General features: G+C 36.3%; 1 protein-coding gene and 1 pseudogene across 1 annotated transcript; both read left to right on the forward strand.

The window, feature by feature from the left end:
* The first annotated feature begins 7559 nt into the window (after positions 1-7559).
* Positions 7560-27092, forward strand: LOC117085539 (UDP-glucuronosyltransferase 2B18). Its single transcript, XM_033214534.1, has 6 exons — positions 7560-8336; positions 9642-9790; positions 19399-19530; positions 23043-23130; positions 23972-24191; positions 26556-27092. Exons 1-6 carry the CDS (start codon positions 7616-7618, stop codon positions 26833-26835), a joined length of 1590 nt encoding a protein of 529 aa, XP_033070425.1. The 5' UTR covers positions 7560-7615; the 3' UTR covers positions 26836-27092.
* A 10945-nt stretch (positions 27093-38037) lies between these two features.
* Positions 38038-39211, forward strand: LOC117085543 (annotated as a pseudogene).
* Positions 39212-72089: the final 32878 nt, after the last annotated feature.

Below are 72089 nucleotides of genomic sequence, written 5' to 3' on the forward strand. Positions count from 1 at the left end.
TTCTCTCACAGTGGCGTCTTCTTGGTTTGTGGAAGGGGTGTCATAATCCAAAAGAATTATTCATCTTACAGATCATGAGTTTTCCCATGTCTATGAGTCTTGGGATTTTCTTCTTTTTTTAGCTCTGGTGAATTCAGAGTGGTTTTTTGTATTTGCATAGTTACTAGCAATATTTTTGTGTGGGAATGAATGTTTGGGGGTGTTATTTCATCACTTTGCTGACATCACTCCTAAAGGAATATTTTTATGAGTTTGCAAACTATTGTGATTTTAGAATTAGATATTGACCAAATATTAAAAGAGCTGTATATTTATTACTTAAGTGTTCTGTATAATTAGTTGGTTGGGCACTGTTTCTAGTAAATAATTACTATGTATTGAAGCCATGTGTTTCTAACACAAACTTTCTTGTAGACACTGAAAGTATATGGTAGAATATAGGAACAATATAACTATACATATGGAAACTTCTTCAGATTTTTATTAAAGCATAAGTAAACTACATTATTCTACATAATATTGCATCTTATGATGCAGAAATTATTTTCTTTGTAGGAAATAAAATAATTTGTCCATATCTCTGGCAAAGATGGCACTGTGGTGTTTTCTCTGGGGCCAGTTGTGCAAAACCTTACAGAAAAGAAGGCTCATCTCATTGCTTCAGACTTGGCCCAGATTCCACAGAAGGTGAGTACAACCTCCAATCCTTATAAGCAGCCATTTACATAGTGAAGAAAGTGTGGCTTTCCATTCAGGATTTGAATCTCATTTTCTGCTTTGCATTAACAGGCACTACTTCTACATAAAAAATTTTAAAGCATTATAGTAGTGTATGTGGGTGCATGTAATCATTTGCCTATGAATTCTTGAAGTTACTTTGGAAATACTTCTCTTTGTTGTCATTTGTTTGTGACAAAATGAAAATAAAATATTAAGTTCCTGTCTCACATTTTGAGAATTTAAATCCTTTTTTTTTTTTTTTAGATGGAGTCTCAGTCTGTCATGTAGTCTGGAGTGCAGTGGCGCAATCTTGGCCCATTGCAAACTCCGCCCTCCCAGGTTCACGCTATTCTCCTGTCTTAGCCTCCCGAGTAGCTACAGGCACCTGCCACCACGCCCGGCTAATTTTTTGTGTTTTTAGTAGCCTAGTAGCTGGGACTATAGGCACCCGCCACCACGCCCAGCAATTTTTTTGTATTTTTAGTAGACAGGGGTTTTCACCATGTTAGCCAGGATGGTCTCAATCTCCTGATCTCATGATCCACCCTCCTCGGCCTCCCAAAGTGCTGGGATTACAGGCGTGAGCCACTGCGCCTGGCCAAGATTTTAAATCTTAAGGTCTGTGCTGACTCCTCAAAAACAAACAAATAAAAAAACAAACAAAAGCAACCCTGAAGTGTACTAACTCCAAGGAACATATAAAGGGAGGGCCGATATAACAAAGATAGAGAAGAATTATGCCCGAGAATCTCCTCAACATATTTGACTGTGTCAGAACTCCACCCAGTGTACTTGGGCATAAAAGTAGAAGCTTAGATTGATGTAGTCTTTCTTATGAATTAGACATTTCTAGAATTAAAAGGCAATTACAATTTTGGTATTATAGTCCAGCAATCAGTTAATTTTAACTTTCTTGTTATTGCAATTGTAGTTTTCCACTCTTTAGGTAGTACTATTTATACACTATCCAATGAGTTTTTAAAAATTTAATGTTTAATTAAATTTCATAAAACTCAATAAAAGCAAGTATGCTAATTAGGATTGTGAAATTTGTTTTGTTTATGAAATTGGAACATCTATGTATTCCTATGTTTTCAAATGCAATATTTTCATATAGGTTTCCCATAAAAAATGAAGTATGTGACAAAAGGCATAAAGATGAACAAAATTCAACATTGAACATAAATTCTAAGTAACTTCTTTTTCTTTTTTAATTAAAATAAATTAATATATAAAATCAAGGAGCAAAGGAGGCATGAAGAAAAGCAGAAAGTAAAGATGACTAACTATCCAAAAACAAATAACAAAATCTAAAAAAAAGTTTTTCTATGAAGAGAATAGCATGGAAAAGACACATCCCCATGATTCAATTAACTCCATCAAGTCCCTCCTACAACATGTGGGAATTGTGGTAGTTACACTTCAAGATGAGATTTTGGTGGCGACACAGTCAAACCATATCAGGCCATTATGATCTCCTGTTTTGGTTACAAATGCGCATTTTAAATAATCCTTTCTATTTTAAGATCTTGACTTTACATGCCAATATTAATTGACATGACACAATTGCTTGCTAAAGGAAAATCTTGATTTCATAACTGTCATTCTTTAAAAGTTGTGTAAGTAAATTTTGGTGGTGTATTAATAGTATGACAAGTAAGACTGCTTAATGTGTTCATTCCAAATTAACTGTCTGTTGTAATCTCCTGCCCTCAACATTTTCTGTGATCCATACACATTGGGATGCTCTCCATATGTCCATGACCTTTACTGTTTCTGTTCTTTGTTGGAAAATCTCTTCTTGACCACACACTGCCTAGGTCCAATCAAAGCTTTCATCTTATATTGTATGTTACCTGCCTCATTAAGTTTTTCTAATTATTTCATATAGAAGTACTTGTGTTTTTTTCTCTGGAACTCTAAACATCCTTATTATTCATGTGATTCATATCAAAATAGTCTTTATATTATAGCTATTCAATGTATTATCAGCTAATTAGTGAAGGTCCACATAGGTAAGGTGATGTAAAATACTTGTTTTCCAAAACCGCCTTGTACCTTTGGGCTTTGTGTGGAATGCCAGAAAGTGTTTATATGTTTGTGTTTTGTGTGAATTAGAAACTTTAAAGATTATATTTGTTTTTGTTTTTTTTTTCTGTCATTGAAAATATAGATGAGTACAGTTGTATTTCATGTATTTTTTTTTTTTTGAGGTTGGAACAAATTTTTCTGGATACATTATTTTTTGATTCCCATAATAAACATCAAGTTTCAAAATAAACAGTGGCCATTTATACTTAATATTTAATGTTTAACATCTGTGTATATTTCTTTCAATTCTGAGCCCTGTAAACTCTGAGTCTCTGTGAGCAGTGTGTCTGGGAGCTACCATCATGGTGTTTGAGAGTGGGCTTTAACTATTCTCCACTGGCAGCTCTGTTGTGCTGGTTGTGCATTCTGTGGGAAAGTCCTGGCTGGTCTTGTGACGTGAGCCACTAGCTTAATGTCAAAAACATTCTAGAGAAACTCATAGAAAGGGACCACAAAGTAACAGTGTTTACTTACTGCAGGCTTTTCTCATTGACTACAAGCCTTATTCATTGAATTTCAAGGAGGTCCATGTGACACATGACAAAGATAATCTTGAGAATGCAAATGATGAATTTTTGACCTAGCTTAATATTTTATTTTACTTTCTCTTTGAGACAAGGTCTTGCTTTGTCACCCAGGCTGAAGTGCAATTATGCAATCATGGCTTACTGCAGCCTTGAAATCTCAGGCTCAGGTGATCCTCCCCACCAAAGCCTCCCAAGTAGCTGGGACTATAGTCACACCCCAGCACACCTGGTCCATTTTTTTGTAAAATGTTTTTACAGAGTGGGTCTTGCTATATTGCCTAGGCTGGTCTCAAACTCTTTGCCTTAAATGATCCTCTCACCTTGGCCTCCCAACGTTCTGGGATTACAGGCTGAGCTACTACATTTGGCTCCTAGACCCAGTTCTCAATATCTTTCCTGGCTTAGCATCTGGTAATCAAAGGTATAACTAAATATATTTTTTAATTGAATTGGGTGGAATTTTTAAACCACTATGTGAGTGTTGTCTACAGTCAGACACTCACGAAGAAGCTGCAGGAATTGAATCATTACAGTGTAATGGTTCACTGACCCTATAGTTTTCTCTGGGGAGCTAGTGGCTAAGCTGCTTGCAGTCCCTTTTGTGCTCACACTTAGGAGGCAAATCGGAGTGATGATGCAGGAAACTTCTAGCTCCACCTTCCTATGTACCTGTGCACATTGTAGGACTAACAGACAGAATGACCTTTCTGGAAAAAGTAAAATACAAAATGCTTTAAATTTTCTTTACCTTTTGTATCCAGGATTATGACTTTCATTTTTGGTAATCATTTTATAGTGAGGCATTAGATAAGTGTCTTTTATTTTAAATGAGTTATCAAAATAAATAGAAAAGAGTTAAATGAAATCTATGTAAATATAAATAATACATTTTTATATATCTGTCCTACATGCAAAACTCTAACGGTGATACCAATGAAAGACTAATCAAAATCTAATTGGGAATAGAAGTAATACATTTCTTAAAATAGTTACACTTTCTTTACAGACAGTTAACCATTTTTCTTGATGCTTGTTAGAGTAATGTCAAAAAAATAAAATAAAAATAAAAATAAAAAACAGTATTAATACTTTGGAAGATGTATGGTTTGTTATACATAATCTCCAAAGCCCATGGGCTGGAATTGCTGAGTTGCCCAAACAGCAAAGATGGTGACTCATATCTCTCTCTGTGAGCTCTGTCCCAGGGAGTTTTCAAATCTCTGTAGGCCCAAGAACAATGGTGGAAGTGCCTGGAGTCCCACGTTGGGAGGTCCCACCCAGTGAGGTGGAACAGGATCTGCAACCTACCTGAAGAAGCAGTCTGGCCATGTTTTGGTAGAGTAGCTGTGTTGTGCTAGGGAATTCCTTCCTTCCCCTGATCGATTTGGACTATCCAAAACTCAAATGCCAGGACAGCTAAGTTGCACAAACAGCAAAGATAGTGGTCCGGGTACCCAGCGTGGCTGAGAGTTCCATTCCAGGGAGACCCAACACTCCTATCATGGCTGGTTGAAATTCCAAGCCAGTGAATCTTATCCTGTGAGTTGCTGTGAAAATGGGACCCATAGACTCTCACTGCTTGGCCCCCTGAATTCAGCCTTCCACTTTGCAATTCTAACCTTCCACTTTGCAAGAGTTACAGCTACTTTTGCCAGGAAGCCCTAAAAGCCAGAGTATCTAGACAGCACGTCTCTACATGTGCCTGAGTGACTGCTCTGCTGAGACTCCGCATACCTCTGTGTGTCAGACTGAAGGCCCTGGTTGAGTGGGTTCATGAGGGGATCTCGTGACCTGAGGGTTACAAAAATCAGTGAAGGAAGTTTGTTACTTGGAGTAGCACATGCACTCAGCACTTCCCTGGGTGAGGACATTTTCCTTGGTTCTGTGTTGCTACCAGGTTGGCTGCCGTCCTGCCTTGCTTTTCTTCATTCTCTGTGGATCAAATTGTTTCCTTAAATAGTCCCAATGTGAGTGCATGTATGTTTCAGTTGAAGGGGCTCTATTTACTCACCCCTTCTGTTCCTCTTTGTGAGAGCCATGCATGTTACCTACCTTCAGTCAGTCATCTTGGCCACTCTTCCAGCTTAAGATATTTTTAGAATATATCTCATATTAAGTGTTTTCACTAATACAAGGCATACTTCTGAGATGTTGCAGATTTGGTTCTCGAATACTACAATAAAGCAAATATTGCAATGAAGTGAGTCACACAATTTGGTTTCTAAGGCATATAAAAAGTTATGTTTACACAATGCTGTAGTGTATTCAGTCTGCGATAATATTAAGTCTATAAAGTACATGCCTTAATTAAAAAACACTTAATTGCTAAAGAGTGCTAATGATCATCTGAATCTTCAGTGAGTGCAACTTTTGTTGATGGAGAGTCTCGCATCAATGTTGATGTTTGATAATTTATTATGGTGGTGGCTGCTAGTAGTTGGCACGGCTGTGGCAATTTCTTAAAAATAAGACAACAATGGCATTTGCCACATACATTAACCCACCCTTTCACGAAACATTTTTTTCAGCATGCAATGCTATCAGATAGCATTTTACCCACAGAGGATCTTATTTCACAATTGGAATTAATCCTATCAAACTCTACTGCTGCTTTATAAAGTAAGTTTAAGTAATATTCTAAATCTCCTGTTGTCATTCAACAATGTTCATAACATTTTCACCAGGAGTAGACTCCATCTCAAGAAACCAGTTTCTTTGCTCTTCCCTAAGAAGTAACTCCTCATTTATTTGTTTTATCAGGAGATTTCATCAATTCTGTTACATCATTAAGTTCCACTTCTAAGTATAGTTATCTTTCTAGTTGTATTATATTTGCAATTACTTATTCCATTGAAGTTTTGTTATAGGACCAACAGGTTCATATGTTTACTGTCCAATAATAGTCCGATTACACTAAGACGTTAGGTTTGGCAGCAAAGAAGGAGTTTAATATTGCAGGGCACTGAGCAAGGAGATGAGAAGAGAAACTCAAATCCAGCTCCTCAAGGAGTTCTGCGCTGGAGGTTTTAAGGAGATCATAGATGGTGATGGACTGGAAAATTTGGGTAATTGATTAGTCTTGGTAATAGGGACAAAGTTATCAGAACAAGAAACAACATTATTTGCTGAGTCAGTTCCTTGTGGGGTCCTCCAGATCAACTGGCATCAGTGAAGTCCCTCAGATCAGCTGGCATCAGTGAGGTCCTTCAGACCTACTGAGTCAGTAGTTTTATCAATGTGCTGGACCTGAAGGAATATCTCAGAAGGAGAGTTGATCATTTCATAATGTTTAAGTTATTATCTATAGAGGAGTTAAGAGGAAATACAATCTCATAACAAAGTCTGCATAATTCCACGACAATAGCCAAATAACTATGAGGAAGTGTGTCAGAGAACAAGCTAACCTAATGATTAATGCTGAATGTACTGTAAGCTTGATTTACTTTTCTCTTTTTCTCTCTTTATTTTTGATTACTTTAATAAAGTTTATAAAGATAGTATCATCTTGAAACTCTCACTATCTTACATCATGGTTGTAAGAATCAACTTGTATATGCTATATAATAAATGAACATTTAAAATATTATGTTACATAAAAGAAGCCACTCAAAAAATACCACATATTGTATGATTCCATGTATTAAAAATCGTCCAGAATAGGCAAATCTATAGAGATAGAAATGCAATTAGCAATTACCCAGCACAGGGGAAATGCAGAAACTAGAGGTGGAGAGGAAAAGGCTAAAGGCTATAGGACTTATTTTGGGGAGATAAAAGGGCTGTCAAATAGATTGTTGTAGTAGACACACAAGTCTGTGAATATACTATGAAACAGTAAATTTTACACAATAATTGATAAATTGTATGATATTTAAATTATACATCAACAAAGGGTACAAAAATGTATGGCCCATGTTTAGTCATTTTATCTTTACTTTTATGTCAAATGGGCTGCAGAAACATGACCTTTCACTGCTACTATTCTGGACACTCTTCTAAAATATGTTGCATAAGACAGATGGCATGTCCATACAAGATCCTTGATATTAGCTGAAGGATAGCACTCAGAAACATTAATCACATCTGTGTAAACATGTCATTTACCTTCATTTGTCTTCCTGCCATCCACATGCTCAGACTGTTGGTTTAATGATATTTAAGTACTTTGAAGAACAAGGGTTACATTTTAACTTCTTGGCTAATTTATCTTTGGATATAACCATGAGAAATGACAGAAAAGAACAGCAACTGGAAAACAAGCATTGCTTTGCACCAGGATGTCTGTGAAGTGGACTTCAGTAATTCTGCTAATACAACTGAGCTTTTACTTTAGCTCTGGGAGTTGTGGAAAGGTGCTGGTGTGGGCAGCAGAATATAGCCATTGGATGAATATGAAGACAATCCTGGAAGAGCTTGTCCAGAGAGGTCATGAGGTGACTGTACTGGCACCTTCCGCTTACATTCTTTTTGATCCCAACAACTCATCCGCTCTTAAAATTGAAGTTTTTCCTACATCTTTAACTAAAACTGAGTATGAGAACATCGTCATGCAACAGATTAAGAGATGGTCAGAACTTCCAAAAGATACATTTTGGTTATATTTTTCACAAATACAAGAAATCATGTGGACGTTTGGTGACATAATTAGAAACTTCTGTAAAGATGTAGTTTCAAATAAGAAATTAATGAAGAAACTACAAGAGTCAAGATTTGATGTCGTGTTTGCAGATGGTATATTTTCCGGTAGTGAGCTGCTGGCTGAGCTATTTAACACACCCCTTGTGTACAGTCTCCGCTTCACTCCTGGCTACAGTTTTGAAAAGCAATGTGGAGGATTTCTTTTCCCTCCCTCCTACGTACCTGTTGTTATGTCAGAATTAAGTGATCAAATGACTTTCATGGAGAGGGTAAAAAATATGATCTATATGCTTTATTTTGACTTTTGCTTCCAAATATTTGAGATGAAGAAGTGGGATCAGTTTTATAGTGAAGTTCTAGGTAAGTTCTTTTTTTTTTTCAATCTGTACCATGAAGATCTACTTATTTGTGTCTTTGAAGTAAAGCTTATATAAAGCCTTAAAGTCAGAGTAGTGGGGTTTTGGTAAGTGAATTTATAAAATGAAAATACAAGATGATCTATCAATCTCACAAATATTATAGAAAAGCTTAAATTATGGGGTCAGTTAAAACCCTAGGGCCATCACTCACACAGAACACCCGACGAAATCATAACCCTCTATATTAGTGCATCTAAGACTTTAAGCAATTACACATCTATTTTACTATACATTGCTTTACATCTTAAAAACAGTAAAACCCATCAAATAACATCTTACTGAATGCATGGATTTAGAATGAGTAGTTACACATTTTTCTACAACTATCTATATAACTGCAGAAATTACTTTTTCTTGTAAAGCTTGGTTTTCTTATTTAGAAATCAAAAGATGTTCCCATGTTACCAGAAGGTTTCCTTCACAGTAGAGAGAGAGAATGTCTATATCTCAGATGCATAAATCATTAAAGGTAATTTGAAATTTCTAATGTTTCTATACTCTTTCATTAAAGAATTGAAAACCATTCATTTAAAGTCCAATCAACTTGTTGAAATGTGAAGATTGTTATATCTACAGTTTTTTTCAAACTATGTCTCTTTATTAAAAAATATAAGACAGATTAAGGTTGAGTACAAATCTTTATTTCAATAATTTCTCAAAAATTTCTAGCTATAATTTACAAATATATTTACTTAAAATCATATTATTAAGATCTTAGCTTGAATCTAAAAGAGTGCAAGATTTTCAGCCATACTCTCCACATAGTCCAGAGTTCACTTGAAGAACCAAAGATAAAAGGATTGGCTTAATGAGTTGTGTAAACTAGACTATTTCTTAGAAAATTATTTTTATGGGTGAAGTAAAATTAGTTGACTATGGAGCTCAAAGAGTTGTTTAAATGTCCATATGCTCCTATTGAAGCTTTAAAAAGAAAATAAATTGATGTTTAATTCTCTATGACTTATTTTAATAATTGTTTATGATTGTGAGTATAGTGATGTGACATTAGAGATGTAGCTTAACCTCAAATTCTCCTACTACTTTGCCTTTCTTATAAATATACATGGGCAAAATAAATAATACATAAAATTAAATTATGTCTATAGATGAATATATATATATATATTTTTCAAAGCACAGACACTTTGCCCATATTTTTGCCTATATTATTGTAACTCCTTTCAGAAAATTACCTAATGTAATTATCTTGTGTCCTCCACCTTTTCTTTTTTGTTATTCTTGTCAGGAAGACCCACTACATTATCTGAGACAATGGGAAAAGCTGACATATGGCTTATTCGAAACTCCTGGAATTTTCAATTTCCACATCCACTATTACCAAATGTTGATTTTGTTGGAGGACACCACTGCAAACCTGCCAAACCCCTACCTAAGGTAAACATGCTTTCGTTGGTTTTATTTTGTTGGCTTTGAAGTTTCAGTAGAAATGACTCTATAGTCTTCACTCAGAGTGTTTGACTTACCCTGAAAGAAAGATGGGAAGTAGATTGGGTAAAGCAGATACCAATTAGAAGCTCATGTACATAGTGATACTATCACACATATGTGAGTTTTATGAGTGTTACAAATAGAGGGAAATACTAACGAGACTTTGAAAATAGGGTTGGTTAAATTAAAGTCTTCATTATGCAACACCTAAGAAGGTATTGATCATTCGTTCAAATAATATTTGCAAAGGGATAAGCACAAAACACAGGTAAGTGCAGAATTTTCAGAGAAAAAAAATGGACACAGTTTCTGTCTCCACAAAACTTCCATTCTACTTCAAAAGATAGAATATGTGCAAGTAATAAAAGTTATATAAAACCGGTTCCGGCACCAGCCTCTACTATGGCAGATGCGAGCAATAGTAGGAAGGAGAGGGGATGGAGTCAGAAGCTTGTATTATTTATTCAGGGGAATGCTTTGTCGGGGACGCCAATTATTAGGGGAACTAGTCAGTTGCCAAAGCCTCCGATTATGATGGGTATTACTATGAAGAAGATTATTACAAATGCATGGGCTGTGACAACAACATTATAGATATGGTCGTTGCCTAGGAGTTTGCCGGGTTGACCCAATTCAGCTCGGGTAAGGAGGTTTAAAGCTGTACTTCTGACCCCAGCTCATGAGCTGATAGTAGGTAAAAGGTTCCAATGCCTTTATGGTTGGTTGAAAATAGTCAACGGTTGGCGAACATAGGTGGCGGGGGTAAAATGGCTGAGTAAGCATTAGACTGTAAATCTAAAGACAGAGGTTAGGCCTCTTTTTACCAGTCCCGAGGTGATTTTCATATTGAATCGCAAATTCGAAGGAGCAGCTTCAATTCTGCCGGGGCTTCTCCCGCCTTTTCTTCCCTGTGGTAGAAGTAGATTGAAGGCAGTTGATTTGGGTATTTAGCTGTTAACTAAATTTTTGTGTGTTTAAGTCCCATTAATCTAGTAAGGGCTTAGTTTAATTAAAGTGATTGACTTGCGTTCAGTTGATGCAGAGTGAAATTTTGCAGTCCTTGTGTATTTCAGAAATTAAGTATGGTTTACTTACTAAGGGCTTTGAAGGCTCTTGGTCTTGCTTAACCTAAATTTCTAGGAGATAGATAGGGTTAATGGGGAGATTGGTAAGGGGAAGGTGGTAAGGGTAATAAGTCGGGGGAGTAGTCGTGTAGGCTTTCAAATTGTCATTTTATTTTTATGTTGTTGGATGTGGGAAACAATGGCACGGAAGTAGAGTAGATTAAGCGTATATAAAAGTATAGGTTGAGGAGCGTTATAATGGTTATGGTAATAGGAATAATAAAGTTGTTATTTTTTGTGAGTTCTTGAATAATAATTCATTTAGGTAGGAAGCTGGTTAGTGGGGGTAGGCCTCCCAGGGATAAAAAAATAGATGATATTAAGGGTATTAGTCAGGTTAGTTTACTTCAGGAGCAGGATAGCAGTAAGGTTGTGGTATTTGAATTTAGGTTGAGTGTTATAAATGCAGTGGCTGTTAGGATGATATAGATGGTTAGGTAGAAGTTGGTAATGTTTGGGTTATATGTTAATGTTGTTATTATTCAGCCTATATGGTGATTGAGAAGTATGCCAAGATCTTACATAGCTGTGTTTGGTTGAGCCCTCCTCAACTGCCCACCATAATGGATAAAATTGAGAGGGTAAGAAGGATGCTTATATTTATTGATGGTGAGATTTGGTATATAATTGAGATGGGAGCTAATTTATGCCATGTAAGAAGGAGCAGACTGGAGATTAGGAGGGTTCCTTGGGTGACTTCTGGGATTCAGAAGTGAAAGGGGGCTATTCCTAGCTTTATGGTAAGTGCTATTATTATTATTAAGGATGAGTATTGGTTGATGTTGTTTCTTATGGTTCAATACCCAGAAAACAGGTTGTTGGAGAGGATGGCTATTATGAGAATTATGGATGCAGTTGTTTGTGTGAGGAAGTATTTGGTGGCGGCTTCTGTGGAACGGGGGCTTGTTTTTTTTTTTTTTTATTAGAATTGGAATGAAGGCTAGTATATTTATTTCTAGGCCTGTTCAGGTGAAAAATCAGTGAGAGCTTAGTGATGTGATGAGGGTGCCTGTGAAGATGGTGAAGTAGATGATAAGTTGAGCTAGTGGGTTGATTAGTATGGGAAGGGTGAAACCAACATTTTCAGGGTATGGGCCCGATAGCTTATTTAGTTGACCTTACTTTAGGATAGGGTATGATGGGTAGCACGGAGAATTTTGGATTCTCAGGGATAGGTTCAATTCCTATGATTCTAGAAATAAGAGTATTGAAACCTCTATTATTTACTCTATCAAAGTAATTCTTTTGTCAGACATATTTCTAGGTTTGGGGGGGAATGCTGGAGATTGCAATGGGTGTTGAAATATACCACATGAGAAGTGCCAGTGTGAGTGGGAGGAACTTTTTCATAGTAGACATATAAGTTGATTGTATCGTAATTGGGGGTATGTTGTTCCAATTCATAAAAATAGGGAGGTTAGGAGGAGTGTTTTGATGGTAAAGTGTATTGTGAATAATTCTGGAGAATAGATGGTGTATAATGTACCTAGAAAAATTATGGCTGTTAGAGCATTTATTATAATAATATTTATGTACTCAGCTGTAAAGAATAGAGCGGATGGACCTGCAGCGTATTCGATGTTGAAGCCTGAGACTAGTTCTGATTCACCCTCTGTGAGATCAAAAGGGGCTCGGTTAGTTTCTGCTAGTGTGGAGATAATCATATTATGGCTAAGGGTCGTGATGGTAGGAGAAGTTAGAAGTGTTCTTGTGTTGTGAGGAGTGTTTGTAGGTTAAATGAGCCGCTTATTAGCAGGACTGGTAGTAGGATAATGGCTATGGTAACTTCATATGAAATTGTTTGGGCGACAGCTCGTAATGCACTGATTAGTGTGTAGTTTGAGTCTGATGCTCATCCTGACCATAGGGCTGACAGCTAAGCTGGATGTGGCTAGAATGAATAAAAGGCCAAGGTTGGAATTAATTAGGGGGTTGGGTATGGGGAGGGAGGTTCATAGGAGAAGGGCGATAGAAACGGCTAAGTTTGGGGCGGTAATATAGAGGGTAATGGTGGATGTTGAGGGTTTGTAAGGGTTCTTTGATGAAGAGTTTTATTGCATTGGCGAAAGGTTGTAATAGTCCATAGGGGCCCACAGTGTTAATTCCTTTGCGTAGTTGTATGTAGCCTAATATTTTTCATTCAATAAGTGTGAGGAATGCTATAGCGGCTAGTACGGGTGCAACAAGAAGCAGAAGGTTGATTACAGGCATGGTGTTAAGAAGAGTAATTGAACTTCTGATTGTAAAGTTTTAAGTTTTATGCAATTACTGGGCTCTACCATCTTAACAAACCCTGTTCTTGGGTTGGGTGTGTAATGTTCTGTTAGATTGAGATTATATCATCTATGGAGAGAGGGTGTTTTGTGAAGTAGGCCCTATTTCTCTTATCCTTTCATATTGGGAGAAATGTAAAATAGATAGATGAACGCTTGATAGCTGCTGCACCATAAGGATGTCCTGATCCAACATTGAGGTCGTAAACCCTGTTCTCGATATGGACTCTAGAATAGGATTGTGCTATTATCCCTAGGGTAACTTGTTCCGTTGGTCAAGTTATTGGGTCAATTGTATGTTGATTTGCTTTGGCTGGTGTAGACTTGGCATAGATTGTTCGGAGGTTGGGTTATGCGCCGAGGTCACCCCAATCAAAAATTTTAATGCAGGTACGGTAGTTTAAAGTCCATAGGTCTATATGGTTTTTATTACATTAGTATACTGAAGCTTCATAGGATCTTCTCATCTTATTGTGTTATGCCCATCTCTTCACAGGCAGGTCAATTTCACTGGTTAAAAGTAAGAGACAGTTAAACCCTCATGGTGCCATTCATACAAATCCCTATTTAAGGAACAAGTGATTATGCTACCTTTGCACAGTCAGGGTACCGCGGCAGTTAAACATGTGTCACTGGGCAGGCGGTGCCTCTAATACTGGTAATACTAGAGGTGATGTTTTTGGTAAACAGGCGGGGTTAGATTTGCTGAGTTCCTTTTACTTTCTTAACTTTTCCTTAAGAACATGCCTGTATTGGGTTAACAGTGTGAGTAGTAATGATTTTATTAGTTATTTGTTATTATTAGACTGTTATCAGTGAAGTATTTCTATCTGATGTAGGCTTATACAGTGGAGAAAATTGTTCATGTTACTTATATTAACATTATTGCTTCTACAAAATAATAGATTAATCCAATGGGGTGTAAGGAGTTCAGTGATATGTCTGGGATTTTTAGGTGTTTGGATGTTGAGCTTGAATGCTTTCTTAATTGCTGGCTGCTTTTAGGCCAACTGTGGAAGCTGGGTTTTTTACTCTCTAAGGTTTTTTCCTAGTGTCTAAAGAGCTGTCCCCTCTTTAGACTAGCAATTAAATTTACAAGGGGATTAGGTGATTCTGTAGGTAAATTTGTGGTTGAACTAAGATTCTATCTTGGATAACCAGCTATCACCAGGCTCGTTAGGTTTGTCACCGCTGCCCATAAATCTTCCCACTATTTTGCTACATAGATGGGTGTGCTCTTTTAGCTGTTTTTGGGTAGCTTGTCTGGTTTTGGGGGTTTTGGCTATAGTTCTCTTTTTGAAGTTATTTCTAGTTAGTTCATTATGTAGAAGGTACAGGGGTATGTCCTTGCTGTTTTGTGCTTGGTCAGTTTTTTCATCTTTCCCTTACGGTACTGTATCTATTGCGCCAGGGTAAAATTTCTATCACCTATACTTTTATTTGGGTAAATGATTTAGTTAGGTTTATTTGATAATAATATTGGTTAGGTTTGGGACTAGAGTTGGTTCAAGGTAATCAAATTATATTGAGAGCTTCTGGGTGTAAGCCAGGTGCTTTGTGTTAAGTTATACCTTCGTTTATCCAAGTGCACCTTCCTGTACACTTACCGTGTTACGACTTATCTCCTCTATATAAATATGAGGGGTGATTAGTTAAGGTAGTCCTTAAATATACTTGAGGAGGGTGATGGGCAGTGTGTGCATGCTTTATGCCCTTATTCAATTAAGCACTCTGCTCTTAATTTACTGTGAAATCTTCCTTAGGCTCTTAGATTTCATAAGAGCTATCATGGAATTTTCTGGGGTAGAAAATGTAGCCCATTTCTTACCACCTAATAGGCTACACCTTGACCTAATGTTTTTATGAGTATACTTGTGCTTACTTTGTGGCCTTTACTAGGGTTTGCTGAGGATAGTGGTATATAGGCTGAGCAAAAGGTGGTGAGGTAGATCGGGGTTTATCAGTTATAGTACAGGCTCCTCTAGAGGGATGTGAAGCACTGCCAAGTCCTTTGAGTTTTAAGCTGTTGCTTGTAGCATTCTGGTGAGTAGTTTTGCTAATTTAACTGTTAGGGTTTAGGGCTAAGCATAGTGGGGTATCTAATCCCAGTTTGGATCTTAGCTATTGTGTGTTCAGAAGTATTAAAGCCACTTTCATAGTTTATTTTATATCAGCTATGGTTTTTTACAATTTAGATGGAATTTAGCTTTATTGAGGTCATATCTAAAACACTCTTTATACCCCGGTCTCTATTAGCTTGGGTTAATCGTATGGCCACGGTGGCTGGGGTGGCTGGCATGAAATTAACCAACTCTGATTACTATACTAGCATAGCTTAGTTAAACTTTCATTTATTGCTAAAGGTTTATCACTGCTGTTTTCTGTCAGGGTGTGGCTGAGCTAAGTGTTTTGAAGTGCTTTAGTGCGTACTTGATACTTAGTCCTTTGATTGTAGCCATTTAGAGGGTTATTTCACTGGGGTTTGGATACTTGCATGTGTAATCTTGTTAAGAGTTAATAGAAAGGCTAGGACCAAGCCTGTTGTTTATGGGGTGGTGTAAGTCTATCTGGACATTTTCAGTGTCTTACTTTAGATAAGTTAAGCTACATAAACGGGAATTAGTTGGATTTTAGATATATATATAGAGAGAGAGAGAGAGAGGATAGTTATGAAGCACTGTCTTTGGGGTTGTGATAGTGGGAGTTGTGGGTTTAGTAGTGGGTGGGTATGTAAGTTGAGTAAAATCAGGGTAAAGAAATTAAATTTGGGAGGCAGCAGAGCAAAGCTGAAAAGAAAATTGTGTTAGTTGAGGGGTGACTGTTAAAGTTGTGTGCAGCCAAAAGATAAAAATTTAGGCTCTGGCTAAGTTGGATTGAGGCTTTTGTTTTTGGGGTTTGGCGAAGGTATCTATTTTCCTGGCAAGTGAAGTTGGAGATGAGCGAGGGGGGGTTGTGAAATTTTATCATAGTATTTGGTGTGAAAGGCAGTTGCTGGTGTGTTTAGTTATTGTCATGTCTTACAAGCATGGATTAATTAACACCTTGTGATAGTTATGCGAGGCTGGAATATGGAATGTAGGTGCAATCAACAATATTATGTACTAGGAATCAAAGACAGATCCTGCGACATACAATGTGGGGGGGCCAGCTTTCTGCGATGGGGTCGTGTGCACAGCCGAAAGATAAAATAGCAAATGCATAGAGAGCTCCCGTGACTGGTTAATAGGGTGATAGACCTGTGATCCATCGAGATGTCTTATTTAAGGGGAACATGTGGGCGATCTTAATTTCATGGCCCTGCGGTAAGAACCAGATGCCAGATACAGTTCGCTATAGCTACCCTCAAGTGTTATGGGCCCGGAGCGAAGAGAGTAGCACTCTTGTGCCAGGTATTGATTTCACAGAGGATGGTGAACAAGGGACCACTAACTGAGGAGGGTATTCATGGTGACAAGGATTTATTTGACTTAAATGTGCTATGTTCAATGAATGATCAAATGTACTATGTACTATTAAGGATATAAAGTACTGGTCAATATCCCTGGGGACAGGAGTTGACTTTGAAGGGTGATGTTATGTTCTATAGTTAGATAAGCGGGCATGGTACTTGCTTGTAAGCATGTTTTTCGAGCATTTAATGTACTTATGTATTAGTATGTGTTATGTACAGGTAAGTATTTATAGTATTATATAATATTCATGTTGGCCAGCAGTAATGCACAATGTACATAGAATTACGGGGCGGATCAATACTTAAGTTGGACTTAAAGTTGATGGTCCATTAGAATACAAAGAGTAGTTTAAATTCAAATTTTAGCTTTGGGTGCTGATGGTGAAGTTAAGTGCTTTCTCTCTGAGTTGTCCTGGGGAGAGGGTCTCCATCACCGGTTTACAAGACCGGTGTATTAGTTTATACTACAAGGGCAGATTCATTTGAGTAGTTTGTTTTCGGCTAGGGAAGCAAGTGGCATTAGGGTTAGGATTGTGGTGAAGTATGTTATGGATGCTATTTGTCTGATAATAGTAAATGGATGGTTTACTGGTTGTCCTCCGACCCATGTAAGGTTTAGTAGGGTTACAATTAGGAGTCAGTATAGGAATTGGATGAGTGGGCAGAATAATATGCTTTGTTGTTTAGATATATGAAGTGTGGGGATGAGTGCTAAGACAAGGATTGGTAGTAGAAGTGCTAATACTCCTCCTAATTTGTTGGGGATGGATAGTAGAATTGCGTATGTGAATAAGAAGTATCATTTGGGTTTAATATGAGGGGGAGTATGTAGGGGGTTAACCAGGGTATAGTTGTCTGGGTCACTTAGGAAGTCAGCTGAGAATAGCACTAGGGTTATTAGAGTCAGAAAGAGGAGTATCAAGCCTAGGATATCTTTGATTGTATAATGGGGGTGGAAGGTAATTTTGTCGGAGTAGGAGGAGATTCCTGAGGGGTTAGGGTTAGGGTCAACCGTAATACAAATAAAAGGAGTTAGAAAATGATAAATGTAACAAGATGACAAGTTTTTGCAGGAGGAAAATGTATACACAATAAGAGTAACATTTTCTAAATAAGTGTCACATCTGTACACTGAGCTATATAAATAGATCAAAAGCCATGATGAAAAAATACACTTTGCATAAATAATATCACAACATAAAAATTTTAGAAAAATTGTATTTAAAAAATCTTTTCTTGCTTTTATAAAATTTCTTACATTAATTTTGTATTATTTTTATTATGTTATCACAGAAGAAGAAACAACCAGTCCATATCAGTGATGAATCTGTAGACAGAGATTAGATTCCTTCAACACTGCATGGATAAACAGGGCTCTCGGCATCAAGCTAATGAGGTTAAACACTGAACACCAGTTACAGTAAATATGGCTACAGACAACTGCAATCACACACAATACCTAGTTGCCCCAAGTATTACCTGGAATAGCAGTACAATGACTCTTACGTTAAGATTAAAAATCATATTTTAAAAAGCGCTCTGTAATATGTGGTCTGCACAGTTAACATTTGGACTTTTTTTCTTTGTTTTGTTAAGGACCATTAGGAAAAGTTTTACCACAATGATTAAATCTCAAAGTATTTAAATTTAAATATTGGCATACATTGGAGAACGCAAGTCAGAATAATTCACCAATTATTGGTGAATTGGTGAAATTCATTAATTTCAGCCAAGCACATCTTCACCAGGAGTGTTACATGGTGTGAGTGAGCTGCTCAAAAGAGAGACAAGATCTCCCCTGCAGAAAGGCCTGGTGGCCTCTTCTATTCGGGTACAAGTGCTGCCTCTGAGACACAACAAAGTGATGATGAGAGTTCCTCACATGCAGTTATAAACAGCACATCAGTTTAACAGTGTGATCTCAGGTCAATAAGTGTTCCACCTAAACAATAACCTGAAAATATGATCATTCAACTATGTAACTGTATACTGTACAATTCTGTATTATAAATGAGACTCCTGGACTAATTCACAAAAATTCCAAATTATAATACCCGACTCCAGAATGTCAGTGGTTCTTAACCATCAGCTTTTATATATATTTTTTAATTATTCAAAAACTACCGGAAAACTCTGACAAACTTTAACTGAAGTATAAAGCATTGTAGAGAAACATAAATGTAGATATAAAATTATCCCAGCTGTGAGTAGCTTATCCTCAGAGCTCATATTGAGGGAGGTAAACACTAATGGCTTCCAACCAAAAGAATCCTACAGAAAACCTGCCTGAAATCAACACAAGTGATTTAGTAGAACAACAATATAGAATTAAAGCTGAGTGGTGCCACTTTCCAAGAACCTATATTAGTAATTTTAGTATTATAAGAGAAGAATCTGTGTATAATATTTTTAACATTATCTCCCTGACTACAATGTAATAGCTCCATTTCTTTTCTCCCTTACACACATGCACACAAATACATACACATTCACACATAGTTACACAACTATCCTAACAGTGTCCACCTATCTCACATTATATATCTAATTGCAAAAAACCTGAGTGATTGAGTCAGTTGGAAAATATTTACATCAATAATTCCTCAAAATACCTGATTTTCTCTCTTTAGTAACTTGTACCAATTCTTTCAGTAGTGCCCGCTATGCTGATATTCTTTTGTGATGAAACAAATTCTTTTTTCACAGGAAATGGAAGAGTTTGTACAGAGCTCTGGAGAACATGGTGTTGTGGTGTTTACTCTGGGGTCAATGGTCACTAAGATGAAAGAAGAAAGGGCCAACGTAATTGCATCAGCCCTTGCCCAGATTCCACAAAAGGTAAGATGAAGTGTCTTACTGATATGGAAAACTACTGAAAGAGGCTGCTAAAGTTTGTAAGTAATCCAATTATAGAAACTTCTGACTAATGTGAAGTTGACCAAAAGTTGAAAAATTAGAACAAGGATAATCCTGGAGAGACTGTGATAAGTTTGAAAATTGTAGTTGCATGTTAAAAAATGGTTTTAAGTATGAACGTTCCCCTATGTAAATATGCGGACAATAAATTGTATGGAGAAAGGTATTTAAAAAGTGTTTGGAGACTTTTCAGCTCCTGTCCCATAAAATTTTGAATTATGTATGTGATCTACATGGAAAGAATATTAAAGAGTAGATTGAACTCTTTATAGCCGAATATAGCCTTAAATGTGCTTGTATAGCATCCACCGACAGAAGTCATAGTTGTGCCTCAGACTTAGAGGTTGTATGTGGCCCTGGGGGAGTTTCTACCCTTGCTATGCATGAGTGGTTCCCATTAGCATCAGTGGGAACTCACTACTCCATATGTATCCACCAAAGGCAACTTGAGACCCACAGTTATTTTTAATTTCTGATATTAACACTCATATATACTGATGAATTTAACTCAATATATTTCAGGTAAGTGAAAATGGTGCTTAATGTAGTCTTTAGAATGATTTTCAGGTGTTTTCATAAAAAATGTATATCCAGAACTGCATCCTTGTAGAAATACAAGTAAGACTTATGATCATTTTCTTCAGAACAGTTTTCCTAATCTCAGCAGTATCCAATGAGTGAAGAACACTTGACTGACTCTTGAACCACCTCTATTACTTATTGTACTCTGGAAGCTCTTGATGAATGTTTACAATTATGGGATGTATAGAATTTCCATTTGCACTTTAAGTCAAATGCTTATATAAAATACCTGACAACAAATGGAGAAGATTGGCTCTGTTAGTAATTATGCGGTATATACTCTATTTAAAGATCTATGCTAGTATAACATGATTGAATGTTATTAATTTAGGAATAATAACTGCCACATGTGGGGAGTAGGGGAGTAAGGAGAATGAATTCCAATCCTGTGATTAAATGTGTAAACTGTAGGCCAGGCACGGTAGCTCACGCCTGTAATCCCAGCACTTTGGGAGGCCAAGGCGGGCGGATCACGAGGTCAGGAGTTCGAGACCAGCTTGGCCAATGTGGTGAAACCCCATTTCTACTAAAGATACAAAAAATTACCCAGGCATGTTGGCACGCACCTGTGATCGCAGCTACTTGGGAGGCTGGGGCAGGAGAATCACTGTAAGAAGTGTATCTGAGTAATGTTCAGGGTACTATTCAGAGAAAGAACAGCCTAGGCTGACAGACAACTTGTCCAAGTATCCACACAGCCAGATAGATTTAGAGAAAGAGAAAAAGTAGCCAGCCCTGCCGGACTGCACCCAGCCAATGTCTGAAGCAGGAAGATGAAAGAGAAAGGGTGGAGATGGATCCTGCCCTGAAGGTGGACTCTGCGCAGTATAAAATGTGGCCCGACAAGGACTCTGCACTATCAGATTAACAACTCCTCTCAATGGAGGAAGCAGAAGAAAACATAGAAAGGAGTCAAACAGAAGGAAGCCAGGCACAGAAACAAGTTCAGATGCCCACTCTATAAATTATAGTAGAAATTTATTTTCTTCTATATAGAATAAGCCAGTGACCTTTGTGTATTTGTCAATTACCTTCTAATTTCCTGCCTGATAAAGCTTTCTGTAATGACCTCTTCCAACCTTTTGCTGAAACCTGAGTTACTTTAACACTGATGTAGCAAATAAAAGTTAAACACTGTAAATTATTGTTCAGTTTATGAGGATTGCTTGGGAGTTTCAAAATTAGTAACTTAAACATAAAATGTCTTGGCTATAGCAGAACATATTGATCACTGTTGTCAAAGCTTTGTGGCACGTTGTCTCGGTGTTAATAATCAGTTGACCAAATTGAGCAAAACACAATTTTGAGTTTATTCCATAGCTGTATTTTTATTCATGATACCAACAGGTTCCTCATTTCTATGCCAAAAAGTATCCAAAGTTAGAAATACTGATAATACTCTGAATTTGTGTCAAAAATGGTCACTTGAAATTTATTTTGGAAGTAGTGCTTGATAATTTATACTTCCAATGAAGTTATACATACTACCTTTGCAGCATTAATCTCTTTCTTATAAGTAGCTTATTTATGTTCTTGCTATTTTGTCAATCAAAGGACAATGGGCTCTAACCTACACACAAGTAGGTACATGTGAACTACTTGTGAAATTACTCAAAAATAAATGAATACATTAAAATTAAATTTGGAAGATTAAAACTAGTATAAAATACATAAAACAAAAGAAGCACTCAGGTCATTATGAAATTGTTAGTTTTTTACACTAGAATTAAAATTAATAGTAAAAATTTTTTATACATTTCTTAGAATATTTTTATTTTAAAAAAATTAATTTAATTTTAACTTTTAATTTCAAGGGTACATGTACAGTTTTTTTTTATATAGGTAAACTTGTGTCATGGGGGTTTATTGTACTGATCATTTCATCACCCAGATATTAAGGTTAATATCAGTTAATTATTTTTCCTGATCCTCATTCTCCTCCCACCCTCCACCCTCCAATACACAGCAGTGTACGTTGTTCCTGTCTATGTGTCCACATGTTGTCATCTTTCACCTTTCACTTGTAAGTGAGGATATGCCATATTTTTATTCCCATCCCTTTGTTAGTTTGCTAAGGATAATGGTCTCCAGTTCCATCCATATCCCTGCAAAATACATAATTTTGTTCTTTTTTTAATGGCTGCATAATATTCAGTAGTGTATATGTACCATATTTTCTTTATTCAGCCCATAATCGATGGGCATTTAGGGTGATTCCATGTCCTTGCTATTGTGAATAGTACTGCAATTACTATCCCTGTGCATGGGTCATTATAAAAGAACAATTTACAGTCCTTTGGTTATATACCCAGTAAGGGGATTGCTGAGTTTCATGGTATTTTTGCCTCTAGGTTTTTGAGGAATCGCCACTGTCTTCCACAATGTTTGAACTAACTTACATTCCAACCAACAGAGTATAAGCAAGCCTTTTCTATACAACCTCGCCCACATCGTGATATTCTGACTGGTGTGAGATGCTGTCTCTTCATGGGTTTGGTTCACATTCCTCTAATGATCTGTGATGTTAAGCTTTTTTTTTTCTTTTTTCATATGATGACTGGCCACACGTAGGTTTTCTTTTAAAAAGTGTAACAATTTTTTAAATACTTGAACTTTTCAATGATAATCCGATTTTTTCTAAGGTACTATTTTGGAAAATCATGATTTCCTTATGTGCCTAACTAATTATAAAAGTTGAGAAAATTAAGTGTGAGTATTCTATTTACATCAGTCTTTGAGTAGTTCTGATTTACTAACATCCCTTGATCTCATTCCTACTCTTTTTACAGTTCGAACATTCTATAACTTTTGAATTCCACTCATGGAATAAGATATTTTCTTCACTGTAACAGGTTCTGTGGAGATTTGATGGGAATAAACCAGATACCTTAGGTCTCAATACTCGTCTCTATAAGTGGATACCCCAGAATGACCTTCTAGGTAAGACTCTGGTGAACAAATACTGGATATATATTATAGTAACAGCACATTAGAGTGTTAATAGTTAATCATGAAACAAGCTTTTTGAATATTTGTTTAGGAAAAACAAAATGTAACTTCTTTATATTTATTTATCAGTCCTAGGGGAAAAAGAATATGCTACAATTATTGGCATTTTATGATACAACTCACATTATTTATGGTCAGAATCAGCAAGAATCTTTATTTCAGGTGTTACTATATCTCACAGAATTTTTCAATAACTTCCTGAGCTATCTCTCTGTCTCCTATTTCCACAACTTTATACCTGTTGTTTCCTCTCCTGCAGGGTTATTTCAAGTGCCACCAAAAATAATAGCTCTTCTATCACCAGTGATTCTGTATTTTCTGAAGGATTAAATTGCTAATCTTAATCATAAAGTGATGACAGGTCATGATGAAGTGTGACCTGTCCTTCCTCAATCCTAGCACCACCACCAACCCACTGCCTGCTGCCTTGCACACCCCACCTATCACACTCTGTGACTGCACTTAAAATAGCAGTTCACTTCATGCCCATCTCTTTGCTGTCTTCTTTATTGCACACTTAAAAAATCTAGATCGCACTTTTTCATTAGTCCAACTGGAACTCTTGTATTGTTTTGCAGTCTGAAGTCACACACACCATGCAGCCTTCACTTGCATACCCAGTACAAGTACGTGTTTTTTCCTCTGAAGTCTGAAAAGTAATAGCAAATTAGTTAAATGTGTTATCTAGAAAATACTGTCACTTTCAGAGCCTTTCATTGTGTGTCTCATTTTATTCCTATGAATAATTTTGCTAAAATTCATGCAATCCTAGGTCATCCAAAAACCAGAGCTTTTATAACTCATGGTGGAGCCAATGGCATCTACGAGGCAATCTACCATGGGGTCCCTATGGTGGGCATTCCATTGTTTGCCGATCAACCTGATAACATTGCTCACATGACGGCCAGAGGAGCAGCTGTTAGATTGGACTTCGACACAATGTCGAGTACAGACTTGGCGAATGCACTGAAGACAGTAATTAATGATCCTTTGTGAGTAGAACAATATTTTTCACTAGGTGGTATTTATAGATAGCTTCTCTTGTCAATAGTGAGTGTGAGTTTCATCCTTTTTATAAGAGAGTAATTCTGAAAGAATTTAAATGATTTAACCAATCTGAAACCTGCTTTTAGTTTGTATCAGTTATTTAAAAACTGTATTTGAAACCCACACATCCAATGAATAGCCAGTTAGTGAAACAATTTTCTACACAAAAATAATTTTTAAATGATATAGAAAATATAAAAAATACATTTCTTAAAATTTTGACATAAAAAAACTTAAAATTAGTAGAAAGGAAGAATAAATGAAATAATATAATAAATATTTTAATTTGATATCTAAAATGCCTCACAACATGACTATTTTCCTGCTGAAAAATTAACTCTTATTACTATCATTATTGTAGTGGACTTGAAAATGAGATTTAACTTTGATGCCATAAAATCCTCCCGTTTTATCAATCAACAAAATAATACACAGCAATGGATTTACCCAACAACTGCTACATTAAAAAAAGACACTAATGAATATATACTATATAATTCAATTACATAAACAAGCAAAAATAATGTATACTATTTGAAGTCAGGCTATTACTTAATTGGAGGACAAAAGTAGTGACTAAATGGTTCAGAAAAAGAGAGTTATTCTAGGCAGGTTGTGATATCCTATACCACAATCTGAGCAGTAGGTAAATAGATATCTTCACCTCAAAATAATGTTCAAGATGATCTTACATTTTTGAACTATTCACTTAGTGTACGTATATTTATCTTTCGTATTTAATATTTAAATGTTTACTCTATGGGATATATAATGCATTTTACAATTCTAGGAATCAAATAGCAAAATAAGCACAGAAAATAGAGAAAATCCTAAAGGTTCCATCATAGTGTGGTCAGTAAAAGCCTCTCGTAGAAGTAACATTAGAAGGAAGCCATAAAAAGGGAGAGAAGCATGCCTTGGGTTGTAGCAAGAGAGAATACTCCAAGAGCAGGAGAGAGGGGAAAAAATATGTAAGGTGCTAAAATGAGAACACCTTTGGGAGCTTAAAGAAAAAAATAGAAGACCAATCTAGAAAACAGTGTGCAGGGGGAAAGTGTTAGGAAAAGAGCTTGCCAGTGTCTAACAATGTAGGATTCTGTAGACCAAATAACAGAGTTGGATTTTATTCTTTAAATAATGAGAAGTCAGGCCAAAGTCTTAATCAAGGGAGTGCTATAAACTGACTTTAATTGCAAAATGTCATTCTGGCTACAGGGTGGGGAACAGTAGGAGATGAAGAGTAATGTAGAAGCAAAGTGCCTAGCTATGAGGCATGTCACTCACCATGACACAATTACTTTTTAGAAACTAAGAGATGATAATTCTCATATTGCATTTTCACGATCTTTCTTACAGCACTTAAAATGGTTCATGCTGTTGAGCACATTCTCATATGTCTGAGAACTAACAGTGTAGTTGGAGTGTGTTCATAATACGAAGGATAAATGCTTAAGGGATGAATATCCTGTTTTCCATGATGTGATTATTTCACATTGTATCGAAACAACTCATATACCCCATAAATATATATACTTCATCTGTACCCACAAAAACTTAAAATTAAACAATTAAAAGCAAATTAAAATGCCTTATATTTTCTCTGCTTCAAAAAAATTAACTTTCTCACCTAACATTCAATTTCTACTTAAAAATATTTGTCAATGAGAAAACTCCAATTTAAAAGCCAAACTTTCTACAATGACTCAAATTAAAATACACAAATTCTATGTCAATTCTTTAACATTTACTTTGAATTATTTGGCACTTTAAAAGCCTTTCATAAACTTTATATGCACAGACACATTAACTTACTTTCAGTGTTAGTAAGGGAGGAGACCATTCCTCATATTGTCTTATGCCCAAATTCTGCCTCCTAAGAAATAAGTAAAAACTAAAAGGCAGAAATGAAATCCACAAGCAGACAGCCTGGTGCCACACTCTGGGCCTGGTTGTTAAAGATCGACCCTTGACCTAACTGGTTATCTTATCTATAGATTCCAGACATTTTATGGAAAAGCATTGTAAAAATCCCTGTCCTCTTCTGTTCCATTCTGATTATTGGTGCATGCAGCCCCCAGTCATGTACCCACTGCTTACTTAATCAATCACGACCCTCTCACTTGGACCCCTGTAGAGTTGTGAGTCCTTAAAAAGAACAGGAATTGCTCACTTGGAGAGCTCAGCTCTTGAGATAGAAGTCTTGCTGATGCTCCTGGCTGAATAAACCCCTTCCTTCTGTAACTCAGAGTCTGAGAGGTTTTGTCTATGTCTCTTCCTGCTACATTTGTATCTTTGTTTTTATCCTTCAGATATAAAGAGAATGTTATGAAATTATCAAGAATTCAACATGATCAACCGGTGAAGCCCCTGGATCGAGCAGTCTTCTGGATTGAATTTGTCATGCGCCACAAAGGAGCTAAACACCTTCGGGTTGCAGCCCATGACCTCACCTGGTTCCAGTACCACTCTTTGGATGTGATTGGGTTCCTGCTGGCCTGTGTGGCTACTGTGATATTTATCATCATGAAATGTTGTCTGTTTTGTTTCTGGAAGTTTGCTAGAAAAGGAAAGAAGGGAAAAAGTGATTAGTTATATCTGAGATTTGAAGCTGGAAAACCTTTATAGATGAGACTACTTCAGTTTATTCCAGGAAGAAAGGTTATGATGCAAGATTTCTTTCTTCCTGTGACCAAAAAATAAATAAATAAATAAAAATAAAAAACTTTTCGAAAGTTACTTTGTCAAATCAAAATTTGTTTTTCAGAGATTTACCACCCAGTTAATGGTAAGAAATATTTTGTGGAAATGAAGAAAACACTCAGGAAAATAAAAAATAATGTAAATCCATATGAGCTTGTATTGAAATTTGTTGAACTTATATTGAAATTGGTTGTTCTAATTCACAGTTTACACAAGAACATTTTTACTCAGCTTAACTGTATTTCACACATTCTACTTAAACACAAAAACATTAAGAACTCCACTGACAGTATCAGTGCTGTTTTGCACATACTCAGAATAATTTGGCTTCATTTTGAACAGGATTATATTGTTTCAACTGCTGCTAAAGAAATTACTACATAGTTAAATTATATAGAAAGTCTCTCTTCCTTTTGATATTTTAAGATGAGTAGTATTGCTTGGCTTTTATAATGCATGCAGCTTTATTTTCACATTTTTCCTAAAATATATAGACAAATGTTTACTGTTTTAGAACTTAAGTCATTTCTCAGTGGAAATTATGTGGAATTAGAAATATAACAACTCTTAACCTTCTTCCTACTGTAAAATTGAACTATTTTGTAACATATTTGGTTTCATGAGCCAATTCTATTTTTTCTAGATATTTAAAAATATTCATCTGGTTGATTTTATTATAATATTTTAAATTATGTTAATAGTTATTTGGGAACAGGTGGTGTTTGATTAGATAAATAAGTTATTTAGTAGTAATTTCTGAGGTTTTGATGCACATATCACGTGAGCAGTGTACCCCGCGCGCAATGTGTAGTCTTGTATCCCTTATTCTCTCCCAACCTCCCCTCTGAATCCTGAGAGCTCATTATATTTTTCTTATGCCTTTGCATCATCATAGCTTAGCTCCCACTTATAAGTGAGAATTTATGGTTTTCAGTATTCTATTCCTGAATTATCTCACTTAGAATAATGCTCTCCCACTCCATACAAGTTGCTGTTAATGCCATTATTTTGTTTCTTTTTATGGCTTAGTGGTATTCCATGGTGTATAAATGTAGTATGTATATGTGCGTGTATGTACATAGGTATATGTGTGTGTGTGTGTATACATATACACACACACACATACATGTATGTATACCACATTTTTTTTATCCACCTGTTGGTTGGTTGATGGGCATTTAGGCTGGTTCCATATTTTTTAAATTGCTAATAGTGCTGTTGTAAACATGTATGTTCATGGATCTTTTTCATATAAAACTTTTTGTATCTACTATGTATCCGGGAAGATACATAGTAGTGGGATTGCTAGATCAAATAGTACTTCTACTTTTAGTTCTTATAGGAATCTTCATATGGTTTTTCATAGTATTTATACTAGTTTGCATTCCCACAGCAGCACAAAAGTGTCCCCTTTTTGCCACATCCATGCCAACATTGTATTATTTTTGGATTTTTAAATTATGGCCATTCTTGCAGGAGTATAGTGGTATTGCATTACGCTTTTGATTTGCATTTTATTGATAGTGAAGTCGAGTGTTTTTTCATGTGTTGGCCAATTATACATCTTCTTTTAAGAATTGTCTATTTATTACCTTAGCCTACTTTTTGAAGGGGTTTGTTTTTCTCTTGTGGATTTTTTTTTAGTTCTCTGTAAATTCTGGACATTAGACCTTTGTCAGATGCACTAGTCCTTTGTCAGATGCATAGTTCATCAATATTTGTGATTACTCTGTAAGTTGTCTGTTTACACAGCGGATTATTTCTTTTGCTGGCAGAAGCTTTTTAGTTTAATTAAATCACAACTATTTATCTTTGTTTTAGTTGTATTTGCTTTTGGATTTTTGGTCGTGAGGTTTTTGCCTAATCCAATGTCTAGAAGAGTTTTTGAAATGTTACCTTCTAGAATTTTTTATTGTTTCAGGTCTTAGATTTCATTATTTGCTCCATCTTGAGTTGATTTTTTATATGGTGAGAGACGATGATGCAGTTTCATTCTCCTACATGTGGATTGCCAATTATTCTAGCCCCATGTGTTGATAGGGTGTCATCTTCCCCACTTTATGTTTTTGTTTACTTTGTCAAACTTCAGTTGGCTGTCAGTATTTGTCTTTAATTCTGGATTCTCTATTCTGTTCCATTGGTCTACATGCCTGTTGTTATATCGATGCCATGTTGTTTTGGTAACTTGGAATATGCCTTGCAATATGTTGGGTGGTGTTGAGAGGAGGTGCCTGCTGGGCTTCCTGGGTCAAACAGGGACCCAGAAAGCTGTGAAACTCACTCATTTACTGCATGAGGACTTACTTCGATCCTGGATGAATAATATTGAAGATACATGCTTAAAATATTCCTAACTACAGGATTTGTGCATGTGTTTTCTTCCCCAAGAAAGCTATAAACAATGAAATTTTTGCTGTATGTTTCCCTGTGTCCTCTCTCCCTTCCCCCTTCCCCAAAACTAAAGTGAAAGAAATGTTAACTGCCTGTTTTTCTGTAACCAGTGGACCTTATCTACACTCCTAATTCCACTTCCTTGTAAACATCCTTTGTAAAGTCCTGTAAGATCCTGTCTCCTTTGCCATGCCACTGCAAGGTCATAAAGTAGATAAAACCTAATTTTCAATTCCGGTTTTCCTCAAGTTCTAAGATTAAGACATGTTACAAATGGTTAATTGCCTTTGTTTCTGGCTCTGGTAATATCTTCTTGCTGCACATATTTCCCCCCTTAAAGAGTTTAAAAGGCAATCATATAATCCAGCTCTGTTTACTCATTCATGACCCCTTCCACACTGTGGAAGCTTTGTACTCTTGCTCTGCTCAATAAAACGTACTGCTCACTCTCAGTCCAGGTCTCTTTCACTTGCCGTGGTCAGCCACAACACCAGTTTTTGGCGTGGCTAGGCAAGAACCTTAGGCGTTACAATGTGATGCCCCCAGATTTGTTCTTTTTTCTTAGTCTTGCTTTGGCTATGCTGGGTTCAAAGCTGAGAATCAAATAACAACTCATCCATTTTCATAATAGATGTAAAAAAAAAAAGAAAAAAACACTTTTTTCTCATCTTTAATCTACCTTTAACCCTCCTTTAATCTACACATGAGGGAAGCACTTTATGATCAAACTAGTCCAGATTGACAGAATTCTACTTGTCTTTGTCACTTAAATGTCTTATCATTAACCAATTCTCAAAAAAAAAAAAAATTCTCCAGTGTAAGGTGTGATTAAAAACACACATATATATATTTATAATTTTATACACATAAACAAATCATGTAATCTATAGATACATACACACTAAAACATTGATGAGATAGAGAAATTATAGAAATTTTCATGAATATATCTTACCAAGAAGGTGAAAAATCTCTACAAAGAAAACTACAAAACATTGAGAAAAAGTCATAGATGACATAAATGGTAATACAGCCCATGCTCATGGATGGGTAGAATCAATTTTGTGAAAATGAGCATTTGCCAAAAGAAATCTATAAATCTAATTCAATTCTCATTAAAATGTCATCATCATTCTTAATAGAACGAGAAAAAACAATCCTAAATTTCATATGGGTTTTATTATCATTTTCAACCTTTAATAACAATCGTAACTCCTTAATTTTAGATTAAGATCATATAGAAATTGCACTCTAAAGGGACTTAGTGAATTTTCTATCTTGCTAAACATGCATGTACATATACATGTCCATTTCTTTTTAAACAAAACACGTCATCAGTTAACTAGCTAATAGATATGTTGTGAAATTCAATGTGTATTTCGAAGACAGCTTGAAATACTTATTATTCTACATAACTATACTTTAAATAATCGTATCTTTTTTCTTATTTTCCAGTCTTTTGATTTATTTCTCCTATGAATATAATATGGAAATATAAACTTTTTCGCATGTCAAAAAATATGTACAAAGAATTTAAAAGTTTATAAATTTTGTGGAAAATAGCTAAATCAAGTCATAACCCTCCTTTAATCTACACATCAAGGAAGCACTTTATGATCAAACTAGCCCAGATTGACAGAAATCTACTTGTCTTTATCACTTAAATGTCTCACCATTAACTAATTCTCACAAAAAAAATTCTCCAGCTTAAGGTGTGATTAGAAAAAGATATATATATATGCATATTTATAATTTTATACACATAGATAAATCATGTAATCTATAGACACGTACACACTAAAACATTAATGAGATAGAGAAATTATACAAAATTTCATACAAATCATCCAGGAATTAATACAGATATAAAGACAAACAGAACTTATATAGTGCCAAAGATTAATAATGTTGTTTTATCATGATTATAAACCTGAGTTATTTCACATAAAACTTATAACACACATAACAAAAGACTGGTATCCATTGTTCAGTGAGAACTACAAATCACCAACCAAAAGAGACTAACAATCTAATTAAAAAAATGATGAAAATGTGAAGAAGTAATTCAAAATAAAAATGGCCAATAAGATATAAAAGACTAAAAAGTTACTCATGCTGATAAAAATAGAACTAATGTCAACAAATTAATGCCATAGAGAAGATTTGCACCCCATAAAAACCTGAGAAATCTATTTTTGAGGGGTATAATTTGAGCCAATACTCTTAAATAAAATGTAAATATGCCATTTGAAACTGAAGTTTTACATCTAGAAATTTATCATGTAGAAATCCTTGCATACAAGCAGATGAATGAACCAAATTTCTCTAGCACTTAAATGGCTTTCAGTCAATGAACACATACATGTACCTCCAACAAATGCTTGAATGTAACCACTGCAGAGAACAGGCTGATTATCACATTACTAAACAGAAAAAGAAGTTTCCAGAAAAACAAAAAAAGTGTTTTTTGCAATAAAATAAAATATACATAAGCTAGTATGAAGAAGAAAGAATCTCAAAAAATACAGGTAATTCCAATGATGATAATTTAAATTTCTATTGTATACAATTATGCAATGTTTAACTTTCCACAAAGTTTTCATGTATTAATTATGAGACTTAAAATTTAATTAGTGAAATAAAAACATCAATTCAGGACAGGAAGTTCCAAAATGTAACATCATGTTATTAATTCACTAGTGTCATTCAAAAACTTGATAATGTTTCTTGTATATCATCTATTTTATTCACTTGTAGCTTGCTTTTAGGACATTTGTTCTATTTTTAAAAATATGTATGAATAGGATACAATGTTTAAAAATTGCAATAATTATAGAAATCTAAATTCATGTAATTTTGATATTTTTTCTATAACTATTTTTAATATTTTATGAATCATACAATAGTTTAATAACTTCTGCTGCCTTCTTCGAAAGGTTTTATTTGTTGTTATTTTGAGACATGACTATAAATACATTGGCAATTTTCCTATCAAGTAATATCCCCTCCCTTTGAAGTTTGGCAGACTTTGTAGCTGTCTCAACACAAAGAATGTAATGGAAATAATGCAGCTAAACTTTCAAAGCTCTGGTAGAAACACAGCACGTTCTCTCTCTGTTTCTCTCTTTCAGTTTCTTCCTTTCTTGTCTTTTTTTCTCTCACTATTACACAACAACTCAATCTGTAGTCCCCATAACAAATGACAATTTTATAGAGACATAAATATATGCCTAAGAAATCCTGGTAACCCACCAGCACTCTGAGCTTTTCAACACGAATCACTAAGTATGTTAAGTGAATGATCTTCAGATAATTATAGACTCAGGCACCATAGGAAATAAGAAACTCTGTAGAAGGAACACACAACTGAGCCCACCTAACAACTACACTTTGAAAATATCTGCACCCAGAGTAAGAGAGTCAACATAACATGGTAGCTAAGAGCTGGCACTCTGGATCAAGATGGCCTTTATTCAAGTCTTAGAAATCACTATATAATGACGTGGGGTTCGACAAGTTATGGTGACTTTATTTGCCTCAGCTTCCTCACCAATGAAATAGCAATGATTGTCATTGCATTATCAATATCATGGGATTAATGAAAGAATGAAGTCATTAATATTGCAAAACACTAACAATTGTGTGTACAGCAAAATAAAATTGGCACTATTATGATAAATTAAAAAATTTCCACGGTAATAATTTTAGTGTTCATATAATTGCATAATATATTAGTTTCAAAACATATTATGTTTCTAATGTAAATGATAAAAATGACAGCATTTACTATTTCAAGCACATGGGAATTAAATTTGTAGCATAAACCAAGGGCTGAAAAACTATGTCTTCTTGGTCAAATCCGGTCAGCCACTTGTTTATTTAAAGAATAATTGATATAGGAATTTCACACCACAAAATTATACACTTAAACCATTTAACGTGTATGATTCACTGGCATTTAACACATTTGCCAGTACCACTACTATCTAGATCCAAAGTAATTGTTTTCACTTCAAAAGGAAGATTTACACCTATTAGATAGTCATGTCACATTCTTCTATTCTCTATGCCTTGCAACCTGGCATTATGTGTTGGCATCATTCTATAATCCATTGGGTAATACTTTTTTAAAAATGCAGGTAAGTATATAACTTCAACAAAGTGTTTTACTTTTTCTTATTTCTAACGTGTCCTATTTGTTTCTAAATAGCAATTCTATGATGTATAAAATTAAACTTTTCTTTCTAATTTCTCTGTTATTAAGTATATTCAGAGGTGTTGTGATTTATACTGTTATGAGTTCTTTCCAATTTTATATTGAAGTATCTTTCTTGAGAATGGCTGTAAACCAAGATCCTGGAAAGCTCTGACAGAGGTGGGGAAGTGAGTTTCAGATATATGAGTCAGGTCAAATATATTGAAATGAGAAAGGAAGAACAAAATGCATAAAATAGAAGAAATTTGTTACTCACAGTTCCTAAGTGATGTTAGGGATGGTGATAAGAATGTGACAGAAAGTCCAGAAGTGACAGAGAGCTCAACCAGCTGTCTGGAAGTGGAAGGGGAAACCCCTGTGGGAGGGCTTTTGTTAAGGACCATGAGTATTATTTCCTAGGCTTCTCTGCACGAGTAGAGGAATGGCTGGATTAAGGGAACACACAAGAAGGGGAAAATTATTATATGACTCTGGTATTGATCATTAGGTTATATCATGGTCATTACATCTGTGATATGTTGCATTTCTGGATCATTAGGATGAGAAACAAGTAAACTCTATCTCAAACAACTACATGAGGAAGGGAAGTTTTAACAAAGCCAAAAGTGACAAGCTATGACTAGATCTTAAACAACTCATATTAAGCCTAAAAATGAATGCTGAGGCAGAACAAACTTATGATATGAAGATAGAACGACATTTTAGAAGAAAACATGTCCTGGCCAATGCCAGATTGGTAGCATAAAATGAATCAGCTCTGAAATGTAACAAGAATAAATAGTGAAAATTGTTTTTAGAGATAACTATGTAATCATATTCGGAGAGGTTGACTACTGTGGCATGCACCTATAGTCCCAGCTACTCAGGAGGATGAGAAGGCAGGATAACTTGAGCCAAGGAGTTCAAGGCCAGCCTGGGCAACTTTGTGAAACCCCATCTCCTCACCATTTTCCAGTTTAGGTAAAACGTAGTGCAGCTCACAGCCAGCACTTATTTAATCTTATATAAATACACTCCTTGAGGATGAAGCAAGTCTGACTCTTTTTCAGTGTGAACATCATTATAAAAACTCTTCTTGGAGTTATTTCTAAAGAGAGCTAACATCAGAATCGTCTGAATCATCTACTTTAGAAAAATTGAATTCAGGTTAATCTTCAGCCAACAACTGCTCGAGAACAATGTTAATATCCTACATTTTCTAGAATTTGACATTTTCAGCAATCGAAAATGTCTACATTTTGTAAATGGAAATAGCACTACTACCAATAGAATGCTAAAAATCTAATGCTTTTTTTGTTTGTTTGTTTCCAAAGTTGGCATGCTAAAGGAATGAAAAAATAATAATAAAAACTAGATATTTTGTGACAAAATTATCTCAAGATAAATGCTGCATCTGCAAGTACTGCCAGTGAGTATTCTCTGGGCAAACAGAGAAAGGGTTTAAAAAATAAAATTAATTAACAAATTTAACAGTATGCTAGGAATTGCCCTCAAAACATGCAGCAAACAAATAAACATTTATTAAGGAACACACTAAGGGTTGTTTAAAATAGCAAGAGCTTGTGGCATTAAACAAGGTCTTGTTTGCTAGCCTACCTTCCCTCAGTACAACAGAAATTGTACTGCAAGCCGGTGGAGACAAGAACATTGGACTCCCCCTCTGTGAAACTTCTGCAAGAGGACTATATTATCTTTTTGGGAGGGAATAAGCTTCCTAAATTTTTCACACAGAGACACCTCACCTATGTGTTACAGAGGCTAGATTTCCAGCAAGAGAGGTGAAAAAAGTTTCACTTCTTTCATGTAGCCACTGTCAAAGCACAGAAGTTTTACTCAGGCACAGTGTACTAAGAACTCTGAGTACCAGAGTCATTACGATAGTTCATTTATAGGATGGAGGTTCAATGAGAGAAGAAGCAAATCAAGACTATAGCCTAGCACCTTACTCTTAGTGGCACAAACAGAAGTGTGCCACTGCCCGTGCCCCTAGCTCTGGAGCAAAGGTTGATGATACTTTTTTCCCAAGGAAAGAGTCAGACCATTAAACAAAGAGTTCTAAAGCTTTCATGACAGCAATTCACTTTATGTGAAAAAAATGTGTAGGAAATTCAAGCATAAGCATGTGGTCAAAATATGAAGAGTTTTTTGGTAACTGCTAAGTAGGTGGTAATTTCATGAGTGATGCCAATGAGACCATAAGAAAGCTAACTAATCAGAAAAAAAAGACAGAAAAGAACATTGTTTTCTGTGTTCATATCACCCTGAAATGCCTCAGAATCTATCACTGTAAAAGTGCCTAAATGTTATTGGTTCAGACTATGAAGTAATTTATGCCCAAAGGGCAATACCAAAAGAAAAAGATCAATCAGCGAATAATTTGTGAAGGTTAAGAGGTAGACTGAGCATGTAAAACAAACAACCAAAAAAAAAAAAAAAAAAACAGAAAAGAGTCAAAGAGTGTTCCTATTAAAATCACTGTTATTCCAGGGTTTGTGAAAACACCCAAGGGTGCACTTTCTGAGTAGAAACACCAAGGAAATAACACTGCAAGGGAAAAAAAGACTTCATTAAAATAATCCATTTCCTCACCAAACAAATTAACAATTAGAATTAAAAGAAGATGGGGGTATAATTTCCAGAGTAACTATAACATATTATCTAAAATATTGAGGGTTTTACAAATTTTAACAGGCATATAAAGAAATAGGAAAGTGGGACTGCTATATGGGGAAAATAGGCAATAAAACATGCCTGTGAAAGGGATGAGTTGGGTTGGGTGCAATGGCTCACACCTGTGATCCCAGCACTTGGGGAGGTCACGTTGGGAGGATTGCCTGAAGTCAGGAGTTCAAGACCAGCCTGGCCAATATGGTGAAACTCCGACTACTAAAAACACAAAATTATCTGGGTCTGGTGGTGCATGCCTGTAACCCCAGCTACTTGGTAAGATGGGACAGAAGAATTGATTGAACCTGGGAGGTAGGGATTGCAGTGAGTCAAGATCGTGCCACTGCACTCCAGCCTGGGCAATTGAGTGAGGCTCTGTCTGGAAAAAAAAGAAAAAAAAAAGGATGAGTTGTAGATTTAACAGGCAAAACTTTAAATTAGACATTATAAATATACTCAAAGACCTAAAGGAAATCACATATAAAGCTGAAAATTAAGGTACAAAGACAATGTTACATTCAATCGAGAATATGTAGAAAAAAATAGAAGTTATATTTTTTCAAAGAACCAAGTGAACATAGTGGAGTGAAAATATAATAACAGAAATAGAGAATGCACAAGCAGGATTCTGCTTCATATTTGAGGAAGAAAAATAAGAGCCAAAAAAATGCTGAAGAGAGATCAGCAGAGATTATATAATCCAAAGAACAGAGAAACAAAAAATGAAGAGAAATAAACAGAGCCTTATAGACTCTTGGGACACACTTAAGCACAGCAAAATAGGCCAAATAGGAGTATCACATGAAGAAGAGAAAGATTCAGTGGAAAATATTCAAAAACAATGCTCCAAATATCCCATAAACTATTTTAAAAACACTAATTTACACATTTCAGATGTTCTGTAAAATTTTAGGTTAGGGTAAACACAAAAAGATCCAAACAGAAACACAATAAAAATAGGTTGAAAACCAAAGGAAGAAAATTATAAAGTACAAAGACTAAAACAAGTAACCACATATAAGGGAACTCAGATACCATCAATAGCTGACTACTCATCAGAAACAATGCTGCCCCTAATGCAATGGTATGTCACATTCAAAGTACTGAAAGAAAAAACTGCCAACCAGAAATTCTTTTTAATACAAAATCAAAATCATCTTTAAATATTGATGATGAAATAAAGACATTTCTAAACAAACAAAAACAGAAAGTTATTGCTAACTAATCTGCCTCACAATAAATTCTAAAGAAAATTTTCCAGGCTAAAAGTAAATAAACACAGAAAGCAGTGTGAATCCACATAATAAAAAAATACACTTGAATAAATAATTATGTAATTGTAACAGATAATATAAATTCATATTTATTTAACTTTCCTAACAAATTTAAGAAGCAATTATATAAAGCATATATATAGATATAGTTGTAATGCTGAACATTTAACTTATACATATGTAATATATTTGTCAATAACAGCACTAAGGATGTATGTGGATGCAAAACTCTACTGCAGCAAGGAATGACAACAAGAGGAGAGGGAGATAGGGAAGGATGGCAGGCAAGGGAGGAGGAACGTGGGTCGGCGAAGGTGCCTCCACAGGGACTTGCCACCATTAACCCTGCTGCCTCCAGCACAGCCTCGGTGTCTTGGAGCTGATGCAGTCAAGACACGTTCAGGAATTGAGAAAATATGAGGGTGGCCCTTCTCAACCATGTCCCTGGTGAAAATCAAACACTAATTCTCTGAGACATCTGAGGTAAGGTATCAACTGTGTGGGATACTACATAAATCCTAAAAAAAAAGCAATAAAGTGGCAATGTCTCAGGAACCAGCCCCACCTCTACCTAGAGAAATGTCTTCTTGTCCCATAGTAGAAAGCTAGTGTTATACACAGGTCAAAGTAGTAAAGTGTTCAACACATAGACCATTAATAACTTCAGTTTTTGTCAAGAGGAAATGGGTGAGGTGTTAAAAAGTTCAACATTTTCACTTGGCCCAAATGACAAAATGAAATGGTGCCTGAGGGTAAACACAAAGGGATTAGATAACGAAAGTAAAGACTTCTTGTCCTTATATTTGCTTTTAGTCAGCTTGCCAAAAAGTGAAGTGTGAGCAAAATTCAAATTTTCCCTTCTGAATGCCAAAAGGGAAGAAATAAAAGCAATGAAAAGCCGAAGAGCATATCAATTCATGCAAGGGAAAGACTGAGATTTTAAAAATTTCATTAGAGGGAGCCTCTAGCTTGACGAAGCTTATAGTCTTTTACCACATGACAAGCTTACATTATTTTGCAAAATGAGTGTGGTCCAAGACTCAGTAAACATATCAGGACATACTAATACAAATACTTTGAAGGTGGCTGAGTGTCGACTAGAAGATGTAGGTAATCTCTGGGAAAACATGAGATTTACAGACTGCAGTTTTGTTGTGAGAGGACAAGAATTTAAAGCTTTTAAATCTGCTTGTACCTCAATTCCCAGTTTTTAATGCCATGTTTGAACATGAAATGGAAAAAAGCATAAAGAATTGAGTGGAAATAAATGATTTAGACGCTGATAGTTTTAAAGAAATGATGAGATACATTAACACAGGGAAAGGACTAAACCTTGACAAAATGGCTGAAAACTTGTTGGCAGCTGCAGACAAACATGCACTGGGAACAGCTGAAGGTCATGTGTGAGGAAGCTTTGTCTAGTAATCTCTCAATAGAAAATGTTGCTGATACCCTTGTCCTTGCAGATTTGCACGTTGCAGAACAATTGAAAGAACAAATCATAGACATTATTAATAGGTGCATTGTACTTCGACAACTTGGATGTAAACATAAGAAAAACTGGAACAGCAGCCAAGCAACTGATGTAATGGAAACATCAAGCTGGAAGTCCATGATTCAGTCTCACCCTTACTTAGTAGCAGAAGCCTTCTGAGCACTAGCATCTGCACAGTGTCCACAGTTTGACATTCCACATAAACGGCTAAAACAGTCCTAAATCTTCTGTGAACAATTGAAAAATAGAATTGACTTTCAGTCATTCAAGTCCAGAAGGATTCTAAAAATAAACCATAAATCATAAGGAAGAGTTGTTTCTGTTATTTGGTCCACAGAACAGAAGCTAAAAAAGCATATTGCTTGCATTTCAGGTGGATAATTAATGGTTTACTCTTTAGCTTTAAGTTAGACTGATTAATTCACTTCAAGGCCTTAAATTATTTTCAGTGACTTATCTTGTTTGTATAATGCTTTAATTTTATCTATTATGACTTGTCATTTTGACCAATGCTATGCAGGATTGTATAAACTAGCTTTATAATGCAGCACTATTGATAACTGAAGATTTTAAGTTTCAAAAGGATCTTTTATTTTGAAAAAGAAAAGTGAATTTTATAGGGTTCATCCTATGCTGTCTCAAGGTTTAATATTAAATTCTCTTTAAAAGCACTTGTATTGGCATTTACCAGTAATGTCTTCAATCTAAGTTCTGTAATTATGAGAGAACACATTTACCTTCAAAGTAAGTTACAGCAATACACTGCTTCAATTCTAATTTATTTTTCATTTCAGGGGGCAAATAAACAATGAGTTGGCCCAGATTTTTAGTGAAATTTGTGATGTTTTTCTTGTATGTTAACTGTCCCACAAACTGTGGGTTTATCTAAGTTTACAATGATTGAGAAGTGAATGAGGTTAAGATATCATGAAGAAAGCATGTATTGTGTGGAAGTAATTTTTTTATTTATAGTGACCTACATTTATATACACATGTTAAGAGTAAGGATGACCAAATGTAAATTTAATGAATTAACAGATATATATATATACTTTCACTTTTACTGTGTAACTTTTGTATGCTAAATGGTACATATTTATTTTTGCTTTTGAGCAAATTACTGGGTAGAATTAATTGTATCTTAACATTCGAAATAAATTTTTAGAAGGAGACAACTGGGATGTTTGTGATAATAGATAAGAAAGATATTCTTGATTGTATTAAATGGTTTTGGATTGCAGAGATTCATTATTGAATTTACTCCTGTTTTTTCACACTTTACAAAATATACCTAACTATAAATGAACCTTGGATAGTCTACCCTCCTTCAAAAACTGAACTGAAGGCCGAGGCGGGTGGATCACACCTGAGGTCAGGAGTTCGAGACCAGCCTTGCCAACATGCTGAAACCCTGAAACTGTGAAATCATACATAGATGATTGATAGATTTGCTTTCTTTATAATCATCAGATATGAGAATGCAACTTATGAAACAAGTGAATATAAGTAAATTCACTCCCACTTCATTGCTTTAGAAATGAAAAGCTTAATGTTATATTTGGAAGATGAAAGCAAATGTAGTAAATACACTAACAAAAAAGATGTGGACCATTAGCAATTTGTTACTCTTCTTTACACTGGAATTATGTCCGCCTAATGATTACTTAAATATTTGAATTTTTCATTTATTATCTCAATATCTAAGTCACTGTGTATAAAACATCATGATTTTATTTAATTTGATTTAATATAAAATCAAGTCAAAGAAATATGGTTGTTCTATTTACTTCAGTTTTCTAGTAGTTCTCATTACTTACCCTGCCTTGTCCTAATTTCCTTATCAACCATATGGAAAGCATTTAAGTAGGTGATATCCATCTTTTTAGAACTCTTTTTGGTTTTTGTTTTTTTGTTTTTTTGAGATGGAGTCTCTCTCTGTCACCTAGACTGGAGTACAGTGGCACGATCTCAGCTCACTGCAACCTCTGTCTTCTGGGTTCAAGCAGTTCTCTGCCTCATCCACCCTAGTAGCTGGGATTACTGGTGCCTGCCACCATGCCCAGCTAATTTTTTAAATATTTTTATTAAAGCCAGGATTTCACCATCTTGGCCAGGCTGGTCTTGATCTCTTGACCTCGTGATTCACCCGCCTCGGCCTCCCAAAGTGCTGGGATTACAGGCGTGAGCCACCGCGCCCGGTCCCTTTTTAGAATTCTAACAGACATGCTCTAATTTGAATTTGACTCATAAAACAAAGTACTTTATCTTTTTTTTTTTGAAGTTTTAAGTTCAGGGGTACAAGCGCAGGTTTGTTACATAAGTCAACTTGTGTCATGGGGGTTTGTTGTACAGATTATTCCATCACCCAGGTATTAAGCCAAGTATCCATTAGTTATTTTTCTTGATCCCCTCCCTCCTCAAACCTTCCACTCTCTGAAAGTCCCCAGTGTGTGTTGCTACCCTCTGTGTGTCCATGTGTTCTCATCGTTAGGCTCCCTTATCTATATGAATCTGTGGAAATTTGATGACAGAAAATCAGATACCTTAGTATGATTACTCAGCTGTACAAGTGGGTAGTCCAGAATAACCTTCTTGGTAAGACTCTGAAGAATAAATTTTTGAAAACTTGAGTAACAGCCAATCAGGATAAAAATAGTACAACAGAAAATGTGTGATTCACCATTTGTTATTTAAAAACTCAAAAATAAAATCTTACTTCTTTTCATTTATGTTCCGGTCCTGGGGGGAAATATAATAAACTACAACTGTTGGCATTTTATTATATACAGTCACATTTTTTTATGACCAGAAACAAACTAACTTTATTTCAAGTGTAGTTACATCTCACAAATAATTTTTCAACAATTTTCTGGGTTGTCCGTCTCCTAATTCAAATGTTACACCTACCCTTTTCTCCTAATAGCTAGATATTTCAAATGTAGATGAAAAATAACAGCCCTTCTTTTACTACCAGCGACTTCATTTTCTCTGGGAATAAATCCCTAGTCTTTATTATGAAGTGGTAACACATTTTGTGATGGAGAGTGGCCTGTCCTTCCTTTATTCGAGCATCACCACCACCCCACTCCCTGCTGCTCTGGACACCATGTCCTATCACACTCAGTGACTTCACTATTTCTCTAAGAGAACATGTTCTAGCATGCATAATGCTTTTTGGGGGCTGGAGTAGGGAATATGCAGTTTTCTTTATCCACAGTGTGCTCTTTCTGTTTGTCCACATGAAATCTTGCATTCATTCTTCAAGTCACAAGTCACGTATCACTTCTTAAATGTGCAGTCTTCACTTATCACCCCAGAGGACTTGGTGCTTCTTTCTCTGAGATCTGAAAGTAATTTTAGTGCAGTTTGACTGTTACAGTAATTTGTTATCTAGAGAGCATTGCCCATTTCATTGCCTCATATTGAGCATTGCTCATTTTAATTCTAAGACTCTTCACGAATAATTATTCAAAAGTTTATCTAATCCTAGGTCATCTAAAAACCAAAGCTTTTATACCTCATGGTGCAGACAATGACACCAATGAATGGATCTACCTTGGGATCCCTATGGTGGGCCTTCCTTTGTTTGCAGATCAACTCAATAAGTTTGTTCACATAAAGGCTAAGGGGGAAGTTGTTAAAGTAGACTCAAAAACAATGCCAATTACAGATCTGATCAATGCATTAAAAGCAGTCATTAATGACTCTTCATGAATGCAGTTTTTTAACTACATAGTATGTACTGACAACTTCTCACATGAATGCCAAGGAAGCAGCAGTGACCCTAAACATGAACACAATGCTGAGTACACTTTTTGGTAACGCTTAAAAGCAATCGTCAATAAACAATTGTGAGTATCATAATCTTTTTTTTTTTTTTTTTTTTTTTGGTGGTTTTAGTGGAAACATTTGTCAGAGGTTTTAGGATAGCGCATAAGTTTTAAAATAGCCAAAAAGTGAAATAAAAGAAATTGCTGAAAATGGTAACAGAAGGATTATAAGGAAGACTGAGAGAAAAGTTAAAGAAAAGAAGCATGAATATTTTTACAGCACTGACTAATTTTCATCACAGTCATGAGGGTCTTTTCGAATGAGATCTCATCAAATGTTATTCTTCAAGTAAATTTTATTTTGCCTATTGAAGGTATAGAAAGTGATATTATGGGATACAAATACTTAGTGAAAAGGCTACCATAATGAAGCAAATAAACATGTCCATCATCTCACTTTAGTTACCTTTTTTCCTTGTTTTTAAAACTCTTGTAAAGTAACTTATTTTCAGTAAATCAGCAAGACATAATCAATCGCTAATTATCATTATATTTAATGCTTTCCAAATTTTTTATGCTAATATTTTGATCCCATCACTGATAACTTGTAAACAACTAGAGCTTTCAAATTTGCCGTTAAAAATTATTGGGAAAAGAACATACTTTATAAATATAGCCATATTCTTTGTTCTTATGGTTATGGTTGCTTTTGCTTATTTGGAAGATTTATAAAATCAAAAAATAATTGGCTCGAAAGAGATAGATTGGAATATTCCTGTTAAATAGCCAAAATATCTGAAACCAGAAATATATGATTTCTAAATTATTTCAGTACAGACATTAATTTCAGTTTTGCTCTTACTATTATTTTGGTAATATTATAAATATTAATACATATAATGTTGTGTTTAAAAATAAAGATAATTTTTTAATTAGTTGATACCCATTGAATGTACATAAAATGGTGTGCATTATATTGGTAGTTTATATTATGTAACTTCTTGGTTATAATTTTTCCCAATTGTATTAAAAATGCTTATCAGGATTAATTCCCTCCTCTGAAAAACAGAGTCTTCATGCTCTGTTTTTTGAATATCAAAAAGAGAAGTTACCTCATTGCTATTGCTACAGTGCCATACTTTCGCACTTTTTGGTTTTGACTTGGTAAGCCTTGTACTTATATTCATCCTTATTCCTTGTTTATTAGTCCATAATTATTTCAACACTGGAGATAAATGGAACTACCATGCCTCAAAGTAAAATATTAAGCACCACTTAGATTTTAAGATCACAATGCAAGAAAAACTGTAATACTAGTGAACATTTACTGAGAGTCTCTTTATGATGAGAATAATTCTACCAAGTATCCTAAGAATCATTGCATGACTACTCACAATAATCAGATAAGAAAGATACCATTCTTATTCATTCAATTTAACAATAAAAGAAAAAACTAGGAACAGATACATAAAAAAAAAAGGACCAGTAGATATCAGTTCATGATTCAAACTAAGACCATTTACTTTTACACTTTTAATCACTAATTCACTGATATAATGTCAATACTAATTCCTGATCAATGCTAGCTTCTTATGAGCTTTGCCCTGACATGGACCTGAACCTTGTCAAACATTTGTCTCCTATCTCTCGACTTTGATACTATTTTGAAATTTGCACACCAGGTTCATTACAATTTCATTAAAGGCTAATTCAACCTCTGTATTCCGAAATGATTTCTTTTTATCCTTTGGACTTAACTAATTTTAATTTCTAGGATAGAAATACTTGTCCTCTCTTCAATTCTCCTTTCACATCTTGAAATCTTATGCATCCAGCAAATTCTAACCCATAAACTAAAATCTCTATAACCACCATGAAATAAAATATTTTTTCATCTACTTTTATGTGGCACTAATTTCTGACATCTACACAAAAATTTCACATATTTATAATTTATATTCTATAAGTTTATGTCTATTTGATTTTCCTTTAGTTATAAAGACAATGTTATATGGTTATCAATCATTCATTATGATCAGCTTATGAAGTCCATGGACCAAACAGTCTACTGGATCAAGTTTGTCATGCGCCACAAAGGAGTCAAGTACTTGCTGCCACCTACCAACAATCTCACCTGGTTCCAGTACTGCTCTCTGGTTGTGCTGGCCTGTGAGGCAATTTTTACTCTTTTTCATAATATGTTGCTTGTTTGATGATCAAAAGTTTGTTAAGACCAGAAACAAAAGAAAAGAGAGTAGCACTGTTTGAGATCTAAAGCAGGCAGACATGATAGGGAAGGTCATGACATTTAATTCCACCACTACTCATCAAGGTGTTGCAAAATTCTCCTCTACATTTCACAAGACATGTGCCTCTCCTGATTTATTTAAATATTTTGCTCTTTGTTAAACATTAGGTAATAAACAATTTTAATTTCAGAAAACTTAAAATAACTCCATTTTAATGCTTGCTTATGTATATTTCTAAACTGAAAAAAAAAATGAGATTCACTGGAAACTCAGGCTGTTTATTTGAGAAGTTCAGAAATAGCGTGTTTCTACCATGCATTTTTAGACATCTCTTTTGTATTTTTATGTTATTTTATTTCCAACATTTATTGTAAGTGCAGAGGCACATGTGCAAGTTGTGCAGGTTTGTTACATAGGTAAAGAAAACTCTTCTATATAAACACATACAATGATATGGATTATATGTGTCCCTGTCAAGAAAAACAGCAAGATCCTTCTTAAAAATGGCAAGACAGATTTTATTCTGACTACTGAAGTAGGAGATAGAGACTACAGTATAAATTGAGTTCAACTCTAACTAAGACAAAGGTAACTGAGGCTTGGCTTTTAAAGAGAAAACTGATATGAATAAAAATGAGGAATGAAAACAGAAAATTACATAAAAATTAAGTGGGAAATAATTGAAAACTATTAGGCAAGGTGGGTTAGACAGTGTATGTTTTGCAGTTTGGCAGGATCACATTATTTTGAGCCAAGACCTACCATGGAAGCTAGGGTGACCGTTAAAGACAAATTTATGACCTAGTGCACATATAAGCTAAGCAAAACTTGGCCAAGTTTCTTAACATGGTGTTTATACAAGTCTTTTGTGTTGCATTGGAGTTTAAAGCTCAAATCCTTCATGAAATACAAAATATTTGTTAATGAGAATGTTGTTTGTTTCAAAATTATAGATGGTCGTAACTGACTTCCTATCCAAAACTATGCAACCTTTTAAAATCCTTGGTTAGAAAGACTAAAGATGGTTTCCACATGAGGCCTTGAATATGCTTGATTTACTGTTTTCACTTTAGTGAAGACCCTTTGTAATTGGATAATAATACACAAAATAAAATATGAGACGAGTTCCCTTTAGTTAGGAATTATAGATATGGTCCAGCAAGTTTAGTCCAGTCTCTCTAGATTGTAATGTTACATGATTTCTCTCCTGCAATAAGATGTCACTATTTCTTGGCCTTAATTTGTCAAGTCAGACATTTCTGACTTCTTTAATACCTGGAATACTGAGTATACACAAACCAGAAATATGTATAATCATTTTTCTTATTCTCTGCTCGTAACATGGAAAAGTAAATTGTAGATGGAATAAAGAGCCAAATATCTTGTGCAATAATTTTTAAGGTCTATGTTGAAGAAAGCACAATAAAGGGCAAAAAGCTCTCCAAATCTTGCCTTTAAATATTGGTCATTACAGCCTCTGGATTCAGAAAAAGATTTGCAAAGCAAACCACAGAGAAGAAAGAAACCAACTTAAGAGCAGTTCTTCTGTCTGACAAGAGATGTACCTGAACAATCAGATAGAACAGAGGCATAATGATCATTTGTAACACATGAAAAAGATTGTTACAGTAATCTTTTTTATGTTAAAATATTTTTAGCTATAGTTGGTAATAAAACAAATTATTTTAATGTCTAGAAAATAAATATACACTGAATATTTTACTTTATTAAATGTTGAATATATAGTCATGCCACTAGAAAGAAAAAAATAACAAAGTCCAAGAAAGGAAAAAAGTAATGCATTCATGCACTTTAATTATAGTAATGTCTTTTTTTTTAAAGTTTGAAGAAAATCTTATATGTATATATATTAGTCTGAGGCAATAATGATGCTCAACATGTACTACAAAAGCTAAATTCTAGTCTGTTTATATTTTCTTAATGAAGTGTCTTCTGAAAATGTATCAGAATATATCAGAATATACTTTCCTAATAAATAATATACTTTATTACGAAAGTATATTCTGAAAATTGATCTTCTTTGAAATTCTTAGACCGTATTTCCAGATACATGAATCTATGTCTATCCGTGAGTGAACAAATAATACTTTCACTAGTTTAATTTTGAGAAGTCTTTTCACATAAAGTGATATGTACATATATATTTAGGAAAATATGTGAACATGAAGGATGGAGAGTCATAAAAATTTCATAATAAATTGAATTACAAAAATTGCGATAATATGATGCGTCTGTTTCCTGGAGATTGATTCTACAAGCTTTTAAATATCTCAGCAGTTAACAAAGTTTAAACACAGAAACTCTAAGCAATCACATGGAATTATACAATTGATATAACATTCTTCATATTTGTGATTTTTTTTAATTTTGAATATGCTGCATAAAGACAGGGATATGCAAGCACCACAGAACTTGAAGACAAAAATAAAATAATTGTAAATGTTATCTTGAAAATAACATATGAAGCTGAATCTATGTCAAGGACAAATGGTTTAGGAGTTTTCTGAATTAATTTCTATGCAGTATGCAATATTTCTTAAAAGATAAACAAATGTGCTATTAGAAGTTGTCTTCTTACATTCTTTAAGTATATTATTTAATATTCTTAAGTATATTCTTTTACATACATATCCTTAAATTCCAACATTAATAATAAATATTTCTGAATAACTGAGGAGTTTGTCCTTGGAAGGGATGCGCCTTCCTGTATCAATCACCTCACTATCACTCCAATGTCCTCTATTGAGGAAGCTTAACATTCAACTACCTGGCAAAGGAGGAATGCTTACAGGATCCTGATTCGGTATCATAAAGCCGTATTTGCATCCGAGGGACAATAAATTAAAAACTGGTGGGGTATAACATTTCAAATTTATCATTTGTTATTATTCTACAAGCTGTATCCTTGGGCACTGAATCTTGGTAAAATTTGGATGAGTAGGAGGCATGACTTTCTTTTGAAAATAACATTTTTGGCCAGGCGCAGTTGCTCATGCCTGTAATCCCACCACTTTGGGAGGCGGAGGCGAGTGGATCACTAGGTCAGGAGATAAAGACCACCCTGGCTAACACGGTGAAACCCCATCTCTACTAAAAATACAAAAAATTAGCCGGGCATGTTGGCAGGTGCCTGTAGTCCCAGCTACTAGGGAGGCTGAGGCAGGAGAATGGCAGGAACCTGGGACGCGGGGCTTGGGTGAGGTGAGCCGAAATTGCGCCACTGCACTCCAGCCTTCCAACTTGGGCAACAGATCAAGACTCCGTCTAAAAAAAAAAAAAAAAAAAAAAGTAAAAGAAAAGAAAAGAACATTTTTGAAAGTGGGGGCGTATAGAGGTTCTGACAAAGGTGAGCTTAAAATTGGCCCACCGAGTCCACATTTCCACTGGTGGTCACTTGTCTTATGTCCAAATATATAATAAGAATTGAGATACTAGCACGTTGGAGTTTTGATTTCAGTAGTTGTTAGCTCAGAGCTCAGACTTGGTGAGAGGGAGTCTTGTTGTGCTGGGCCCATGTGTACTCTTCACTTAGCACCACTTTATTCATACTCCCAACAAACCAGCACTGGAGTCATCAGTTATTTGGAGATTTACCTATGTTGGATATTAATTTTTACCAATTCAAGTATATGAAGATATATCATTGATCCCATTGTTAGTCCCTAATTATTAAACTGACTAATCACTTTTCGGGTTTATGATCCAGTCAGAACTTTGTTCATGTACTGCACTCATTTTTCAGGTGATATTTTTCTTTAGATTCTTCTTTAGTATAGAGACTTTATTAAGGATAAATTTCTTACTCATAAGTGATCTAGAATCCTAAGTCATCATGACTATGGCTCAGAGTGACTAGCAAAGAAACAAAATTAATAAAAGTCAGATAAACTGTAGCAGGACGAGCTGCAGACAAACTCCTCAGACACCGAATTAAAGAAGGAAGGGGTTTATTCAGTGGGGGCATTGGCAAGACTCCTGTCTCAAGAGCTGAGCTCCCCGAGTAAGCAATTCTTGTCCCTTTTAAGGGCTGACAACTCTAAGGGGGTGCATGTTAGAGGGTCGTGATTGATTGAGCAAACGGGGGTACGTGACTGGGGGTTGCATACACCAGTCATTAGATTGGAACAAAACAAGATAGGGATTTTCACAGTGCATTTCTATACAACGTCTGTAATCTATAGACAGCATAACTGATTAGGTCAGGGGTCAATCTTTAACTCCCAGGCCCAGGACGAGGAGCCGGGCTGTCTGTGGATTTCATTTCTGACTTTTAGTTTTTACTTCTTCTTTCTTTGGAGGTGGAAATTGGGCATAAGACGATATGAGGGGGGTCTCCTCCCTTAAAACAAGTAAAAATTAATGAATAATCCTTAGTCAGACAAGGTAAACATTGCAGCTGGATTGATCAATAATAATGAGGACATGCAGGTTACAAGAGGCAGGACAGAACGAAATAAAAATTGAGACAATCACATTGAATCAGGGCATAAATACCTTAACAAAGCATACAATGTGTAGTTAAGACCAGAAAAAAAAAACTAGAAACAAGAGAGCTTTGGAAGAAAAACTAATCAGGAAAGCTTTAACATAAGGTGTTAACAAGCAGCCCTTTTTTTATTTTAATCAGTTTATTGGCAATTTCTAAAGCATTAAGGGATTCTTCTTGAGGGCTGTATCAGTCAAGCATTCAGTTCCACTTTACTTCATGTAATCAACCAACATTTCATATAGTTAGGGAACACATTTCTGATTTTAAAAATATCTAATTATTTTTGTATTTATCTTTCTCCTCATCCCATTCTTATTTTACATTAGTGACTCTTTCATCTCTGGACATTTGAATCATGCTTATTTAAAAATCTCATTTTGTGAAGGCACAGTGGTTCACATCTGTAATCCCAACACTTTGGGATGCTGAAATGAGAGGACTGTTTGAGCCCAAGAGTCTGAAATCAGCATGGACAATACAATGAGAGCTCATCACCACAAAAAAAAAAAAAAAAAAAAAATTAGTTGGGTGTGGTGGCATGCACCTGTGTTCCCAGCTACTGAGGGGGCTGAGGTGAGAGAACCACTTGAGGTTAGTAGGTTGAGGCTGAAGTGAGCTATGATCACACCACTGCACTCCAATCTGGAGGACTGAACAATGCCTTAAAAAATAAATATAAAAATCGAAAATCAAATCTCATTCTGATTGTTCCCTCTATCTAGAATCCTTGAATGCAAATCTTTCAATTTTGTATGACTGCTTAGTTCCTCATGTTGTTTTCTTGAGGAAATCTTCAACAGCTGTTGCTTTCTACAACATTCCTCATGTTCTGTATTGTAGGACTATCCCTTCACAGGTTTTTTCAATTGTCTCTGCTGCAGTCTAGGGAGATCTCTAGTGCCACATATTTTTTCCGTATTTATTTTATAACAGGATGTCAATGCACCCTGTAGAGTAAATGTTTTTCCCTACTTCTAGGGACTATGTCTCATATGTTTTCCTCCCCAAAAGTCACTTTGTCACAGCTCTTACAAGAATCTATTCACAGAATTCTCTCTGATTTTAACAATTTGTAAACATCCTTCCTTTTCTTTTTTTTTTTTCTTTTTCTTTATTTTTTTTTTGAGACAGAATCTCACTCTAATGCCCAGGCTGGAGTGCAGGGGTACAATCTCTCCTCACTGCAACTTCTGCCTCCTGGTTCAAGCAATTCACATGCCTCAGCCCCCCGAATAGCTGGGATGACAGGCACCCGCCACCACATCTGGCTAATTTTTGTATTTTTAGTAGAGACGAGGTTTCACCTTTCTGGCCAGACTGGTTTCAAACTGCTGACCTCAGGCGATCCACCCACCATGGTTTCCGAAAGTGCTGATGAAAGGAGGGGCCCGCTGGGCTTCCTGGGTCCAGTAGGGGCTCAGAAAGCTGTGAAACTCACTCATTTCCTACATCAGAATTACTTTGGTCCTGGATGAATAATATTGAAGATATATGCTTAAAATATTCCTAACATCAGAATTTGTGCATGTATTTTCTTCCTCAAGAAAGGTATAAGCAGCGAAAATTCTGCTGTAAGTTTCCCAGTGTCCTGTATTGTAAGCTTCCCAGTGTCCCCCTCCCCTAAAACTAAAAGGAAAGTTAAAACCCCTTTTTTTCTGAGACCAGATGCCTTATCCATGTTCCCAATTCCAATTCCCTGTAAACATACTTTGTAAAGTCCTGTAAAATCCTGTCTCCTTTGCCAGGCCGCTGCAAGAAAGTAGATAAAACCTAAGTTACAATTCCAGTTTTCCTCAAAATCTAAGACATGTCACAAAATAATTTACTGCATTTGTTTCTCACTCTAGTAACATCTTCCCTCTGCACGTATTTCCCACCTTAAGGATTTTAAAAGGCAACAGCACATTCTAACTCTGGCTACCCACTCGGGACCCCTTCCACGCTGTGGAAGCTTTGTACTGTCACTCCGCTCAATAAAGTCTACAGCTTTTTTTGTTTTTTTTTGTTTTTTCTCTCAGTCCAATTCTTTGGCATGGCTAAGGCAAGAAGAACCTTTGACATTTCACTGGGATTATAGGTGTGAGCCACCATGCCTGACTCTTACACCATTTTATACTAGGCTCTATATGTTGTTCTATGTCATTTTTTCTTGTAGATGTGTATGTGTCTTCAATAGAATAAGTGGGAAAGAATTGATCCACTTATGATCACTTCAGTATTCTATGCCGTATGATTAATTTGAGGTCTGTTCATAGGAAACCTATTTTGTATTTAAAATATCTATGAATAAATATTTTACAATCCATAATAAATGTTTCAGTAGGTGTAAAAATTTAAATCCACACACTTTTATGATTTTGCTCTGTTTCTATTGACAATATATAATGAATTTGCTAGTTGCACAGTGACTTCTGTTGACTAACTCAACAGCTTATATTTTGGAGATTTTGAGACATGACTGCAAATACTGTGACATTCGAATCAAACCATGGTCCCTCCCCTTGAACTGTAGCAAGTCTTGTGACTGTCTCAGCAAAAATATAGTAGAAGAAGACTATTAGAAAAGACACTACATTATCTCTGTCTGTCTCTCTGTCTCTGTCTGTCTGTCTTTGTTTTTATTTATATCTCTTTCTATCTCTCTCTCTGTCCTTTTTCCTTCTCTCCCTTTTTCTCCCTCTGTACACTTTGGAGCGCTGTGTTACACTCAAAGTCCTGATGATAAATGACAGTTTGGGGAGAGGTGCAGAGAGGAGACTAGCAAGTCAGGATTATTCAGTCAAAAAGGAATTTCAGTCTTTTGACATCAATCACTAAGTATGTGAATTAATGACCTTCAGATGATTACATCCTCAGCCACCATATGAAAGTAATGACCAGAGAAATACTCTGTATGAACCACCTGGCTGAGCCCACCCAACACTCATGCTATGAGAGTTCTATTAAAATGCTTATTGTTCTTCAAAGTCCCCACAGTTGAGGGTAGTTGGTTATGAAGTGATAGATAACTAAAATGATATTTCTAAAATCTTAATTATACATTCATAATAACATACAATTAATACAGGCAAGAAAATGAAAACTACAAATGTAATATTTTGAAAATAACTGTAACCCAGAAAGGGGAGTCAGCATAGCATGGTGGTTAAGAGCTCTTGCACTCTGGATCCAGTTAGCCTGGATTCAAGTCCTTGCAAAACCACTGCAGAATTATGTGGGGTTTGGCAAGTTGCCTCACCTCTATGCCTCAAATTCTCCATCAGTGAAACGGAGATGGAGCAATGCCATTATCTACCTCATGTGGCTGATGAAAGGTTGGATGTATTAACTTGGTAAAGCACTACAGTAGCTGTATGTAGCAAATGAAATTTGCATGAATTACAATAATTATTAAGTAGACAGATGTCCCGACCTGCAGGACAGTCAAAGGGGCCCTGGAAGGGGGAGTGGGAATGGAGGAGACAAGAAAACATGAGAAATGGAGACAAGACAAATAGCCTGATCAAGTCTCGTTTATTGAATGCAGGGTCATGCCTTATATAGGCTGGCAGAGGAAGAGGTTGGGCCAGGGCGGTGACGGGGGGCCGGGTCTTCTCAAATTACAATCACGCATGCGCGGTGGGTTTGTACTTTTCCCCCCGTGTGGGATCGCGCCTGCGCCCTAGGCTGCATATCTTCCTGGGCGGGAAAATGTTTGCACGCGCGCGGGAAAGGTTGGCGCGCGCAGGAACAGTTTAGGCGTGCACGGGAACAGTTTGGGCGCGCGCGGGAAAAGCTTTAGGCGCGCGCGGGAAGGGTCCGCAATAAAGAACCCGGAAATGTGCCGTCTTGTCTCCGCTTTGCGGAGATCAAGCAACAGAGGTCGGCTAATTCCGGGCCTCATGGCTCCGGACAGGTCCCCCTTTTTTATATATAATTATGGCTAGAAGATTGTCCCTCGGGAACTGCGCCTGTCTTAGGTTGGAGTAATGCATCTCATCACTGGTACCCGTCAGGGGATTAGGCAGTAGCTTATGACGGCCCTCCTGTCTTAGGTTAGTGAGAGATGACACTCTCTTACCCGTCATTGTCTGTCCAGTTCAGCGCATAGGGAAGGTGGTCATAATGGGTGTGAGTATGAACCACCGCGATCTTCTTGTTCTAGGCGATGATAATGGACCTGTATAGGCTTCGCTTGGATAGCCTCGACTTGTTGCTTAAGGAATGTTAGGAGCTTATTGAAGACCAAAGGTCCTACGGAGAGTAAGAGCAATAGGCAAAGCAGGGGGCCCAGGAATGGCATAAGATAGGGAAGGAGTTCATGGAACCCAGTCCAAAATGGGTTATCGGTTATTTCTTTTCGTCATTTTTCTAGGTCTTCTTGTAGACGCCTGATTTTATCCCTGACAATCCCAGATTTGTTGGCATAGAAACAGCACTTTTCCTGTAAAGCCAAGCAGATGCCTCCCTGTTCTGCAGTTAGTAAATCTAGGCCTCTTCTATTTTGGGGTACTACTTCTGCCAGAGAATCTACCTGATCTTGTAAATCTTGTATAGTACTTGAGATGGCCTGCATATCTGAGATCAATTGGTGAGATAATTTGGTGTATTGAGTGACAGAGACCCCTAGGCTTGTAGCCCCAGTTGTTACAGCAGTAGTTATGCCTAATCCTACAAGTAAGGGGATAAATTGTATTGCCCTTTTGTTTCTTCCTAAAAAGTGATCTATAGCTGGGATAGGTACAGGTTCATCTCCAGGGATAATGTCTATGTCTGGCAAAAGTGTGGCTAAGACACAGCGTCCTGTCCAGTTAGTAGGTAAATAGGTATAAGCCCTATTATAGGGAGGGGGATAAGTAAGAGTTTGTGGCCAGTCAGAATTATGATATTTTGCTGCCCCTTCCTCTAAATTATTCCAGTTTACTTCTGAAGGGTTAAGGTTATTTTTACTTTTGCTTTCATTAGTTGTGGGTAAAACTGGGTATTTTTTAGCCTTTTCCTTATTTGATGTTTCTATATTTGTTATTGAGGGGATCCCAGCCTCTTCCTTGTCGCTTTGTAGTGATATAAGGTCTATTTCTTTATTAGGTATGGATTTTTCAAGGTCGGTTTGGGAGCTGCCTCTTAATATTTCCTCAGTCTGAGTAACCACCGCCATTACCTCAGGATCTTTTTCTTTTTCCTTTTTATCTATATCTTTGATTAGATTCCAATAAGAAAAGGCTGTTATCGGAACCTTTTCTGGTCCAAAAGTACTATAATAATCTTGAAAACAATCTCCCACTCTACGCCACCTCTTTACGTCAATGGTCCCCTCTTGTGGAAACCAAGGGCAGGTTTCTTTTACAAAATCAAAAAATTTAAACAAATCATTACTTTTAACCTTTACTCCTCATTTTTTAAAGCCTCTTTTAATTGCCCTACATAAATTTGATGCTGGCTTAATTCTTGTCCCATAATCAGACACTATTTCTCACCTCTGGTTCCAACGCGGCAGGCTCCTGCGACGACCGGAGGAATTTCTTCCACTTTCACTTTCGGCTGACTTTAGTGCCTTCTTCCTCACTTTTTCCCCCGTGTCCAGGTCCCTGGTCGGGCGCCAGGTGTCCCGACCTGCAGGACAGTCAAAGGGGCCCTGGAAGGGGGAGTGGGAATGGAGGAGACAAGAAAACACGAGAAATGGAGACAAGACAAATAGCCTGATCAAGTCTCGTTTATTGAATGCAGGGTCATGCCTTATATAGGCTGGCAGAGGAAGAGGTTGGGCCAGGGCGGTGATGGGGGGCCGGGTCTTCTCAAATTACAATCGCGCATGCGCCATGGGTTTGTACTTTTCCCGGGCGCCGGATCGCGCCTGCGCCCTAGGCTGCATATCTTCCTGGGCGGGAAAATGTTTGCGCGCGCGCGGGAAAGATTGGCGCGCGCCGGAACAGTTTAGGCGGGCGCGGGAACAGTTTGGGCGCGCGCGGGAAAAGCTTTAGGCGCGCGCGGGAAGGGTCCGCAATAAAGAACCCGGAAATGTGCCGTCTTGTCTCCGCTTTGCAGAGATCAAGCAACAGAGGTCGGCTAATTCCGGGCCTCATGGCTCCGGACAGACAGAAAAATTTTCATGATTTGAATCTTTACCTAAAATGCTTCATATATTTTTAATGTATCATGTTTCAAATATAAATGATAAAATGACAGAATTTGCTATTTTAAATATGTCAGAATTAAATTTATGATAATTTAATTAACCGATGACTGACAAATTCATTGGGTCCTCTGGGCAAAATTTGATCAGCCACATGTTTACATGTCTTTTTTTTAATATTTGAGGTAAAATTACATAAAATAACATGCACATTTTAACCATTTAAAAGTAAACAATTCAGTGGCATTCACAAGGCATTCACAGTATTGTGTAATTGCCACTTCAATCTAGATCCAAAATTGTCACCAACCTACAAGGATGTTTATACACATTAGGCAGGCACTCTCCATTCAAGCTTGCCCTATCCTGGAATATGGCATTTTTGTTCAAATCATTCCATTGTATATTAGAAGATTTGTTTAAAGACATACAAAAATTATATTTTTTTCTTAATTTTCTTGATGTTATGTATCGCATTTATTGGTTTGCATATGTTTAAACTTCCCTGCATCCCTAAAATAAATTCCATTTCATCATAGTGTATAAACGTTTTGATGTGTTGTTGAATTTCATTGGCTAATATTTGTTGAGAATTTTTGCATCTATGTTCATCAGAAAAGTTGGCCTACAGATTTTTTTTCTATATTTTCATTTTTATTTTTTATTTTTATTTTATTTATTTATTTATTTATTTTTTGGCTCCTTCTTTCTGGTTTTGGTATCAAGGTAATCCTTACACAGCCATAAAACACTTTTTTTCAAAACATAGACTTCTCTTTAATGTTTTGGAAGAAACATTTTAGAAAAATGGTTTAACTGTTTTTTAATACTTTGAATGAAATTAGTACATTTTTTATGTGAGTTTTTATTCCTGCTTCAATTTTGTTCCTCATTATTTCTCTCCTCATGCTTCTATTTCTTCATAATTCAGTTCTGATTGGTTGTACATGTCTAAAAAAATACATCCTTTAGATTTTTTAATTTGTTGGCAGATATTTGTTTATAATAGTCTCTTACAATCCTTTGTATTTTTGTGTATCAGTTGTTGTGTATCCTTTTCATCTCTTATTTTACTTATTTGAGTCATCTCTTTTTGTAGCTATTCTAGCTGAAGCTTTTTTCAATTTATCTTTTCTTTTGTTGATCTTTAAATATTTTCCAAATGATTTTATCTTTTCTCTTGTTGATCTTTAAATATTTTCCAAATGATTTTTTTAACTTTCTATTTATATTTTCTGTGTTTCCTGACCTCTTTTATAAAAAGATGTGCTCTGAATTCTCTGTCAGAAATTTCACGTATACTTATTTCTTCTACTGCATGAGGTGAGTTCTGTTGTTTTTTAACAGTGTTGTATTTCCTTTCATCTTTACATTGCTGTTTCCATATTTAAAGAGATATCCACATATTCTACCTTTTATAGGTGTATTCTTATGTTGTTCAGCCTTCACTACTTAATATTGGAATATAATTCCTTGCCACCAGTTGCTTTTTGTTTGGGCAAGGACTTCGTATTTGCCATCCGAATTTAATACTGCACCAAAACTCAATATTTGCTCTAATGTTGTTTTCCAGTCTTGGGAGACTTATTGTGAGCATCTGTATTTAAATGCTGCACTGGAACTTAAACCCAGACTTGCAGTGATTTCTAGGTCTGGGAGAGATTTAAACCATCATTGGAAGTTAATTTCAAGCCTTATACTTGTCTCCCAGTCAAGGCAAATCTCCACATGACTCCCTGGGAATTGTAAAAAACCTTGTCAAAGATTCAGACCTTCCTTTAGATCGTGCCCCCTGCAGTGCTATGGTTCTGGTCAGACTCCTCTGTGTGGCATCCCCGTAGCTAGGAACACAAATCAGATGCCAAGATCTCTGTGCCGATCACTGTGATTACTACCCCCACTCTTGTCCCCAGTTTACCCCAGGTGGTTCACCCTTCTGAACACTCTTAATACCTCCTGTGTGGTAGCACAAATGTGGGCTTTCCCCCTAAATTTACAGACCCATGACGAAATTATATGTCCACTTGAAATTCCCTCATCCCATTTCAATAACTGCAGGTAAAATGAAGTTTTCTCACAGTGGTGTCACTTTGGTGTGTGGAAGAGGGGTGGTATCATCCAAAAAAATTACTCATCTTACCAATCGTAAGTTTTTTCATGTCCGTGAGTCTCAGGGTTTTCCCCTTCTCTATTGAGATCTGGTGAATTCAGAGCGGCACTTCTGTATTTGGATAGCTACTAGTTGTACTTTTGTGGGGGAATTGATGTTGGGTTTTTAAAATTTTATTATTTTGTTGACATCACAAAATGTCAACGAATTGACACGATATTGTTGAAATAGCTTTCTGAGTTTGCAAACCATTATGTTTTTAGAATTTGATGTCTACCAAATATTAAATGAGCTGGATATTTCTCACTTAAATGTTCTATATAATTATTTGGTTGTGTGTTTTTTCTAGTAAATAATTATCATGCACCAAAGTCATATGTTTCTAACACAAACTTTATCACTTCTATTCTAAAATGCATCTCAGAATATAGGGACAATATAACTATATATATGACAACTCAAGATTTTACTTTAGAAATGTATATAAACTATACTATTCTATGTGGCATTGCATCTTTATAATGAAGAAAATTTTTTTCTCTGCAGGAAATGGAAGAATTTGTCTAGAGCTCTGACGAAGATGGTGTTGTTGTGTTTTCTCTGGAGTCAGTTGTACAAAACCTTACAGAAGAAAAGGATAATCTTATCGCTTCAGCCGTGACTCATATTCCACAAAACGTCATACAACCTCCAATCCTTTTAAGAAGCTATTCACACAATGGAGAAAGCATGGCTTTCCATTTGGAGCTTGAATCTCATTTTTCAATTTGCATAACAGTCACTAGATTTATGTAACAATTTGGAAAACATTATGGTAGTTTATGTGGGCACAACTGATTGTTTGCCTAATGATCTTTGCTATTACTTTTGTAACACTTCTCTTGGTTGTCATTTATTTATAATAAAATAAAAATAAAGCATTAAGTCGCCATTTCACATTGCAGGATTTGAAATCTTAAGACCTATTCTGATGACTCCAAAAGAAACTTCACAAGTATACTAGCTCAAAGGAACAGAAAAATTGGGGGATGATATCAGAAAGAGAGAGAAGAATCATGCTCAATAGTATTCTCAACATATTTGATTGTATGGGAACCCTATTCAGTGTACTTAAACATAAAAGTAGAAGCTTAGATTTATGTGGTCTTTCTAATGAACTGGAGTTTTCTATAGTTAAAAGGCAATTATGATTTTAATATTAGAGTCTAACAATTTGCATGTAATACTTTATGATATCAGTTAATTTTATTATTACTGTAATTCTAGATTTCCTCTCTTTAGTTGGTGATATTTATACACTAGCCTAGAGGGTTTTTTAAAAAAACTTTTATGTTTAGTTAAATTTCAAAACACTCAATAAAAGCAAGTATACTAATTAGGAACGTGAAATTAGTTTTGATTATGAGATTCTCTTTTTGGGAGTTCAGAATATCTATGTAATCGTTTGTTTTCAAGTGTAAGATTTTCATATAGGTTTCCAGAAAGAAAAAAGTATGTAACTAAGGTACAAATACAAACAAAATTCGACATTGAACAATGAAATATAGGTAACTTCTGTCTCTTTCTTTCTTTTTTTTTTTTTTTTTTTGAGGCGGAGTCTCGCTCTGTCGCCCAGGCTGGAGTGCAATGGCCGGATCTCAGCTCACTGCAAGCTCCGCCTCCCGGGTTTACGCCATTCTCCTGCCTCAGCCTCCTGAGTAGCTGGGACTGCAGGTGTCCACCACCTCGCCCAACTAGTTCTTTGTATTTTTTTTTAGTAGAGACGGGGTTTCACCGTGTTAGCCAGGGTGGTCTTGATCTCCTGACCTCGTGATCCGCCCGTCTCAGCCTCCCAAAGTGCTGGGATTACAGGCTTGAGCCACTGCGCCCGGCCTGTCTCTTTCTTTTTTAATTAAAAATAAATAAATAAAATTAAGGGGAGAAGGAAGCTTAAAGAGAAAAGACAACCAACTATCCAAAACCAGACCAAAGCCAAAGCAATGTTTGTCTCTGGAAAACTGTAAATTTGATAATAGAGCTAGAGTGGCCAAGTGATTTACATTTACACAGAAGTTGTGTGTCCGTAAGAATATTTAACTTCCATATGCTGACAAATTAGCCAACACTGCTTTTTTTGTTGTTGTTATTTTTATAATCTCACTCCTAGAAGCTTTGAGTTTGCCATAAACAAAATCATAAATGGTATGCTTAATAGATAAATGGTATCCACCCTTTTAAAAGGTGACTGCAAACAGTCCTACTATTGCTTTCAGTGATTACAAAGGACCCTTGTATACTCCCATCTCAAATATCATCTGAAATAGAGTGGATTGTATGAATTATAATGCACTGAAAACTCAAAACGCTATTATCTTGTGGTTTAGCTTGTGAAATGCATACATTTTCTTCCTCGGGTTTTATAGAGATTCCAAGGAAAGAAGCCAACTATGTTAGGAGCCAATACTCGGCTCTATGTTTGGATATCCCAGAGTGATCTTCGTGATAAGATTATGACAAAGTAAAAATAAGGAATTTCATGAGGAAAAAATTGAATAACTGCTTAATAGCTAATAAATTTAACAAAAATTTAAAATTTATAGTTTGTTATTTTACCTTTAATTTTAAAGTGTATATAATTAAGTAATTGGTCATTAATTTTTTTGAGTCTCACTATTATTCAAGTAAGGTTCAAGCAATGTAGGAATAAATTAATGTCTCTTTTCCTTAAGAAAGCAAATTTATTTTGTAATGATGCCCTTTTTGTTCACTTTTGTAGAAAATTCTGCCCTCTTCAGTGAATGATTTCATAGATTTTTTTCCCTACATGTCTCTGAAATTATTTTAAGCTATGATAATAAAAACCTTACTTCTCACTCAGTGCCCAAACTAGGTCATCCCCAAACCAAAGCTTTTATCACTCAGGGTGATATAAATGAGATCTATGAAGCTATTTACCATGGAGTCCCCATGCTGTTTGGTGTCAGGTTGAGAACACCTCTCACATGAAAGTCAAATGAACAACTGTGCAGGTGAACATGAATACAATTGCAAGGGCAGATTTGCTTAGGTCTTTGAGAACAGTTGTTAATGATCCTTTGTAAGTATTACCGCTTTAAAAGGCTTATCTACCATTGATTATGTTATACATCATACTAGAAAATGTTAGGGGACATCCTGTTTAAAAGATCTGATCTTTGACAAATCTGACAAAAACAAGCAATGGGGAAAGGATTCCCTATTTAATAAATGGTGCTGGATACTGGATAGTCATATATAGAAAGCTGAAACTGGATCCCTTCCTTACACCTTACACAAAAATTAACTCAAGATGGATTAAAGACTTAAATGTCAACCTAAAACCCTAGAAGAAAACCTAGGCGATACCATTCAGGACATAGGCATGGACAAAGAATTCATGACTAAAACACCAAAAGCAATGGCAACAAAAGACAAAATTGACACATGGGATCTAATTAAACTAAAGAGCTTCTGCATGGCAAAAGAAACTACCATCAGAGTGAACAGGCAAACTACAGAATGGGAGAAAAATTTTGCAATCTACCCATATGACAAAGGACTAATATCCAGAATCTACTCTGGATTTTGTTCTCACACTTGGTCAGATTATAAACATATCATTTGTCAAAAGATATATTTTAGAAACATTTTATGAAATCAAAAAATTTGAGGGAAATATTTCTTGATTAAAACTACATCTTGACAGAGCTTCTAAAACAAGAACTAAAAATCATTTAATCAAGAAACCTAGGCCAGGCGCGGTGGCTCAAGCCTGTAATCCCAGCACTTTGGGAGGCTGAGACGGGCGGATCACGGGGTCAGGAGATCGAGACTATCCTGGCTAACACGGTGAAAACCCATCTCTACTAAAAATACAAAAAACTAGCTGGGCGAGATGGCGGGCGCCTGTAGTCCCAGCTACTCCGGAGGCTGAGGCAGGAGAATGGTGTAAACCTGGGAGGCGGAGCTTGCAGTGAGGTGAGATCCAGCCACTGCACTCCAGCCTGGGAGACAGAGCCAGACTCCATCTCAAAAAAAAAAAAAAAAAAAAAAAAAAGAAAAGAAAGAAACCTATGTCAAAAGTTTAAGAATCAAGGCTTAATAGTATTCTTGCAGATGTCCTTGGTAAAATCTGCCGGCAGGGATAATTAAAATACTCATTGTATATACTTTGTAATTCCTTTTTGGCCTTTTTTTTTTTTTTTTTTTTTTTTTTAGATGGAGTCTAACTCTGTCACCCAGGCTGAAGAGCTGTAGTGCTAGAGTGCAGTGGCACAATCTTGCTCACCACAACCTCTGCCTTCCAGATTCAAGCAATTCTCGTGCCTCAGCCTACTGAGTAGCTGGGACTACAGGTGTATGTCACCACACCTGGCTAATTTTTTGTATTTTTAGTAGAGACGGAGTTTCAACATGGTGGCCAGGTCGGTCTTGAACTCCTAACCTCAGGTGATCTCTCCACCTTGGCCTCCCAAAGTGCTGGGATTACAAATGTGAGCCACTGTACCCAGCCCAGTGTGGAGTTTCTATTCCCTCCTTCTATGTACCTGTGGTTCTGTAAGAATTAAGTGATCAAATAATAATAATGGAGAGGGTAAAAAAAAATGATAAGACATCAGAAAGATAGTGGATTAGAAAGCATCAACTCATGTCTCCCCTTGCAACAGTAAGAATTTTTCACACAATCACAGATAAAAGACTCTCTTTAGTTTTGATATTCAGGTAGGATGTTGTGAAACCCCTGTGTAGCCCAAGACCTAGCAAGAGCATTTTGAGAATACATACCAGAACTCAGGTATTAGACTCACTGATCATGCCAGAAACAGCCCCATTTCCCAAAAAGCTTGTCTACAGCCCTCTTTGGTCTTGAGCCTGTAATCAAAATTATCTTCCCAGGAGTCCAGGAGGAATCATACTCACTAGTGGCTTAGCAGAAAAGCCTATCTACCCACCAACATTGATCTCAGCTGCAGAATTGACAGTTATCTTGTAACTCAGGGGCAGCTCCTTCAGTTGTGGTGCCAGATTATTACTGTTTGTGCAAGGACATAGAAGGAGACTCACGCATGTCTTTCAGTCCAGTAATTACCTGTCCATCTGAGTATGTGACAGGCCTGTCAATCTTCATTCAAACACAAATTGTGAGGAAGCCTAGTTTCAGCTCTAGCCCTTCTGGCTGCAGTTGGAGAACTATCCTATCCACATAGAAAATTGCTAGGGGTTGCTTGTCCACCTGCTAATGAGGTAGGCTCACCATCCTCCTTCTGCCATAAATCCCTAGGGAGCCCAGCCCCAGCTGCAACCTTACTTTCTGCAATCAAGGACCTTCCTTGCTCATGTAGAAAACTGTTGGGAGGCACATGTTTCTGGGCCACTGTCCAGGCTCACCAGTCTCTGCTCCCAGAGCATATGCTGGGTGTGGGGAGGACAGTCTCAGCTCCAACCCCTCTTGCTACATTCAAATAACTGTTTCTGCTTTTCAAGAAAGACAAAAGAGACAAAAGACAAAAGAAAAGATGGCTATTCAAAGAAATAATAGCTGAAAACTTTCATAACTTGGAGAAGATATAAACATCCAGATAGAGTTAGGTAAAATTGACCATAAGATACAACATAAATAAGATTAATATATATTGTAATCAAACTCTCAAAAGTCAAAGAGAGGCTGCTAAAAGCAGCAAGATAAAAGAAGTAAAATGCATGTAAAGGAATTACAAGACATCTGGCAACAGACTTCTCTGGAGAAACCTTGTCAGCCATGATAGTGTCAGACAATACATTAAGAATGCCTAAGACAAAAGAAAAAAAAAAAAAACTGCCAATCAAAAATACTATATCGAGTATTAGCAATGAAGTAGAGATAAAGACTTTCCAGACAGGCTGAGTAAATCTAGCATCACCAGACATGTCCTACAAGAAATACAAAAGCAAGAAATGCAAAAATGAGTTATTCAAACTCAAGGAAAAAGATGTCACTGCATAACAAGAAATTATCTGAAGATAGAAAGCTCATTGGAAAATGTAAGTAGGAAGGCAAATTCAGAATACTCTAATACTGTAATTGTAGTGTGTAAACCACTCATATCTTTGTATAAATACTAAAAGACAAAACAATAAAAAGTAATAACAACTACAATTTATTAAGAGATTGGAAATATAAAAAATGTAAATTGTGGCATCAAAAACTTAAAATACAAGGGAACATTGCTGTTAAAGTATACAGGGTTTTTTGTTTGTTTCTCTTTCCAATCAAAGGTAAGTTTTATTGGTTTAAAATAAATTTTTATAAGATATTTTTCTCTCCTTTCCAAGAGTGCCGAACAGGAGCAGCTCCAGTCTGCAACTCCCAGCATAATCGACGCAGAAGACAGGTGATTTCTGCATTTCCAATGGAGGTACTTTGTTCATCCCTTTGGGACTGAATGGGCAGTGGGTGCAGCCCATGGATGATGAGCTGAAGCAGGAAGGGGTGTCGCCTCACCTGGGAAGTACAAAGAGTCAGGGGATTTATCTTTCCTAGCAAGGGAAGATGTGACAGACTGTAGCTGGAAAAATGGGACACTCCTGCCCAAATATTGCACTTTTCCCAAGGTTTTAGCAACCGGAAGACAAGGAGATTCTCTCTTGTGCCTGACTTGGGGGGTCCCATACACACAGAGCCTTGCTCACTACTAGCACAGCAGTCTGAGATTGAATTGTGAGGCAGTAGCCTGGCTGCAGAAGGGGCATCCATCATTGTTGAGGCTTGAGTAGGTAAACAAAGTGGCCAGGAAGCTTGAACTGGATGGAGCACATGGAAGCTCAGCAAGGCCTACTGCCTCTAGACTCCACCTCTGTGGGCAGGACATAGCTGAACAAAAGGCAGCAGACAACTTCTGCAGACTTAAACATCCCTGTCTGACAGCTCTGAAGAGAGCAGTGGTTCTCCCAGCATGGCATTTGAGCTCTGAGAACAGACAGACTGCCTCCTCAAGTGGGTCCCAAAATGAGAGACACCTCCCAGTAGGGGCCAACAGACACCTCATTACAGGCGGGTGCCTCTCTGGGATGAAGCTTCCAGAGGAAGGATCAGGTAGCAATATTTGCCTTTCTTCAATATTTGCTGTTCTGCAGCCTCTGCTGGTGATACCCAGGCAAACAGGGTCTGGAGTGGACCTCCAGCAAACTCCAACAAACCTGCAGCTGAGGGACCTGCCTTATAGAAGGAAAACTAACAAACAGAAAGGGATAGCATCAACATCAATAAAAAGGACCTCCATACCAAAATCATATCTGTAGGTCACCAACATCAAAGACCAAAGGTAGATAGAACCACAAAGATGGGGAGAAACCAGAGCAGAAAAGCTGAAAATTCTAAAATTCAGAATACCACTTCTCCTCAAAAGGATCACAGCTCGTCACCAGCAGCAGAACAAAGCTGGACAGAGAATGACTTTGACAAGTTGACAGAAGTAGACTTCAAAAGGTCGTTAATAACAAACTTCTCCAAGCTAAAAAAGCATGTTCAAACCCATCATAAGGAAGCTAAAAACCTGAAAAAAAAAAAAGGTTGGACAAATGGATAGTTAGAATAAACAGTGTAGAGAAGACCTTAAATGACCTGAGGGAGCTGAAAACCATGGCATGAGAACTTTATGACACATGCAAAAGCTGCAATAGCATATTCAATCAAGTGCAAGAAAGGGTATCAGTGATTGAAGATCAAATTTATGAAATAAAGTGAAAAGACAAGGTAAGAGGAAAAAGAAATGAACAAAGCCTCCAGGAAGTATAGGGTTAGATGAAGAGACCAAATATACATTTGATTGGTGTACCTGAAAGTGATGGAGAGAAGGGATCCAAGTTGGAAAACACTCTTCAAGATATTATCCAGGGGAACTTCCCCAACCTAGCAAGGCAAGCCAGCATTCAAATTCAGGAAATACAGAGAATACCACAAAGGTACTCCTCAAGAAGAGCAACCCCAAGACACATAATTATCAGATACACCAAGGTTGAAATGAAGGAAAAAATATTAAGGGCAGACAGAGAGAAAGGTCGAGTTATGCAAAAAGGGAAATCTATTAGAGCAACAGTGGATCTCTCAGCAGAAACTCTACAAGCCAGAAGAGAGTGGGGACCCATATTTAACATTCTTAAAGAAAAGAATTTTCAACCCAGAATTTCATATCCAGCCAAACTAAGCTTCACAAGTGAAGGGTAAATAAAATCCTTTACAACAAACAAATGCTAAGAGATTTTGTCATCACCAGGCCTGCGTTAAAAGAGCTCCTGAAGGAAACACTAAACATGGAAAGAAACAACCAGTACCAGCCACTGAAAAAACATGTCAAATTGATTAACCTTGAATGGAAATGGGTTAAATGCCCCAATTAAAAGACACAGACTGGCAAATTGGATATAGAGACAAGACCCATCACTGTGCTGTATTCAGGAGAACTATTTCACATGCAAAGATGTACATTGGCTAAAATAAAGGGATGGAGGAATATCTACCAAGCAAATGGAAAGAAAAAAAATTAAAAAGCAGGGGTTGCAATCCTAGTCTCTGATAAAACAGACTGTAAACCAACAAAGATAAAAAGAGACAAAAATACACCATTAAATAGTGGTAAAGGGATCAGTTCAACAAGAAGAGCTAACTGTCCTAATTATATATGCACCCAATACAGGAGAACCCAGATTCATAAAACAAGTCCTTAGAGACCTACAAACAGACATAGACTCCCACACAATAATAACGGGAAACTTTAACACCCAACTGTTGATATTAGACAGATCAATGAGACAGAAGGTTAACAAGGATATCCAAGACCTGAACTCAACTCTGAACCAAGCTGACCTAATAGACACTTACTAAACTTTACACCCCAAATCAACAGAATATACATTATTCTCTGCACCACATTGTACTTACTCAAAAATTGACCACATAATTCTAAGTAAAGCACTCCTCAGGAAATGTAAAAGAACAGAAATCACAACAAACTGTCTCTCAGACCAGAGTGCAATCAAATTAGAACTCAGGATTAAGAAACTCACTCAAAACCACACAACTACATGGAAACTAAACAACCTGCACCTGCATGACTACTGGGTAAATAATGAAATGAATGCAGAAATAAATATGTTCTTTGAAGCCAAGGAGAACAAAGATATAACATACCAGAATCTCTGGGACATATTTAAAGCATGTGTAGAGGGAAACTTATAGCACTAAATGCCCACAAAAGGAAGCAGTAAAGATCTAAAATTGACACCCTAACATCACAATTAAAAGAACTAGAGAAGCAAAAGCAAACAAATTCAAAAGCTAGCAGAAGGCAAGAAATGACTACGATCAGAACAGAACTGAAAGAGATTGAGACAAAAAAAAAAAAAAATACCCTTCAAAAAATCAATGAATCCAGGAGCTGGTTTTTTAAAATGATCAAGAAAATTGATAGATCACTAGCAAGACTAATGAAAAAGAAAAGAGAGAAGAATCAAATAGATTCGATAAAAATGATGGAGATATCACTACCGATTCCACAGATGTACAAACCACCATCAGAGAATACTATAAACAGCTCTATGCGAATAAACTAGAAAATCTAGAAGAAATGGATACATTCCTGGACACATACACCCTCCCAAGACTAAACCAGGAAGAAGTTGAATCTATGAAGAGACCAATGACAGGCTCTGAAATTGAGGCAATAATTAATAGCCTACCAACCAAAAAAAGTCCAGGACCAGATGGATTCACAGCCAAATTATACCAGAGATACAAAGAGGAGCTGGTACCATTCCTTCTAAAACTATTCCAATCAATAGAAAAGGAGGGAATCCTCCCTAACTCATTTTATGAGGCCAACATCATCCTGATACCAAAGCCTGGCAGAGTGACAAAAAAAACAGAATTTTAGACCAATATCCCCGATGAACATCTATGCAAACGTCCTCAAAAAAATACTGGCAAACTGAATCCAGCTGCACGTCAAAATGCTTATCCATCATGATCAAGTCAGCTGGGAAGCAAGGCTGGATGAACATATGCAAATCAATAAATGTAATCCATCACATAAACAGAGCAAACTACAAAAACCACATGATTATCTCAATAAATGCAGAAAAGGCCTTCAACAAAATTCAATAGCCCTTCATGCTAAAAACTCTCAGTAAATTTGGCATTGATGGAATGTATCTCAAAATAATAACAACCATTTATGACAAAAGCTCATCATACTGAATGAGCAAAAACTGGAAGCATTCCCTCTGAAAACCAGCACATGATAAGAATGCCCACTCTCACCACTCCTATTCAACATAGTGTTGGAAGTTCTGGCCAGGTTAATCAAGCAAGAGAAAGAAATAAAGGATATTCAGTTAGGAAAACAGGAAGTCAAATTGTCTCTGTTTCCAGATGACATGATTGTATATTTAGAAAACTCCATCTTTTCAGCCCAAAATCTCCTTAAGCTGATAAGCAACTTCAACAAAATCTCAGGATACAAAATCAATGTGCAAAAATTACAAGCATTTTTACACACCAATAACAGACAAACAGAGAGCCAAATCATGAGTGAACTCCCATTCACAATTGCTACTAAGAGAATAAATTACCTAGGAATCCAACTTACACCTTACACAAAAATTAACTCAAGGTGGATTAAAGACTTAAATATAAACCTAAAATCCTAGAAGAAAACCTAGGAAATACCATTCAGGACATAGGCATGGACAAAGAATTCATAACTAAAACACCAAAAGCAATGGCAACAAAAGCCAAAATTGACAAATGGGATCTAATTAAACTAAAGAGCTTTTGCATGGCAAAAGAAACTACCATAAGAGTGAACAGGCAACCTACAGAATGGGAGAAAATGTTTGCAATCTACCCATCTGACAAAGGGCTAATATCTAGAGTCTACAAAGAACTCAAACAAATTTACGAGAAAAAAACAACACCATCAAAAAGTGGGCAAAGGATATGAACAGACTCTTCTCAAAAGAAGACATCTATGCAGCCAACAGACATATGAAAAAATGCTCCTTATCACTGGTCATCAGAGAAATGCAAATCAAAACCACAATGAGATACCATCTCACACTAGTTAGAATGGCAATCATTAAAACGTCAAGAAACAACAGATGCTGGAGACGGTGTGGAAAAAAGGAACGCTTTTACATTGTTGGTGGTAGTGTAAATTAATTCAACCTTTGTGGAAGACAGTCTAGAAATTCTTCAAGGATCTAGAACTAGAAATACCATTTGACCCAGCAATCCCATTACTGGGTATACACCCAAAGGGTTGTAAATCATGCCACTATAAAGAAACATGCACACATATGTTTATTGCAGCACTATTCACAATAGCAAAGACTTGGAACCAACCTAAATGTCCATCAATGATAGACTGGATTAAGTAAATGTGGGACATGTACACCATGGAATATTATGCAGCCATAAAAACTGATGAGTTCATGTCCTTTGCAGGGACATGGATAAAGCTGGAAACCATCATTCTGAGCAAACTATCACAAGGACAGAAAACCAAACACCACATGTTCTCAGTCATAGGTGGGAATTGTACAATGAGATCTCTTGGACACAGGGCAGAGAACATCATACACTAGGGCCTGTAGTGGGGTGGGTGGCTGAGGGAGGGATAACATTAGGAGAAATTCCTAATGTAAGTGATGAGTTGATGGATGCAGCAAACCAACATGGCCCACGTACACCTACGTATCAAACCTGTACATTGTGCACATGTACCCTAAAACTTAAAGTATAATAAAAAAACAAGATGTTTTTCTGTAAACTTTATGATAAGCACAGAACACCTATAATGAATACCTTAAAAATTAAAAGCAAGAAATAAAACATACAACAAGATAATCCCTTAATTCCAAGGAAGACAATAAATGATGAAGACAGAAAAAGTATTTACAGGCCAGACACAGCAGCATCTCACACCTATAATCTTGGCATTCTAGGAGGCTAAGGTGAGAGAAGGAATTAAGCCTAGGAGTGCAACACCAGCCAGGGTATTATAGTAAGAACCTATACCTACAAATAAAGCTTTTTAAAAATGTCAGGCATGATCATGTATGCCTGTAGTCACAGCCACTTGGGGGACTGAAGTTGGAGGATCACCTGAGCCTAGGAGTTTGAGGCTGAGGCTGCAGTAAACTGTAATTGTATGCACTTCAGCCTGGCCAACAGAGTGAGACCATTCAAAAAAGAAAACAAAACAAAAAAAAAAAACTTTTTTAAAAAAGGATTTACATAAGAACTAGAAAACAAGAATCAATATGGCAGTAGTTTCTTCATTCACCCTGTGCCATCTACAAGCCTGGCAGATCTTTGTCAGTCAGTTGTAAGCTATTTATAGGGCACTGTGGAATTAGGCAACTCCTCACACAGTTTCAGAATCAGTCCTAGGAGAAAAGGGGTTCTGAGCTTAAGAATATCTCCTTCAGGTATTCATGAAGCAGTCTGATTCTATATAAACAATTTCCATTGTAGTACAAAACTCTTCTGGTTACTGCTATACCCACTGGAGTGTTTCATTGACATTATGCAAGACATCATGGGTGTTTCATGTTTCAAGGTTATTTTATGAACTTTTATGAATGGCTTCAATTAATGTACTACAGCAAGGTAGTAAATGCCACTCAAGTGGAAATTCTGCTGTCCAAAACCCCAGTATTTATCATTGGGAGGTACTCACAGGATATTGCCATAAGTTATGCTTGATATAGGGCTATCAAACAGAGAATTATTTTCTATCAGCACTCCAGCTTCTATTCTACACTGTATGAACTTGGAATATCTTACTGGCTTCTATTTAGAATGCCCAATTCATATTGATTTAAAGGCAAATTTGAATGCCTTCCATTGTATAATACTAGGTGCGGGAAACATTTCCCAGTTAGATACAATGTCCATCCTAATAACACTGTCAGATAAAAGAGATACAACTACTTCACATAAAGCTTGTGGATATATACCAACTTTTCTATAACCTTTTATCTTCATTTCATTAACCTTTACTTAGGCTCCATTAGGACTTAATGTGTTTTGTTTCCCTAGAAGGTGATTGAGCCAAGAGATGCTTGCCTTTTTGCAAACTTTTATCTTGCTTAATATCTCACTATTATATAAGGAAAGCATTAATAAATTTTCACTTTGTAATTTCTGCATTTTTTCTTTGTAAACTACTCCAAACTGTGATAAATGGAGCAGATCGGCTTGGAACTCTGAGGGTTGGGGGACTTTCCAGGGGTTCCATTAATTCTCCCAACTTCTGATGATGTTGTATTAAAATCTTTATTTTAACCACATTGATTTTCATTTTAATCATCCTATTTTGTAATAACCATCTAAGGATTCCCACCCTGATGAGATGAGTCCTATGTCTCCCTCCACTTTTTACTATTATTTTTACCCCCTCAATTTTTATGTTTACTTTTTTTTTTTTTTTTTTTTTGAGACGGAGTCTTGCTCTGCCACCCAGGCTGGAGCGCAGTGACCGGATCTCAGCTCACTGCAAGCTCCGCCTCCCGGGTTTAGGCCATTCTCCTGCCTCAGCCTCCCGAGTAGCTGGGACTACAGGCGCCCACCTCGTCGCCCGGCTAGTTTTTTGTATTTTTAAGTAGAGACAGGGTTTCACCGTATTAGCCAGGATGGTCTCGATCCCCGACCTCGTGATCTGCCGGTCTCGGCCTCCCAAAGTGCTGGGATTACAGGCTTGAGCCACCGCGCCCGGCCTGTTTACTTTATTTGTTATTTACTGTTTAGAATCTAAACCTTCAGTAAATTGAAAAGTGGTATAGCAGATAACAATATTACACGTTTCTCATTTGTTAGTGTATTAGTCTGTTATCATGCTGCCAATAAAGACATATCCAAGACTGAGTAATTTATAAAGGAAAGAGGTTAACAGACTCACAGTTCCACATGACTGGGGAAGCCTCACAATCATAGCAGAAGGCAAGAAGGAGCAAAGTCACATCTCACAAGGTGGCAGGTAAGAGAACATTGAGACCCAAATGAAAGGGGTTTCCCTTATAAAATCATCATATCAGGCCAGGTGTGGTGGCTCATGCCTGTAATCCTAGTACTTTGGGAGACCAAGGTGTGTGGATTGCCTGAACTTAGGAGTTCCAGACCATCCTGGGCAACATGGTAAAATCCTGTCTCTACTAAAAAAATACAAAAAGTTAGCTGGGTGTGCCAGCGTGTGCCTGTAGTCCCAGCTGTTCAGGAGGCTGAGGCAGGAGGATGGCTTGAACCCAGGAGGCGAAAGTTGCAATGACTGGAGATTGTGCCATTGCCCTCCAGCTTGGGAGACAGAGTGAGACTCC

This window comes from Trachypithecus francoisi, unplaced genomic scaffold, assembly GCF_009764315.1.
Source record: "Trachypithecus francoisi isolate TF-2019V2 unplaced genomic scaffold, Tfra_2.0 Lachesis_group1, whole genome shotgun sequence".
Taxonomy (NCBI): Eukaryota; Metazoa; Chordata; class Mammalia; order Primates; family Cercopithecidae; genus Trachypithecus; species Trachypithecus francoisi.

Bases quoted from the DNA above. Each gene is read 5' to 3' on its own strand.
- LOC117085539 (XM_033214534.1), top strand. From the start codon at position 7,616: ATGTCTGTGAAGTGGACTTCAGTAATTCTGCTAATACAACTGAGCTTT. The intron at 8,337-9,641 runs GTAAGTTCTTTT...TATTCTTGTCAG, and splicing joins GTTTTATAGTGAAGTTCTAG to GAAGACCCACTACATTATCT. The intron at 23,131-23,971 runs GTAAGACTCTGG...ATGCAATCCTAG, and splicing joins ACCCCAGAATGACCTTCTAG to GTCATCCAAAAACCAGAGCT.